Below are 67,162 nucleotides of genomic sequence, written 5' to 3' on the forward strand. Positions count from 1 at the left end.
ATATTCTTTTCAGAACCTTGCTAAATATAAATATTTTTTCTTTAAAACTGACATGCACACGTAGAAATGTATTCTTAATGAAAGCTTAAAAGGATTTTAAAAAGTATTCATCACTTTAGATTTTATGTCTTGATTTTGCCTGTCACTTGAGATTTCTTCGCATATAAAATCTGGCGAAGTCAACACCCGTATACGTTTTTCGCTTCAACACCACCCTAAATATAAATATTTTTTCTTGAAAATTGACATGCAAATGTATATTTTTATTCCTGATAAAAGCTTAATAGGATTTTAAAAATTATTCACTACTTTAAATTTTATGACTTGATTTTGCATGTCACTGACCATCTGGCAAAATCAACATCCGTATATATTTGTCGTTTCTAATTAATACTTAGTATAAAAAAAATTTCTTGAAAATTGACATGCACACGTAGAAATATATTCTTGATAAAAGCTTAAAAGGATTTTAAAAAGTATTCATCACTTTAGATTTTATGTCTTGAATTTGCCTGTCACTTGAGATTTCTTCGCATATAAAATCTGGCGAAATCAACATCCGTATACGTTTTCGTTTTAAAACCAAACTTTATATAAATATTTTTTTCTTGAAAATTGACATGCACACGTAGAAATATATTCTGAATAAAACCTTTAAAGGATCTTTTTTAAAAATCATCACTTTAAATTTTATGTCTTGATTTTACTTGTCACATGAAATTTCTGCCCATATAAACTCTGGCGAAATCATCAACCGTATACGTTTTTCGCTTCAAAACCACCTTATATATAAATATTTTTTCTTGAAAATTGACATGCAAACTTATAAATATATTGTAAATAAAAACCTAAAAAGATTTAGAAAGAAAATTCATCACTTCAGATTTTATATCTTGATTTTGCCTGACACTTGAGATTTCCGCGCATGTAGAATCGGACGAAATCTAGACCCGTATACGTTTTTCGCTTCAAAAACACCTTAAATATAAATATATTTTCTTGAAAATTGGCATACACACGTAAATTTATATCTCAAATAAAAGCTTTAAACGATTTTTAAAAATATTCATTAGTTTAAATTTTATGTCTAGATTTCGCTAATTTGATTAGATTTCGCGAAATCTACTAGATTTCGCTATTCAGTCATATTAATTCTTTATGTTATTTGTGGTTGTCATACTTGCTGGTATTAATTCAATTTTGTTAATTATGGTGAATTTGTGTAATATTCGTATCCAATCGTCTCCAAATGCTACGCATGCGCAGTATCTTGGCGCGGAATATGTACACAATCTTTTGTAAAATTTCTTAAACATTTTCTTTTGTTCTTTATTCGTGAAGTTATTAATTTGAAACCTAGAATTTTGAAAAGGCTAATATTTAACATGTCCGAAATGTCAGATATTCATAACAATTTTGAAGACCATCAAGGACAAAAGCAGCGAAGATCGACCTCTTCAAAATTTAGAATTGACAGGTATGGTAGATCATGTAGATTTATAGTCTATTGTAGATAAAAGCAAGGATGAAAATGATCGATTTTCAAACTATTCCGGTTGAAATCACAACGTCAAAAGACAACGGGATTACTTTTGACTGTCTCTGTCCCATCAGGTCCGAACGTTTTTTGCATAATTCTGATAGGAAATCCCCAATGAAATCAGTTGGGATATCACTATGTTGGCTGCTACAATGTTTTTGTTATGTCTTATGATTACACATATGATATTGTGAGATTATTCTATTTGGCAGGGCAGAGTTAATCTCTGACGTATGCAAATAATGGTAATCTCAAAAAGAACGAGCAAAATAGGTATGCATGTAGGTTAAGATACTTCAGCGCTCCCGTTTATATCCTCGAGACTATTGATCGCGGTGCTTTATTTATATTTAGCGTAAACTCAAAATATAAGGTTGTCTATTAAAGAAAATTGTACATAACCTAATCACATATGTCCTATTATACGTAACAAACCAACATTCCAAAAATTCTGTACCATTTAACTCTAGAAGAACGTTAATTCAAACATTCCCTGTCAAATAACATGTCAGCCGCTGCAACCATAAATTCCGCGGAAACGAGGCGTAGCATCTGTACTTGAATCACGTGACTTAAAGCTCAACACTATTCATTTAAGTAGTAACGGTATTAAGTGTTTTTTTTTTTTTAAGAAAGTATTTCACTAACAGTAACAACAAATAACTATTACAGTTACTATGCCTACAACTGTTTACTCTTCATGACTGTCAACAGTGGGCATAGAATGTCCCCCTTCTTATTACTCTGACATTTGTGCAGTGAATAAGAGGCCAGTGATTACAAGATATCCAATCACCATGCCATCACATTGACCCACATTGCGAAATGTGAGAGACGCATTAGTAGTGCTGTTGGAGTCCAAAAGTCACAAAACAAATTTTTTGAATCTTGTCAAATCATCAATCACAACTAACTCAGAACTAGCAAGCAGTTAATGTGTGACGGACCCCCTGGTTTGGGGATACTGATTCTTTCATGGTGACTTTTGCATAATTTTTGACATTTTGCATTTTTTTTGCAGTTTTTTTAGAGTTGTTCCTGTTGATCTTTTTGTTGCTTTGTATGGCCCACATACTTCATCATTGTCAGCTCTTTTCTGAAACAAGCTGCTCATGGTTTTTTCGTGGTTTATTAATTAATTTCGACTTCACATTTTTGAGCTTGAGGTTTGCTTTTCAAAAAGATTTCAGGTTGCTGCATTTGTATAATAAACCCTTTACTTGTGGTCACGTCATTCCCATCCTCATTACCACTGTCTGATGCAAAACACTCTGATGGATCATATGTCCTTTGGATGGCTCCTATTTATGGGATTAAATACCTGTCCTCGAAAAGCAGCAGCAAGTTCTCTGCACACAAGGCTTGAGTATGCTTTGCAGGCTATTTCACAAATATTGTAACTTTATAGCAGCTGAGGTCTGTCCTCATAACCTTGTGACAAAGGTTTATTATAATCCTTTAAAGGGCCCATAGACAGCCACATCAAGGGGTTGCAATAAGTGACTTGTATGGGCTGTAACACAAAATAATGATATTCATCTGTTTAAACCCACTCACAAGGTCAACTGCAACATTGGAACGATGACCATCTGTAAAAGTATGATCTTCTCTCCTTGCGACCATTGCAAACTTCATAAAGTGATCTTTCAATACTTCCTGAACACATCAGTATTTAGACAGCCACTTTCCATATTGTCCCTGAAGCTCCAGGTGAGGCCCATTCAAAAGATCAGAATTCTAATCTTTTCCTTGAATAACCAAAAAAGTGGTATTGAGACACCACTACACAATCCGCATCCACATTGTACTGTTTGACTTTACCAGAAGTAACAGCTTGCACAGTGATGTTGACAATCCATACCACATAGGGGGGTTTGTGGTCTATATTTAGTCCCTTATCCATCAATGTTAAAAGATGAATGTGGTTTATCTGCTAGGTCATGTCTGTTAATGCACCTGTCTAATAGTTCAAAGTACTCCATGTCTGTGCTTTCTTTTGTTATTTTAGCCCGAATGTGGTTTCACAACCTTCATTTCAGGCAATCTATGTAAAAATCCTTTCAAGCAATTTATTGACAGACGTTTGTCCTTATCCCGTTTTCTTAACTGCACAGCATGATCTAAATCTATATCAACACATTCTTGTCTTGTGTAACGGTATCCGTAGCTAGCCAATTCTTTAAAATGACTCGCTATTTTTGACTCTTCATACTGATCAAATAGGGCACTTTTCCCATAACAACAGTTTTCTGGGTCAATTTTTCCTAGAACCCTGTCTCTCAGTGTATTTTCAGGTACACTGTACATTCTAGACGCCTTCAGCACTGACAAACCATCTTCTTTAACACATCTGTATGCACTTGTTAATGCACTTGGTGAATACAGTCTGTACTTGCTTCTGACAGGCTGAGGATTGCTTCTGATAGGCTGAGGATTGGTCTGAAAAGTAAAGAAAAAAATATTATAGCTAAGGGATATAGTTACATGAAACTTATTTTTTTATAATTGGCCTAAATTTGTTACAATTATTGTCACGTGACCCCCATTGATAAAATGTCAACAAAGCAGACGGAGGAGTTTTTGACTCCAAACATTCATTTTGTGATAAAAAAAATGTGTGTTTTTAATGGCTTTAATAAGGGAATAGTGTTTAAAGGTAAAATTTATATAACTGAATAATATTTAGTGCACTCACCTGCTTAAAACGCATTTTTTACTGTCTGACAGCTGGATACGCTAGAGTAAACACTGTAGTAAACGCTGACGTGATTTCCGGCGCGTGAAGCTTAAAAATCACATGACCGGGGAGAAAAACAAAATGGCCGCGAATTAATGGTCTCCGCGATTTTATGGACTCCAACGATATACTGGATTTGGACGGGAGCGCTGAAGTGTACTCCGTAGGGAAATCATGCCAGAAATCTGACACGCTGTCATTCGTACATATTAAAAGAAATTGGCAGCAGTAAAATCTACCATTGTGCCATATTTTACACATCAAAACCCATAACTGAAGGCAGAAATACCTGACAATTTCGAACTGGCCTGAAACGTTTACTCTACGCTGCCATCTTGCTCCTTTGAAATACGAGACTGACCTTTCACCCGCGCGAACCGCTAAGAGAGCACTAACATGTGCCGCTTCGTGTTTTGAAGTTGCATCAGCATCATGGTGACAAAAATCTTGGGAAAATGGTTATTTTTTATTGGTGTTAACTGATGTAGAAGTAATTACTTTACCAAGATACCGATATGTCTTCGTTCAGTATTTCATTTGACTACGTTTGCGACGAAAAGTTGGACAACTTTTTGTTTTGGTATGGTTTCATAGTAGGCCTGGTCCAAAACTCTAAAGCCGCAACTATGAAAAAACAAAATATGAAAAAGCGGCATTTAGAGTTTTGGAAGCCAGGACTAGTATGCATGTAGGTAGAGCAGTATAATTGTTGAATCTCTGAGTAACAAATCAGGTTGACGAATATATTAGATATCCTGCACACTAATGCAGTAGATCGTCGCGACATCCCCCACCCTTCCAGGTGGATTAAAATGCACAATAATGAATTCATTTTGACATGGCATGACATTGCCCAGCTGACAAATTTTTTGAATGTATATTTTGTGTTTCTTTTTTCTACAAGGAAGTTGTCTAGCCACTAATAATAGACTGCGTTCTGTTGTACTTGGCGAATATTTAGTAATGCCCAAAAACACTTGCCAGATATTCTGTTTGGCAACACCAACAAGGTCTTTCTGTGCCACACGCTCCAAGGGAAATCACTTGCTGTGTTCTGGGTTCAGGCTATCACCCCGTAGGTCGTCCCAGACCATACTCCAGCACTACACTCCTCCCCGTCCTATTAGAAGGATGTAGTCCAGGAATTTACAATTATGCATAATAAACACTTTTAAACTATGTTTTTATTACATATTCCTGCAACTTTTAGCAACTATACACACTGTCGCTTAGCAATAGATGGACTTGCACTAATGTTCACTTATCATTGTAACAAGGTGGGTGGGGAGAGTTGAAATGCTCAATTTAGCCGTATACAAGAAAGAAATCATTGAATATTTAAAGGTCACAATTCATGTTTTTATTCACAAAAAATGCTTCAAAATAAGAGTTGCTTTTGCAGGAGTCATCATATTAATATTAGATGCATACTTTTGTTGGCTTATTATTACAATTTTACTAGAAAATCTTGTAAGACAGGATAAAAAAAGTCCGAAAATCACGATCGCGAAAACGTGCAACAAATACGAAAAACCGAAAGCAAACATTTAAAATTCTTGATAAAATACCCGTTTTAAATTTCATCTTTTCACCAGAACTATTCCATACTTATAATATCTGATTATTTAAAACATTTATATTTTATTTTGCCCTAGCAAAATACCTCGGCAAAGATAATAAATTTGCGTAAGGGCTGACCGGCTTATTTAATCGAATCAAGCACACAAAATAATTACTTTAAATTGGCAACACATATTACACAATACAGCATAAGCTGTTACTGCTAATTAACAAGAGGTACAAACACGATAATCTGACGCTGCATTGTTTATCAATCAACTATTACATACTGATGATAACCACGTGTCAGTCGGCGCGTGGCGTGATTGACATATGTCAGTAGCTAATTAAAATACGACGCTCCGTCTACTGCCATACTTACGCTGGTGTCGACAAACAGTATTGAAGTTCACTGGGATTTTGATTGACAAGGGGCAGGGCTTTGGAACTCGTTATGCATCAAAGGGTATTACCGCGAGACAAGCAGATGCACGCGGCATATTATGTGCGGGTCAGATACAAGTTTTTATCGATTTTCGCGGGTCAAAACCGGAACCTCGGGTCACTGAACGCTCTTCTAACATTTTTCTACTATTTCTAAAGGTTTTCACACCCATTGAAAATTGTGAAGGACCGTCTGCAATTGTGAACGGGTCTAATATTCGGTACTACTTATATAAAGAAAAAAATCGCTGGGAGTAATCTCCCTTGCTTTGTTTACGATTTCGGACGTAGGGGGAATTTCGGACTGCGGTAGGGGAAATCCTCGGCTGGGGGACGAGGCCGATATTAGGCTGCTGCTATAGAATTAAAAAAAACCTGGTATCAGTAGCTTGGAATGAGTGCTGCTCAAGAGAATTTATACCAAAAGACCACTGGAAAGTCAAAATTTCGTGGCTGATTAGGATGATTAATTTCTAACTTATGACCGATAATCTGATGATTGTTTTTAGCTCATCTGATTTTTTTGGGGAAAAAAGATGAGTTATTGTCATCACTTGATCAGCGTCTGCGTCGGCGTTGCCTGGTTAAGTTTTATGTTTAGGTCAGCTTTTCTCCTAAACTATCAAGCTATTGCTTTGAAACTTGGAACACTTGTTCACCATTATAAGCTGACCCTGTACAGCAAGAAACATAACTCCATCCTGCTTTTTGCAAGATTTATGGCCCCTTTTGGAGTTAGAAAATATCAGATTTCTTGGTTAAGTTTTATGTTTAGGTCAACTTTTTCTCTTAAACTATCAAAGCTACATTTTTTGTATTGCTTTGAAACTTGCAACAGTTTTTCACCATCATAAGCGGACGCTGTACATCAAGAAACATAACTCTATCCTGCTTTTTGCAAGAACGATGGCCCTTTTTAGACTTAGAAAATCATGGGTAGGACAATATTTATATTATACAAAAAAATCAGATGAGCGTCAGCACCAGCAAGGCGGTGCTCTTGTTAGTTTTTATCTCGGGATAGTTTGGGAATCATTATCACCTAGACTGGAATTATTTTATTAAATATTACATTAAAGAAAAAACAGCTTTTGATATGTTACATGCTTCGCATTTATTTGTAGCATAGCTTTTCTCAGCTATGTGTCAAGGCACAACTGCATTCTTTATAGACCATTAGATCGAAAAGTTAACACTTTCTGCCGCCCCACCACCAAAATGATAACCCCTAATTAATAGCCTAAATTTTATTTTTTTTAAATTTTTGTTGTTTTTTTAATTATATTTATTTTATATTTTTTGTTATTAATATTTAATTTCAAATTTAAAAAATAAGTATTTTTTTATTCTTTTTTAAATTTAATACTTTGTCACAAGCAAGATCTAATTAGGTCAAGTTCTGCCTCAGGTGAGTGACTTAGGCCTATTTAGTCCTCTTGTTAACCAATTTCAAGCAAAAATTCCCAATTTAAGTCTAAAAAAAAATTAATTTACAATCGATATGTACTAAAAACAAAATTGTGAGTAAAGTTGATATTTTGTGAGTTGAAGTTTATCGCACTTGTGAAAATTTTTGAGCATTAAAAAAAGGTGTATTTCCTTTTCTTAAGAAAATTCAGTTTTATTACAAGAACCAGTATTCCTTGAATGCTGAAAAATATCCTAACTTATTTATTGTTTCTGGCTTGAATAATGATATACTTATTAGCCGATACAACTCCAGAGTTGTATATCTATATGCAGGTGTCTGCTGAAAATAATCTTAAAATGTATTTTGGTTAATTTCAGAAAAAGCAGTAGGTATGATCGTGAGGGACCTCTTAGCCCTTTAAGAAGCCCTTTGCGAACAGATGATGGCCTTCAAAACGCTAACAGAAGGAGAGAAAATAGGAGGAACAGGCACCATCAGATGTAAGAATGTACCAATTGCTAGTACAGATCTTGAAAAGTCCTTAAATTTGATGCCAGTCCTTGAAAATGACCAAAACTCGAAAACCAAATTAAAAATACCTGAATTTTAGAACGTACCTGCCCAGAACTCCTTGAAAAATGTTCTATCAGTAAATTTGTTAGAAGAAAAAAATTAAAGTAAAAATAAAAAATGAAGATTATTTGAAAGAAAATTATGGTATTTGGCCAAATCAGTCTTAGAGTTAGACTAGTATGCATAGTAATAGACCACGTTTTATTATGGTTTTCACAGCATGCAGATCTTACCTGGCATTTCCATCACAAAAAAGTAATCAGATTTTTAAAACTAAGTGGACAGTTAGCAAAATTGTGAAGATTAAGAAAATCATTGCAAGTGTAGTAGAAGTAGCACAATATCGAGTTGTTAATGTTGATCTTACTCTGGTCATGTTAAATTTATATGTATACTGTGAAATCATTATTTGAGGGGTCAAAATTTCATGGTGGACAAAACTACAAACTTAAATCCCAATGAGCAAGTAAATTTACCATTCATTTTATAGTCTGAATTTGAAATCCACAGTCTCAAATCCCTGTGAAAGAGCTATTGTAACCCAAAAGATGAAATTTCGTGTCCAAGAAATTAATAATTCACAGTATACATTATACTGTAAATAATGAGTAAAACCTTAGTTGGTAAATGTTGTCTGGACAAAAGATTTCAAGCCGCCGTTTCAAGAAAAATAAGTTGTTGAAAAAGTAAAAATAGTACTTCAAAGGCACCTGGGGTCTTCCTCCTCCATCAAAGCTGGAAAGTTGCCATATGACCTAAAATTGTGTTGTGCGACGTTAAACCCAATCAAGAAAGAAAAAAAGTACTTCAAAATTAATTTTGTCTCGGATGTACAGTATTATTCATGTTACACACAAAAGAGTTAACGCATGATCTTTTTGCACAGATCTTTTTGCTATTTTTCAGCAGTATGGTATTTTAACTTGTAAGTTAAGGTACTTTAGTTAATCTATAGCAGTTTTCCTTAACCTCTTTATCATTATTAGTTAACTTTCCACAAGAAATTGGTAACCTCCCCACAATAATCAGAGATGTTGACAAAAAACCTCAACAAATATGAGATTGTGCCTTGCTCAGGATTTGAACCAACAATCACTTGCAATTGAAATAAGTGGACTGGGTTTGTGGAAAGTGCATCTTTCTAGGTTTATTTTCAAACTTCATTATTTATTTGCGTATTAATCTGATTCTTCATCAGCATGTGATTTGTGGTAAGTTTAGCAACATTTTATGGTTAATATGTGACAGTGAATGAAGAATTTATTGTATGACTTTTTTTGCAGGGACACCCCTAGTCCTAAAAAGAATGATCTGTTGAAACTGGAAGAATTTCCACCACTGCCTAATGAAGTGTAAGAAAAACTGTACTACTTTTTAACTTCGTAAATTTTTAATTGGTCATACAATTTAAAAAACTGATTATAAGGTACAGAATACTTTTATGTTTTGCTTTTCTCGAGACTTGTTGAAATATGGCCTAAAAAAAAATATGTTTGTTTCCTGTAACATGCTGAAAAAAATGGGGGTCGGTAGGTAGGGAATTTTTTTTTTTTTTTTTTAAATTTTTTTTTTAGTAGGTGTCAGAACATTTCAGTGTTTAGTAAACTTATTATCGCCAATTAACTGCCTAATCAGGCCTCAACCTTAACTTTTTTCAGCAGTTGCCAGCAGGTTCATCAACTGCTAAAATCTAGTAGACCTGCTCAGACTTTAGTGGACCTCCAATTCTATCTCATAAATTGTGATGCTGTAGATGTCATAACTTCATATGACTCAAAGAAACAGGACTTATTTCTAAATAATTAAAAATGGAAGACTGTAGTAATCTGTTATCCCGAAAAATAATTATTTTGAAAAGTGTCCCAAAATATGGACACAATCGGCACCAGTGTTGAAAGTGAAAAAAACATCAACAATTATCGGTAATCATTCTGATGATAAACTAAGTAATTGGCCTCGTTTTCATCATCAGTTAACACCCCCTCAAAGAGCTAAAAGAAGTGTGTCGGTTATTGTGGCATCTGCAGTGGAGATCAAAGCGGTATAGTTTCCACGAGATTGTCATTGCATTACGTCATGTTTTCGCGCCATGTGACACATCACTGTCTGATTGTACTTTCTCGATTCCTTTAATTGTTGAGAAGAAATCAGTAAAAAAAGTTTTTTCTTTAATTTTTTAAAAGCGAATGTGCAATATCCCGAATAAACTTACATGTAAATGTGTCAGACCGTGAACGATGCTGACCTATTTGCCCTCAAGAAATTTACATTATTGTTTGAGAAGAATATCTAACAAAGTGTTGTGTCAAAAAATATATGTACGTAGACTCATTTAAAACTTATTAAAAATCCAGGCTGTCTAGCGTCCCTAAAATTCCTATTTTTTTCAATTTGGCTAAAATTCCTATTTTTTAAAAAAAATCCAAGGAAATTCCTAAAAAGGCCCTATTTTTTCACAAAAATTCCTAATTTTTTAACTTTTTTGCAATGATCAAAAAGAGAAAATGTTTTAAATGTTGTTTAAAAGTTCTTCTAATTCAGAAGAAAACAGTTTAGCACAGTTCAAAGCAGTTTACCAGTGGTAGACGTCTTTTCTGTAAATAAAGCTCTTATTTGTGAGTTACTTTTATGTCAATCACATAAAGGTAAGCACATTACATGGTCTTTAAAGTCCATATTTTAATTTGAAAATTCCTAAATTTAGCCCTAAAATTTCCTTAAAATTGTACCAAATTCCTAATTTTAGCCCTATTTTTTTTGTACAAATTGCCCTAAAATTAGCCCTAATTTTTTGTCAGGGTATGCTAGACAGCCTGAAAATCGCAACGACATCATACTGCCTCATTTTAAAACCACATTTTTATTTACGTTCATGAGGTCACGTAACCTATTCTGCCGTGCTACAGAAATCTGTTTGCCAAAAAATCGTTTTACTCCATGTATTTAAATTGCTGCCGCTTTTTCATTATTTAAGATTTTTTAATTGTGTTTTTTGTACTTTCTGGTCAAAAGTCTGAATTTTATTATCATAGTATGTACCGTTTATTTACTTTAAAAAGGAAATAAATGATCAAGATCGCGCTGTTTGAAATTTTACAAAACATTATATGAAAATTTGATCGTTTTAAAAGAATTTTGCCTACATTCCTGTCGATATCTTATTAAAATTGTTATAGAATTCAAACTGTATTAGTTCTCAAACGGTGTTGAATATCTGAAGTGATTATATTAAAAAATGAATGCACTAAGCGCGTTTTTTGTGTCAAAAGTCACTGCGATGTAAATTAAGTATTACGATAGGGCGCACGTGCTTGTGGAATGGAAAATTACCAGCATGACGTTTTGATATTTTAACGATTCGCGGGTAAATTCCAGTCAATCCAGGTAATTTTGCCTGATGTAATTACTCAATTTGGTAAAGTTACCACGTAAAAACCACTCACCCGATCGGTGGAGTAGTCCATTCGTGCTATCCGGACTTTAACTCGCCAATGCTTATAACTGTAGAATGCCGTACTAAGGCAAAATCAACTTTCGTTTTGTGAATTCGCCGATATGGGTACGATCCCCCACCACCCCTATTTTTTCACTAGTAAGGGTTTTATTTTATTTGCAGACCGTGACTGAAATTTGGTTGACCGTCGGTCTACCAAACTTTTGATAGTGGACCTGCCGATATTTTTGGTTGCGTCGGTCCAACGGTCCACCGCTAAGGTCGAGGCCTAAATTACTTATCAAATAAAATTGTTGAAAATTTGCTCCCGCCTTTCAATAACAGATGTTGTTCATACAAGTTTTTTTTCTACACTGATTCCTTTTGTTCAGTAAACATTGTGTAACAGGAAAGTTCATAGTTTTGCAGACAGACATAGCTTCGGGCCGTTTTTGCCAATTAGAAATTTTCGGGGTCACAATTAATATTTTGTCGCAAATGGCTCAAGTGCAACTGACAGCGTGACCCCTGAACAAGTGGTACAAACATGATAATAGACTGCTCTTCTACGAATTGTTTATCAATTAACGTTTACACCTTGATCAATAAACACCTTTCATAATGAAGTACTAAATACAAATTGCGAGATAACCACGTGTCAGTCGGCACGTGGCGTGATTGACATCTGTCAGTAGCTAATTAGTATATGACGCTCCGCCTACTGCCATACTTCCGCTTGTGGCGGCGAACAGTATTGAAATTCACCGAGATTTTGATTGACAAGGGGCAGAACTTTTGAACTCGATATGCATCAAAGAAAACTTCTCGATTTTCGCGGGTGAAAACCCGGAACCTCGAGTCTACCGACAAACAGGCTTTTCGCCATGTTGTTTCATGTCGACAGAACCAGGAACGTTCGTGACTATGCGCGACGAGGTCGGGTACAACTAAATTATCCCTATAATCAATAAAGATATGATCAGAATCTCGAATTTCAGCCCATAAAAAAATTGCGGTCGGGGGTACAAACTTACGGTCAGTCGGGTTACAGGAAACAAACATTTTTTTTTTTTAGGCCTATATAGAATTATTGCTAAGTTTACAATAGCTTGACACTGACTTCCATATTGATTTTCAAAGTTAGTCACCCATGGTGATAACTTACGGCAGACAGCATAAAATAAATCATGATTCAAATCTGGGGAGAAATAAGACATGTCTAATTATAAGTGAACTATTTTATGTTTGTGGAGTCTTGCATTCAGTTAAGATGATTGATTATTTTCAACTTTTAGGTGGACCCCAGAAGGAAGTAAACTATTTGAAACCAAGATTGACTGGTCAGCTGAGGTAGATGAGGCAGATAGACCGTAAGTATCAGTGTATCAGTGTAGGATTTTAAATTAAAAGTTTGTTCTTGGTTCACAATTACGTAATTTGGTTTTAGATAGAAAGTTCTATTTAGAACTGTTTTGCTAAGAAAGATTTTATATTGTATGGAATGTAAAAAGTATATAAATAGCATCTAGTCCCATAACTCTGACATTTATTTTGGCCATATTTTGCCCCCTTTTGGACTCAGAAGATCCTGGTTAAAGCTTTACATGCAAGTTACTATCTCCAAAACTAATGCAGATACTGAATTGAAACTCCCATAGATATTTTAACATTTAGGGTAATATTCCTGCTTCTGGGACAACAGTTCAGATAGTCGAGCATTGGCTGTCTTACTGACAGCTCTTGGGGAATGGTTCCATTTACCAGAGACAGTTCTGAAGGGAAAAAATCCCAGCAGGGCCTGTATTCATTGACGTTTGAAATCTAGTCTTTGTGTCATTGAACATTAGCATAGACCATTTATTAGATGGTAATGAAACTTTTGGTTAATGTGCTTTCAGCAGCTGCAGACAGCGAAGCAAAATATAAGTTTAAATCTGATATAAACAAATTTATAGCAAATTTAGTATTTGTCAGTTTTAAGTCTACAAAGTTTTCAAACTTGAAACAATTTCACTAGGCGTTTTGTCCTTCTACAGCAGGGACAGTGTCTTTCTCTCAGGAATTTTCTTTCAGATCATGCAGTTTTCCCACCCAAAAAGGACTTAACATCCATAAATTTGAGCTTTTTACTGCCAAATATAATGCTGGTCCTTTTCCCACTTAGTGAAAAAAACCTGGTTGATGAATATGAACACACAAGCATTTGAATAGAAAGCTCTGCAGACCAAACCATTCTGCATATAAATGTATTCTTCCTCCATCTTTAAGTGAGGAAAGGTTGGCTTACTTGCAAAATAAACAGTAGTTTAAAACATTTTTAGATTGAAAATGAATAAACAGGTGATCTGTCTGATTTTAAGTTCGTCCCACCAAATAAGCTTAACTGAATCCGATGTATTAAGGCTGCTTGTTTTGTTATAGACCTAGGCGGAAACTTGACTTGCGGGAAAAGCTCATCAAATCCAGAAACGTGAAGACAGAGAATAAACAGGAGGAAAAGATAGTACCAAAAACGCCGTAAATATATTTGTTTACTTGATATGTGTTTCCTAAAACGCAAGGCATGTCTTGTTTATGAAATTTTGCAAGACACAAGTGTCTTTGGTATCTTTGTATTTTGTTGCCTTGTAATATTTCCAAATAACATTGTGATTGTACACTGTGCATAGCTGCAGGGAAATGTTTATGAACTTTAAATGAAGTTGCACAGGTATTTCCTTCAGGATAATGGGAGTCAATTCAATATCTATATAATAGAATTCAGCTTAAGCCAGTGCCAGGGGTCGTGAGAGGTGTAGCACTTTTCATTACCTCTCATGAATGGAAATAAACCAGGTCTGCTATTGTTTGCTTGGTTGCATTCTATGCTTTTAAAGGAATTTTTTACAGACTCTGTTTTCTAGAATAGTTTGTTTGATACAACAACATTTTTCAACAGTATTGTCATGTAACGTCAGTTAACATTGCCCATGTTTCCTGAATTCGGTGCTGACCTGGTTTCAACAAGAAACTGACAAATTTCCCCAGTATGATCAGAAGTTGGAAAGAAATGAATTTAGAGATAATTGTAGTTTTCTGTTGGATGGTCACGGAGAAAATTCACCTCGGCTGTCAGTCCGGACTTGTGACCACAGCTAGGATTTACAATTTTGTTCACTACCTACTGAGCTTGATTGTACCTTAGATGGCCTAGATACATGTGTAAAAAGTTCTGTTTTTGAAAATTTCTGGCCAATGTTGCATAAGCCTTTCATTTTCCTGATTATATTTGCTCAATTTTAATGCATGTATTGTTTATTTTTAGTTTATTCGAAGTTGAAACAGATGAGAGATTACTGATGAGAAGGCAGAAAGATATCGACTATGGAAAGAACACTATAGCCTATGATAGATACACATCATTGATTCCAAAGTAAATATTTAACATATTTTTTTTTGTCACTGTGGTATAGAGTATTGTGTAATGAACTAGAGTTTTGGGTTAGTGGCAAAGTCGGCATCATATTTCAAATGTTAGAACTGAGACTTGCACCAAACAAGTGATTCTGCCTGTGCAACCAGTGCACACCAACATGCAGGCTGATCATGGTTTACATTTTTTCGCTGTTCAGGCAGTAAATTTTCTGTGAAGCACCCTTTGGAAGAATAAATCGAGGGTTTGTTGCAAAACTATTGTAAGTATATATAAATAAAGAACAAGATACAATAGTTTTGCACCAAGCCCCCGAAATGGTACTGCCCAAATTGAAAAATTGACCAATCCATTTTAGAAATTAGCAGTCTAAAGGTTAAGTAAAGGAGATCAGTTTTTCATAGAGAATAGCTCTGAATGAGCTAAACAAAATTCAAGTTGCCGTTTTCAAGTTCTCTTGTTGAAATATAATTGTGTATTTATTGATAGGAAAAACAGAGTTAGAGGTGTACATCCAAGAACCCCACTCAAGGTACAGAAAGTGAGTCGTAGATCTTGGGATGCCCAGGTCAAGAACTGGAGAAGATCGTTACATCAGTGGGACCCACCTAGTGAGAGTGGAATGCAGGGACTTTCAGGGTAAGTTAATAGAAGCCTTCAAATTTAATACTTCACTACATTCGGACAAACAAACAAGGCAAGTTTGCTTGCAGAGAGAGAAGGCAAAATTGCAGACCCATTAAATCTGGTATCTAGTTACAAGAGGGGAAGATGTTTTTGTAATGATGCTGATGGCATGTCAGGTATATTAACCTTTATTTTCAGTTTGAATGAAATGACAGTTTTAAAGGCTAGTATGGAGTGCGTCCATATTTGATCTACATTTTATATAAAAGACATTCGAAAGTTAAAATCACATGACAGAATGCTGTGACACTTAATCCACACACTGAATCAATAAGGGTGCAGAATAACTCAATAGCTATGCATTCAAATGACTTGTGACTTATGACTTGTCCAAAAGTTAAATTATAGGGTACACTTCAGGGTCTGTATACATGGTAAACTGGTCTATACTAAGTAAAGTAGACTGTATCAAGAGTTTAACAATCTGATAACCTCAAGATGACTAGCTAAGGTAAACCATTCAAAAAATGGCGCAAAAATGGGTTTTCTATCTGCAGTTTGTCGCTTGGTCTTTAGTTGCCATGCTAGAAGTTGTGCTTTAGCAAACATGGCTGACATTTTATTGATAACATTAAACAGTAAAATTCCTGGCTTTGTAAGCATAATAACACAGTGTTCAGAGTATGTTTATTATTATGTCTCCCCCAGGAGACATATTGTTTTTGCCCTGTCCGTCCGTCCGTTCACTGTACGTCACACTTCATTTCCGAGCAATAACTGGAGAACCATTTGACCTAGAACCTTCAAACTACATAGGGTTGTAGGGCTGCTGGAGTAGACGACCCCTATTGTTTTTGGGGTTACTCCGTCAAAGGTCAAGGTCACAGGGGCCTGAACATTGAAAACTATTTCCGATCAATAACTAGAGAACCACCTGACCCAGAATGTTGAAACTTCATACGATGATTGGTCATGAAGAGTAGATGACCCCTATTGATTTTGGGGTCACTCCGTCAAAGGTCAAGGTCACAGGGGCCTGAACATTGAAAACCATTTCCGATCAATAACTAGAGAACCACTTGACCCAGAATGTTGAAACTTCATAGGATGATTGGTCATGGAGAGTAGATGACCCCTATTGATTTTGGGGTCACTCTGTCAAAGGTCAAGGTCACAGGGGCCTGAACATTGAAAACTATTTCCGATCAATAACTTGAGAACCACTTGACCCAGAATGTTGAAACTTCATAGGATGATTGGTCATGAAGAGTAGATGACCCCTATTGATTTTGGGGTCACTCCGTCAAAGGTCAAGGTCACAGGGGCCTGAACATTGAAAACCATTTCCGATCAGTAACTAGAGAACCACTTGACCCAGAATGTTGAAACTTCAAAGGATGATTGATCATAAAGAGTAGATGACCCCTATCGATTTTGGGGTCACTCCATTAAAGGTCAAGGTCACAGGGGCCTGAACATTGAAAACCATTTCCGGTCAGTAACTTGAGAACCACTTGACCCAGAATGTTGAAACTTAATAGGATGATTGGTCATGCAGAGTAGATGACCCCTAATGATTTTGGGGTCACTCTGTAAAAGGTCAAGGTCACGGGCCTGAACATTGAAAACAATTTCCGGTCAGTAACTTGAGAACCACTTGACCCAGAATGATGAAACTTCATAGGATGATTGGTCATGCAGGGTAGATGACCCCTAACGATTTTAGGGTCACTCTGTTAAAGGTCAAGGCCACAGGGGCCTGAACATGGAAAACCATTTCCAATCAGTAACTTGAGAACCTCTCGACCCAGAATGTTGAAACTTCATAGGATGATTGTTCATGCAGAGTAAATGACCCCTATTGTTTTTGGGGTCACTCCGTTAAAGGTCAAGGTTACAGGGGCCTGAACATTGATAACCAGTTCCGATCAGTAACTTGAGAACCACTTGACCCAGAATGTTGAAACTTCATAGGAGGATTGAACATGCAGAGTAGATGACCCCTATTGATTTTGGGGTCAGTCTATTAAAAGTCAAGGTCACAGTGGCCTGTTCATGTAAAATCATTTTTTGGAAATAACTTGAGAACCACTTGACCTACAATGTTGAAACTTAATAGGATGATTGGACATGCAGAGTAGATGACCCCTATTTATTTTGAGGTCGCTTGATCAAAGGTCAAGGTCACAGGAGCCTGAACAGTGACTTGAGAACCACTAGGGCAAGAGTGTCGAAATTTAGCGGGATGACTGGACATGCCAAATAGATGATCCCTATTGCAGCCAACCATCAGTGTCTCTTTGACTTTCGCTCCTGACCTCTATTGACTTCTTGCCTATAGGACTTTGCATTGGGGGAGACATGCGCTTTTTTACAAAAGCATTTTCTAGTTACATTTATTTCTCTTTCCTCTTTTTAAACAGTTCATTTGAAAACTGATACCTGAAAGTGAAAATGAACCCCAAAGCCACAAAGGGATCATGATGACCTTTTGTCAAAATATCAGAGGGAAATCACTGTAGCGTAGCAGGACCAAGTTTTAGTATGTGTTAACACTTCAAATGGGTTTTAAGATATGTGTAATTATTCACCCTGGCTACACCCTCGTGAAATTATTCCACAGACTTACAACCTTTGTTTTGTTAAGATATATTAAAATGTTGTTCTCCCATATATTCTTTCATAGACAGATAAAAGTTTGCTTACTAAGTAACTGCTTAAATGTTATTTATTGATATTTTGGGAAAATGGCACAGAAATGATATTTACATCTTAGTTTGATTTGAGCATTGATGAAAACCTTGTAAGTGCACTGAGTTGATATTTCGTTACAGAGTTGCCTTCCTTGAAGTGGAGGACAAAGATTCATTGGACGACTCCAATCACAAACTGACTACCATTAGGGAACATGAGATGATGGAATCTGCACACTCCTCTGATGCTGACGACGAACACTGCAGTCAAACCTCCACCTCCCCAGGGATCATGCTCACACCAGACCTCAAATCTGGCCCCTTTAAGTACCCAAAAACTGGTTCCCCAAAGAAATCTAAGTCACAGACAGCAGTCAGTAGTGCTACAATATCTGTGAAAACAGAAAAAGAGAATGATGATGGGTTTTTCTCTGGGTTTGACATAGAGGAGTCTTTGAATGAAGATATGGATATCTTGTAACTGTTATATATATCCATTATTATTATACAGTGTAATTGTTTTTGATGTGCATGCTGTTTAATATACCTCAAGCGCAAGCAAAGGCTTTCATATAGTTTCTGAAAATTGTGATGATAGGAATACATTTGAGCCGCGCTATGAGAAAACCGACATAGTGGCTTTGCGACCAGCATGGATCCGCGCAGTCTGGTCAGGATCCATGCTGTTCGCTATCGATGCCTATTGCATTAGAGCAACCGTTAGCGAACAGCATGGATCCTGACCAGACTGCGCGGATGGGCAGGCTGGTCTGGATCCATGCTTGTCGCAAAGCTACTATGTTGGTTTTCCCGGGGCTCATTTCGAGACATAATGACAGATAATTTCTAAATCCAAACCTAGAGAAAGTCTTACTTTTTTCTTCCTTTGCAATATAGTTGCTGTGTTCTCTGTATGACCCATATCTAATACGGTATGAATCTGGAAAGCTGCATGATTTTTGTTGCCATATTTACAGCAGTTTTCACATTTCCTCAGCTGTACACAACTTTTGAAAGTTTTACAGTAAAGCTCACTTATAGCAAACTGTTTTAAGGAACTCATTTTTCTGGCTTTATTTTTCCGTGGATATGTTTTATGTGGAAAACACACGCATATAACAAACTCAGAAAATAGGAAAACTCGTATGGAAAACGTTTATAACCAAGTATGTGTGTAATTTCAAGATTCACTGCCATTGGTAACGCATGCTAAATATTTGACTAAATTATATTTATGTTATGATCAATTCATGCATATTTTGAATAATTACAATCTTTCATTGTAATATTTACCAGTAATATTTCCATAACTCATGTTTTTATTTCGATGTAAATGAGATGTGGAACCAAAATTTGAAGTCCTGTTTGGCGCCATATAAGCTATAAATAAATAAATAATAAATAAGATTACCTGTAACATAACAACAATAGAGGAGAAAAATTCATCATCAACTTTCATTGTCCTTGCTCGATAGAGTACCTTACAGCGCAAAATATTTTGATTTCATGGATTTGATTAAGTGCGATTAAGCTACTGTAACACGAAAGTAAATTGTTGTAATTGGTCATATGTTTTTATGACAACAGATAATCATCTGAATACACGTTCCAAATTCATCAAAGCAGTTGGTTCCTTTGACAGTAAATTATACTCTTCACACAAAGGAAAGGAAATAAATTAGAGTACCTCAGATATAAAACAAACACTTCCTTGTAAACCCAGTGAGTTTCTTGTAACTGAGTATTACTGTGTTGGCATATACAAATAACATACGGCAGTTTATAAAATCAGTCATCGATATATTTGAGGTTCCATGAATTGAGTTATGTTAGATAAGTAAAGAATATGTAAATATGATAATGAAATGTGTCATTAATGTCCTTGTATATATGTAAATGTAGTATTTTATTTATCTCGTGCATTTTATAATATTCATTCAGGTGTATTTTTTAATGAGGCAAGATTTATTTTAGTTCATCCTTTGTTACAAAACCTTCAGTTCACATCAATATTTGGCAGCTATTTGTAAAAATCTTCATTTTTATAGCCTATATTTTGTTTTCTATGATGATTTTATTTTTATGGAGAGAAAGATTTCAGTTTTGAATAGTTTCCCTCCACCATAAAAAGCTCGAAAGTCGCCATATTTGAGTTATATATTATGGGATTATTAGGGACTTTATCATTTTTCAACAGTGCTTTGTATATACTGCATGCAATTAACCATACAAAAAATCATAAATGCTTTGTAAAAGTCTTATAGAACTGTCTTTGTATACTTGAGAAAAAATATTTGTGTCTCAAAGACGATGCTTTATTCAGTATTTTACATTGTTCAGTTGGATTCTGTATGAAGTATGGTCTACTTTGCACATAAATGTTGTAGTTATTTGTGATTTCTGAAAGTAGTATTTCTTGCTTTGTCAGTATAGAAAAGGTTTTCATTTGTTAACTTAAGTGATTCATTCAGTTCTAAGCTGTATTTATTTTGAAAAAAAAAATGTAAGAAGTGCATGGCAAGAAGTAAGAATTAAATGCATAATTATTATTATCTTACCTATTTGATAACCTTGATTTACTTATTGACCATACACAAGACTTTTCATGATAGAAAATAAGAATATGATGTTTAGCAAATAAGGCCTTCACATTGTTTGATTGATTTAGCATGGGTCAGAGCTTAGATGCATAGAAACTAAAGCTTTTCCTTACTGGTTAAATATTCTGGTAGCTGGTCACTCAACTGTTGTAAATTGGACTTTTAACCACAAGAAAGCCTTTATATTTTTTCATTCTAACATTTCTGGGAAAATTGTGTTGATTTTCATTTATGAAGGTAGTTACGAATCGAACATCATATGGCATTTTGGCATCATAGTATTGTTTGGCTGGTCTGTGTCAACCATCTGTTATTGCAGTTTTTATCACCAGTTTCCTTCTGTTTTTATCTGACGAACAAATCAGCCATGTTATAATAGTCCTTGTAAATGATATCCATTAAAACTACTAATGGAAATGTATGCTAGTCTGGTATATGTATTTTTTGCGAAACAAAATATAGTTGCAGTGTATTTTTAGTAGTGAGATACCTAGCACATAATTTACCTGGAGTCTGGAACATAAATTAAGTATGAAATATATTCAGATAGAAATGTTGAGTTGTAGAGCCTGTTCTCCTTTATGGCTTTATAACTGATTGATGTTTTATAGTAGAAAGTTATTCTCCCTAACCAGGGGTTTGTCTAGAGAAAATACCTTAACTTTTAATGATTTTATAGTACCGGTAGATCTTTGTATAATAAATATTTATTTTTATAAACTCTTTAATGTATGCTTTTTATGTATAGTAAATATAGTATAGTTTAACAATTGATTCTCTTGCAAGTAATGCTTATGTAAACCTTCGGATTCTTTTGTAATATATTAAGCAGAAGTGTTGAAAATTCAAATGAGAAATAAATCAGTAGAATATGCATTATTTCAAAATTTTCATTCAAATGAGAAATAAGTCCAGAATATGCAATATTTAAAAAAAATATTAATATCCTGTGCTCTGTTTAGTGAAATTGATAAATTCCTTCCATTCATGGTCATAATTTACCAGTCAATGCAAAAATACTTACAGAGTGCTAAAAACAGTGAATTGTGTAAAATGTTTATCATGAAAAAAGCACAGGTTTCATGGTAACTTTTTTGGGGTTGTAAGACTGTCAAAATGCAGCCATGGGATTGGTCAATTTCAGAAGCTGGAGTCTGGAATTGGTGTAATATTATGTATATTTTATACCATAACCATCAAAATATTTAGTATTAGTAGTATTGTTAGCCTTGTCTATTAAAATATCAAGTCATTGTGTATTATTTTGATATGATAGAAAAGTAGGTGTAGCACCATTACATATGTTTTACTGAAATTTTATTTTTGTTTCACAGTATATTTATTTCACTGATAGAAAAGCGTTCACAGTATATTTATTTCACTGAAAGAAAAGCGGGGAGATGTACAAATGATGTTGCAGTTTGTGTGTATTTGTATTTTTAGAACAAAGATTTTTTTATGCCCCCAAAGGGAGGCATATAGTTTTTGAACCGTCTGTCAGTCTGTCCGTAATTTTCGTGTCCGGTCCATATCTTTGTCATCGATGGATGGATTTTCAAATAACTTTGCATGAATGTGTACCAAAGTAAGACGACGTGATGCGCGCAAGACCCAGGTCCATAGCTCAAAGGTCAAGGTCACACTAAGACGTTAAAGGTCATTTTTCATGATAGTGCATTCGTGTCCGGTACATACCTTTGTCATCCATGGATGGATTTTCAAATAATTTTGCATGAATGTGTACCACAGTAAGACGACTTGTCGTGCGCAAGACCCAGGTCCGTAGCTCAAAGGTCAAGGTCACACTTAAACGTTAAAGGTCATTTTTCATGATAGAGCATTCGTGTCCGGTCCATATCTTTGTCATCCATGGATGGATTTTCAAATAACTTGGCATGAATGTGTAACAGTAAGACAACGTGTCAAGACCCAGGTCTGTAGCTAAAAGGTAAAGGTCACACTTAGACGTTAAAAGTCATATTTCATGATAGTGCATTGATGGGCGTGTCTGGTCTATATCTTTGTCCTTCATGCATGGATTTTAAAATTATTGGGCTTGAATGTGTACCACAGTAAGACGACGTGTTCCGCGCAAGACCCAGGTCCGTAGGTCAAAGGTCCTAAACTCTAACATCGGCCATAACTATTCATTCAAAGTGCCATCGGGGGCATGTGTCATCCTATGGAGACAGCTCTCATAGATATCTTATTTTTTATAGCAAATATTTCAGTTTAGTTTAGTAATAACTGTTGATGTAAACCTATCCTTGGTGGCTTGATTGTGTCTGTTTGTTATATCTGTGTTGTTGTTTTTTTCTCACCAATTCACTCATCTTTTGTTTATATTTTTACACAGTCTGTGAGCATGTGTATACATTTACATGCGGAGTACTTGATAGAAGGCTGCATTCTTTAAATGTGACTTTCCTTTTGGACTTAGTTTTCTTTATTTTTTTTTAATAGATTATATTATAACCAGTCTATGACATTCAGAGAGAATGGTCTAAATTGTTGAGACAATTATTCAAGGAGTTGGTTATAATTTTCTTTCATTTCTTGTTTGGAGCCATAGGGTCATGGTCATCACAAGCGATATTGTCTGTAAGGTCGTAACTTTTTAGGCAGTTGTGTAAAAACAGTCAGATAGAAAAGATTTTGTGTTGAGAATAAGCTTTAGATCCGAGAATATATGAAATATGCATTTTAATTGTACATTTGCTGCAACTTTAAAAAATATCAGGTGTATTAATCTTTTTAATCCTGTGGTTTGTTCAGTGTTTTGGTTTAATAGTGGCATAGATGCAGAATGTTCATTTGAATATTAACAATGTTTATTGGGGTGGGGGAGGGGGTAGAGGTTTTCATGGGGTAATTTTACAAGCATTTTCTCAAGAAAATTTCATTTATGGCATCAGATTATGAAATTTCTTCTCTTGATTTAAAAACTGTCCCGACAACCACCCCTGGCATACTACTATGAGGTATTCTTTATATTTGGTTCTTTAAAAAAGTGTATTTACACAATAAGTGTGTCATATAGTATTACCCATTTGATTTCTATAAATTTTAGTCAATAACATTCTAGTTGTATCTTACTATTATTCATATATTTAGGTCACAAGTACAGTTTCTTTATATATGTAGAATAGCAGAATACATTTTTAGTGTAGAATTTGTGATTTTATGTGCATGAGTGTAAAAGTAAACCTGTTGTAGTGTCTGCAGCTCAAAGAAAAAAGAGCAAATAATTTTAAGGAAAATTTAAAATTAAAATATATGGAACTGTACACTTGTTTGCTTTTATTTGAAAGTAGGATAGTATAATGCTCGCCTCCCTATAGAATGCCATGTACTTCAATAGGTTGTCTACAGTTGTGATCATATTGTCAGTCATCCCTTAAAATACATATTTTGTGCCCCCAAATATTTTGAGGGTTGGTACTTAGAGTTGCTCTTGTCAATCAGTCTGCCTGTCTGTCAGAATTTCTGTCCTGCATATCTCAAAAAATATTCGACCCAAAGTCATCAAACCTCACAGGATTGTTATTCAGCATGGGAAGTTGTGCTTTGGATCTCACACAGCCGGACCAGAGTTGCGGCCCTTGACTTAGTAAAAAAAATGTGCATAAAAAGGGCCTAAGTTTTAATATCGTATGTATCTTAAAAAAGAATGTGACCCATGATTATGAAACATTACAGGAATATTATTCAGCATGTGAAGTTGTGCACCTAGGATTTTGTAAAAGATATTGCGCAGCCGGACAAGAGTTATGGCCCTTGACATCAAAAATATGCATAAAAGGACTTGAAAGTTTGTGTCGCACATATCTCAGAAAGTATTTAAACTAGGGTCATGAAACATAGGAAAATTATTCAGCCTGTGAGCTTGTGCGTCTGGGACTTTGTTCTAGATTTCTGTCAGTCAGACCCGAGTTGTGGCCCTTGTCAAATATTCCATAAAGGGCATACAAGTTTGTGGCATGTATCTCAAAAATTATTTTACTTGGAAACATAACGCATTAGGGGATTGTTATATAGCATGTGAAGTTGTGCACCTAGTGTTTTGCTTGGAATTTTACTCCACCAGACCAGACATGTGGTCCCTGTTTTGGAAAATTAAGGTTTTGATAAAGCTCTTTACGACTTGTATTTGAAAAGGAAGTAGGAAAGATATTTTCATCCCAAGTGCTCCTGGTAAAAATCTGCAGTTTCGATGAAAGATCACAGAAATATATTCAAACGAATCTCTGTAACAAGGAGTCTCGACAAGTGTTGGCAGAAATCTGCCTAAGGTCCGACATTTAGACAGACTAGTTGTGTTACGAAATTTTGCTCTTAATGACGAAACAAATGCGAATACTAGTGTATGATTTATTACAGAAGTAAGGAGTCTCATTGACCGACTGGTTAAGGTCGCTGACTTCAAATCAGCTGGCTTACGGTAGGTTGATGGTTCTATACCGCCCGTGATGAAATGATGCCTGGAGGGACACCTGGGGTCTTCTCCAACATGAAAGGCTGAAAGGTCTCCATATGACATATAGCCATCAGATCTGGGGTCAGTTACTTTAAAAATGTAAGTAATTAAATTATAATTACATTGTAAAATGTTCAATTGAAATACAATTACCATTACATGAAATTTAGCAATGTAATTAATTGAATTACAACTACATCGCAAATGTAATGAATTGCATTCAATTACAATGCCAAATGTAACGACCTACCATTCTTACACGAACACTGAAGCAAAGTTCTTTACTGTACTTTGAACTTCATATACATGATAAATACTTTACATAAACTTTCAGTTGGATTAATGCACAAAGAAAGATACACATCTTAAAATGTGTGTCTTCGGGATAACATCACTCAGTCCTTAATATTTTCAAATAAACTTTAGCAAAAGAAGCTAGTATCAGCCATTAATATTAAATACAAGTAGTACTTGGGGTACTGAAGAAGCATTTACACCCAGGTACTTCTATGAGCTCGGATTCTATTCATTAATAAATATCTATTCCATTTGTGTATATATATATGGGCATGTAAGGTATAAAAAGCAAAAAAATGGATTCTATTCATTAATAAATATCTATTCCATTTGTATATATATATATATATGGGCATGTAAGGTATAAAAAGCAAAAAACTGGACATACCAGCAGCTAACTGTTCCAGATTCTGTGATTATGATGTAAATATAGTTTCAGCCCTCAGTTTATGTGATCATGGTTCTGTGACAGTGATGTGTTTAAAACTTTGATAGAATAGTTCAATATTTAATTATTTACATTTTTATTTACTTTTTTAGCTCACCTGAACTTTGTTCAGGGTGAGCTATTAGTAAAGGTGTAGTCTCGTCCGTCATCCTGCGTCAACATTTTTACTAAACATCTCCATTACACCAAACTTGGTCAGTAGAGTCCTGGCATGGACCTCTATCCAGTTTATTCAAATGGTTCAACTGCTAAAAATAGAAAAACCTTTAAAGAACTTCTTCTCATGAACCGCTTGATGGATCTTCATCAAACTTGGTCTGTAGTGTCATTATAAAGTCTTCTCCCTTTTTTCTTCAAAGGGGGCATTTGGCCCCTTTTAAGGGTCAGTAGATCTAAAATTAGAAGTACCTTCAAACGACTCATTCCCATGAACCGCTTGATATATTTTCATCAAACTTGGTCTGTAGCATTCTTATACGGTCCTCTCCCAAATTTGTTCAAATTCGGCACTTGGCCCCTTTTTGGGGCCACTAGAACTAAAATTACAAATACCTAGGCATACAGTAAATAGGAAAATGGCGCAAAAAATGGTAGTCGCATAATGGCGGATTCAAATAGTCCTCAGTTTGTAGCTCGACTATTCGAAGAATAAGTAGAGTTATCCTACTCACCATGGCATCGGCATCACACCTTGGTTAAGTTTTTGGAGATAAAGCTTTGAAACTTTCAACACTTGTTTACCTATTACCATGTCCAGTTTTAGGCAAGAGTACATAACTCCATCATGGATTTTGACTTTTAACTTAGAAATCTTGGTTAATTTTTAGCTCGACTATATGAAGTATAAGGAGAGCTATCCTACCCGACCCGGCGTCGGCGTCTTTCAGCGTCCCCACCTTGGTTAAAGTTTTTTTTACACTTTCTCTTTTTAGCTCACCTGAGCCAAAGGCTCATGATGAGCTATTGTGACTGCTCGATGTCCGGCGTGCGTCGTGTGTCCGTCAACATTTTCTAAAAAAATCTTCTTGAAAACCACTTGGCAGAATTACACCAGACTTCACAGGAATGATCCTTTGGTGACCCCCTTTCAAAATTATTCAAAGAATTGAATTCCATGCAGAACTCTGGTTGCCATGGCAACAGAAAGGAAAAACTTTAAAAATCTTCTTGTCCAAAACCACTGGGCCTAGGGCTTTGATATCTGGTGTGTAGCATCATCTAGTGGTCCTCTACCAAAATTGTTCAAGTTATCCCTCTAGGATCAAATATGGCGCTGCCCCAGGGGGTCCCAAATTTTACATAGACTTATATATGAAAAAAAGTTTAAAAATCTTCTTGTCTGAAACCACAACACTTAGACCTTTGATATTTGGTTTGTAGCATTGTCTTATGGTCCTCAACCAAAATTGTTCAAATTGTACCCCTGGGGTGAAAAGAGGCCCTGCCCTGGGGGTCCCAAGTTTTATATAGACTTATATAGGAAAAAACTTTAAAAATCTTCTTGTCTGAAACCATATGACCTATGCTTTTGATATTTGGCATGATGCATTGTCTAGAAGTCCTCTACCAAAATTGATCAAATTATGCCCCTGGGGTTAAAAGATGCCCCGCCCTGTGGTCACTTAGTTACCGTGAGTTATATAGGAAAAAATACTTAAAAAATCATTTGATCCTATTTCCAAGACTGTTTAATCATAACTACCTGATGACCCCAAGTAATATGATGTCACTTGACTGTGACCTTCACCTACTGACATACTTTCTTGTTTTTTAAGATACAGCCTTGAAATTTTGATGACATACACAGTTTTGCACACCAATTGTTAAACTGAATTTCATTGACCATGAATGTGACCTACTGACTTTCTGAATATTTTATCATCAGTTTGATCTTTGAAACATGTAGCTCATATTACTCAGGTGAGCGATCCATGGTCATCATGACCCTCTTGTTTCAACTTATCTCTGTAATTACTTGATGGATTTGATTCAAACTTGAAATAGTTATTCCTCATCATCATCAACGTCATCTGACATAAGGGCCATAACTCTGGCACCAATATTTCATGATTTATCCCCCCTTTTCACTTAGATTTTCAGGTTAAAGTTTTGACGCACTTTCACTCTATTTCTGTTATTACTGAATGGATTTGATTCAAACTTAAAATAGTTGTTCAACATCATCACTCACATCATATGACACAAGGTGCATAACTCTGGCACAAATTTTTCATGAATTATTCCCCCTTTTTACTTAGAATTGCCGGTTAAAGTTTCGATGCACTTTCACTACCTCTGTTATTACAGAATGGATTTGATTCAAACTTAATATAGTTGTTCAACGTCATCACCCACACCATATGACACAAGATGTGTAACTCTGGCACAAGTTTTCATGAATTATTTCCCTTTTTACTTAGAATTGCAGGTTAAAGTTTTTATGCACTTTCACTCTATCACTTTTATTACTGAATAGATTTGATTTAAACTTAAAATAGTTGTTAACCATCATCACCCACACCATATTACACAAGGTGCATAACTCTGGCACCAATTTTTCATGAATTATTCCCCCTTTTTACTTAGAATTTCAGGTAAAAGTTTGATGCACTTTCACTCTATCTCTTGTTATTACTGAATGGATCTGATTCAAACTTAAAATGATTGTTAAACATCATCACCCATATTATATGACACAAGATGCATAAGTCTGGCACCAATTTTTCATGAATTATGCCCCCTTTTACTTAGAATTTAAAATTAATTTTGATGCATTTTCATCTCCGTTATTATGAAATGCACTTGATTCAAACTTGAAATAGTTGTACCACATCATCACCCACATCATATGACACAAGGTGCATAACTCTTGAACCAATATTTAATGAATTTTTGCTTAGAATATACTTATATAGTGTTTTGATACACTTTATCTTTACCTCTCTTATTACTTAATATTTTTGACACAGACTCAGGCTATTGTGCAATATCTTCATCCACAATTGGAGTCATTAAACACTCCAGTGACTGCTCCAGTTTCCTCAGATTTGCCCAGTTTCACTATCCAGCATCGAAATAGTCGAGTGCGCTGTCTCCTGTGACAGCTCTTGTAACGTACCAGGTCATATTTTGTGTGAAGTGTTTGACATATTGCTTTGAAACTTTTATCACTTGTTTATTAAAACAGTCTCTGTCTGTAGGCTAGAGTACATAACTATCTTGGCTGAATTATGGCCCTTTTTGGATTTAGAAATCGGTACAATTTTCGTACAAGTCAGTGTTTTGTCAAAACTATTTAGACATGTGGCTTTGAAACTTTGAACACTTGTTTATCATTATGATTTCCATCTGTAGGCAAAAGTACATAACTCTGTCAACTATTTTGGCTGAATTATGGCCCTTTTTGGACTTCGAAATTGGTTCAGTTTTTGTACAAGTTGATGTTTTGTCAAAACTATTTGACATGTGGCTTTGAAACTTTGAACATTAGTTTATCAGCATGATTTCTATCTGTAGGCAAGAGTACATAACTCTGCCAACTATTTTGGCTGAATTTTGGCCCGTTTTGGACTTGGAAATCGGCTAAAATTTTCATACCAGTCCATATTTTGCCTAATGTGTTCATCATATGGCTTTGAAACTTTGATCACTTGTTTACCATCATAGTCTACATATGTAGGCTAGACTAAATAACTAAGACAAGGACTTTAACTCAGTTATGGCTCTTTTTTGACATAGAAATTAGTAAAGTTTCCCATACCATTCCATATTTTGTTTAAACTGTTTGATATATGATGAGGCTGGAAATGGGCTACTTTGATTAGAATTTGATAGAAAATGACAAATACATTGTGTATATTGCAATTTTGCTGTAAATACAAATTAAACACAAAAATGTCACATTTTCATTGTTTTGGGTTTTTTTTCTTCAAAAACTGCATTTTTGTAGCCAAGAATGCTAATTTCTAGCAGACAGAGGTAAAATTGAACATATTTAACAGTTTAAATGGGTAATTTGTATGCAGATCAGAGTAGAAAATGACAAAACTAGGCTACAGATAGGATAACAGATAGAAAATTATGTCGCAACAGCTATTTTTGCCGAAATTTGACGCATTGTCTTACATTACTGAAAATGCCATAAAACCATAGAAACTGAAGCTAAAACTTTGTATTTTTTCATGCATTTTAGGTTGCTTGTACAATTCAAACGAAACAGGCACAAGCTTAGAGAAAAAAATTTTTTTATAGGCATACAGACACTATAAATAGAAAAATGATGCAGAAAAAATGGTAGTCACATAATGGCGGATTCAAATAGTCCTCAGATTTTATGCTCCCGAAGGTGGGCATATTAAAAAGGCACACTGTCAGTCTGTGTGGCCGTGTAAACTTGTCCCGGCTGTAACTCTGCCAGGTCAAAGGTTAACAGTGTCTGTTTCGTGTCCGGTCCATAACTCTGCCATCCATAAAGGGATTTTGAAATAACTTGGCATAAATGTTTACTATAACAAGACGACCTTTTATGCGCAAGATCCAGACCCCTAGCTCTGAGGTCAAGGTCACACTTAGGGGTTAAAAGTTAACATGGTCTGTTTCTTGTCTGGTCCATAACTCTGCTATTGATGAAGGGATTTTAAAATTACTTGGCATAAATGTTCCCTATATCGATATGATGTGTCATGCGCAAGACCCAGACCCCTAGCTCCAAGGTCAAGGTCACACTTAGAAGTCCTCAGTTTTTATGCTCCCAAAGGTGGGCATATTAAAAAGGTGCACTGTCCGTCTGTGTGGCCGTGTAAACTTGTCCCGGCCGTAACTCTGCCAGGTCAAAGGTTAACAGTGTCTGTTTCGTGTCCGGTCCATTACTCTGCCATCCATGAAGGGATTTTGTAATAACTTGGCATAAATGTTTACTATAACAAGACGACCTGTCAAGCGCAAGATCCAGACCCCTAGCTCTGAGGTCAAGGTCACACTTGGAGGTTAAAAGTTAACATGGTCTGTTTCTTGTCCGGTCCATAACTCTGCCATCGATGAGGGGATTTTACTTGGCATAAATGTTCCCTATATTGATATGATATGTCATGCGCAAGACCCAGACCCCTAGCTCCAAGGTCAAGGTTACACTTAGAAGTCAATGGTAAACAGAGTCTATTTCTAGTCTAGTCAATAACTCAGTCATTCTTCAAGGGATTTTGAAATTACTTGGCATAAATGTTCCCTATATTGATATGATATGTCATGCGCAAGACCCAGACCCCTAACTCCAAGGTCGAGGTCACACTTAGAAGTCAAAGATAAACAGGGTCTGTTTCTTGTCCAGTCAATAACTCAGCCATTCTTCAAGGGATTTCAAAATTACTTGGCACAAATGTTGATATATCATGCGCAAGACCAAGACCCCTAGCTCCAAGGTCAAGGTAACCTTTGGAGAACATTTTTTTTTGTCTGGCATATTTTGCGGAGATAACTATCATTTTCGGGGGAATTTAGGGAGTCAGTGGCGCAGTGGTTAGCAGGTTGGACTAAAATGCCTGTGGTCCGAATTCGATTCCCAGTCGTGGGTGATATGTGTTCAGTGCTGGGTGATATACTTAAATTGGTACTGTTTCCAGCAGTATCGGCCTAGACTGGATGCTGGGGAGGTAAATATGAAGCCTGCCGTGGTGGGGGGTTATAGGAATGGTCTCCGGCCTTCGTCCGTCCCTAACACTATGTGTCCGCTCCTAAACCCCTTGAAGGATTTTCATGAAACTTTGGTCAAATGATCACCTCATCAAGACAATATGCAGAACATGTGTCAGTCATGTCGTCTTAAGGTCAAGTTCACAACTCAAGGTCAAAGGTTTGAGCCTTCCGTTTTGTGTCCACTCTGTATGTCCTAAACCCCTTGAAGAATTTTCCTGAAACTTGGGTCAAATGATCACCTCATCAAGACGATGTGCAGAATTCATGAGTCAGTCATGTCGGCTCAAGGTCAAGGTCACAGCTCAAGGTCAAAGGTTTGAGCCTTCAATTTTGTGTCCGCTCTGTATGTCCTAAACCCCTTGAAGGATTTTTATGAAACTTGGGTCAAATGATCACCTCATCAAGACGATGTGCAGAATTCATGAGTCAGCAGTGTCGGCTCAAGGTCAAAGGTTTAAGCCTTCCATTTATTGTCCGCTCTGTATCTCCTAAACCCCTTAAAGGATTTTCATGAAACTTGGGTCAAATGATCACCTTATCAAGACGATGTGCAGAATTCATGAGTCAGTCATGTCGGCTCAAGGTCAAGGTCACAACTCGAGGTCAAAGGTTTGAGCCTTCCATTTTGTGTCCGCTCTGTATGTCCTAAACCCCTTGAAGGATTTTTATGAAACTTGGGTCAAATGATCACCTCATCAAGACGATGTGCAGAATTCATGAGTCAGCCGTGTCGGCTCAAGGTCAAAGGTTTGAGCCTTCCGTTTTGTGTCCACTCTGTATGTCCTAAACCCCTTGAAGAATTTTCCTGAAACTTGGGTCAAATGATCACCTCATCAAGACGATGTGCAGAATTCATGAGTCAGTCATGTCGGCTCAAGGTCAAGGTCACAACTCAAGGTCAAAGGTTTGAGCCTTCGATTTTGTGTCCGCTCTGTATGTCCTAAACCCCTTGAAAGATTTTTATGAAACTTGGGTCAAATGATCACCTCATCAAGACAATGTGCAGAATTCATGAGTCAGCCATGTCGGCTCAAGGTCAAGGTCACAACTCAAGGTCAAAGGTTTGAGCCTTCGATTTTGTGTCCGCTCTGTATGTCCTAAACCCCTTGAAGGATTTTTATGAAACTTGGGTCAAATGATCACCTCATCAAGACGATGTGCAGAATTCATGAGTCAGCCGTGTCGGCTCAAGGTCAAAGGTTTGAGCCTTCCATTTTGTGTCTGCTCTGTATGTCCTAAACCACTTGAAGGATTTTCATGAAACTTGGGTCAAATGATCACCTTATTAAGACGATGCGCAGAACTCGTGAGTCAGCCATGTTGGCTCACGGTCAAAGTCACAACTCGAGGTCAAAGGTTTGAGCCTTCCATTTTGTGTCTGTGTCTCCTAAACCACTTAAAGGATTTTAATATGACTTAGCTGTAATATTCTCCTTATCAAGATGATGTGCAGAGAGCAAAATTCACCCATGCTAGGTCAAGGTGATTTTGCAGTTTGTGTGTTTGACTGAAAATATTTTTTGCATCAAACATGACCCCCACTTTTCTTTTGATTTTTATTCAGTACTGACAATATTCTTCAAGAAAATGTGTGTTACAGACATTTAAAATTGGTCATGATGTGTGCTGCAGCAGAATAAAGAAGAACAGCTATTTAGTGTGTTGCAACCTTTAAAAGACTTCTCATGAACAGCGTGATGGATCTTCCACAGACTTGGTCTGTAGCATCATTTTAAGGTCCTCTCCCAATTTATTCAAATGGGGGCACTTAGCCCCTTTTAGGGGCAGCTAGAGATAAAAGTAGAAAAACTTCAACGACTTCTTTTCAAGAAACGCTTGATGAATCATCAAACTTGGTCTGTAGCATTATTATAAAGTCCTCTACCAATTTAGTTAAATGGGGGCTCTTGGCCCCTTTATGGGGCCACTAGAGCTAAAATGAAAAACCTTTAAAAGACCTCATGAACCGCTTGATGGATCTTCATCAAACTTGATCTGTACCATCATTATAAGGTCCTCTCCTACTTTTTTTTCAGTTGGGAGGCGCTTGACCCCCTTTTTTTTGGTCACTAGAGTTAAAAATAGAATTACCTTTAAAAGACTTCTTCTCGCGAACTGCTTGATAGATCTCTAGCAAACCTGGTCTGTAGCATCATTATAAGGTCCTCTCTCAATTTTGTTCAAATCGGGGCACTTGGCCCCTTCTAAGGACTGCTTAAATTAGAAATACCTTTAAACGATATCTTCTCATGAACCTCTAGATGGAAGTTCATCAAACTTGGTCTGTAGCATTATTATAAGGTCCTCTCCTAATTTTGTACAAATTGGGGCATTTGGCCCCATTTACGGGCCGCTAGAGCTAAAATTAGAAATACCTTTAAATGACTTCTCATGAACTGCTGGATGGATCTTCATCAAACATGGTTTGTAGCATCATTATAAAGTCCTCTCTCAAATTTATTCAAATGAGGTCTAAAAATGAAAATAGCTTTTAACGATTTCTTATAAACTGTTTGTTTGTTTTGGATTTAACGCCATTTTTCAACAGTATTTCAGTCATGTAACGGCGGGCAGTTAACCTAACCAGTGTTCCTGGATTCTGTACCAGTACAAACCTGTTCTCCGCAAGTAACTGCCAACTTCCCCACATGAATTATCAGAGGTGGAGGACGAATGATTTCAGACACAATGTCTTTTATCAAATCGTCACAGAGGACATACGCCCCGCCCGGGGATCGAACTCGCGACCCCGCGATCTGTAGACCAACGCTCTCCCTACTGAGCTAAGCGGACAGGCTCTTCTTATGAACTGCTCAATAGATCTTCACCAAACTTTGTCTTAAATTATTATAAGGTCCTCTCCAAAATTTGTTCAGTTGGGGGAGGTGTGGGGGGGGGGGGGGCGCTTGGCCCCTTTTGTGGGCCGCTAGAGTTAGAAATAGAAATGCCTTTAAACTTTAAATGACTTCTTCTCATGAACTGCTTGATCGGTCTTCATCAAACTTTGTCTGGAACATCATTATAAGGTCCTTTACCATGCTTGTTCAACTGGGGGCACTTGGTCCCTTTTAGGGACCACTAAAGCTTAAAATAGAAATGCCTTTAAAGTACTTCTTCTCATAAACCCTTGGTGGAACTTCATCATAAAACTTGGTCTGTATCATCATTATAAGGTCTTATTCCAAACTTGTTCAAATAGGGGCACTTGAGCCCTTTAAGGGGCCACTAGAGTTAAAATAGAAATACCTTACAGCAAACTATAGAAATATGTGCCATGTAATTGGAAAGTAATTGAAATGTAATTGTCAGACTGCACTGATATTAATTAGATTACAACTACATGTAATCAGAAATTACTCAATTACAAATTAATTACAATTACATTTTTATTACTCCAGTTCTGATAACCGTCGATGTGACGATTGTATAATAGATATGTAATGAAAGTCGATAAAAATGCCATTCCTTATCAGACCACAAGTAACTGACAACTTGTTTATATGAATCAGAGATGGAAGACTATTGACCACTGCCACAGACAATATAAGCCTCACCTGGGCCTCACTGGAAAATGCTACATACGTACAGAACTCGCCGTACAATTTACTGGTTGCATGTATAGGTGGGAATACACGGTTCGGGGGTAGGCGAAAAACGATTGTGACACCGTTAAATGTCACTCCACCGCTCAATGTCACAACCATCGTTTAATGTAGCAAGGTTGGCGTTAAATGTCGCAACCACCGCTAAATGTCACAAAATCACCTGCCGCTTTATGTCGCACTTTTAACACTTATATGTCGCAAAAATTTGGTCCATCGTTATATATCGCAACAACAACGCTAAATGTCGCGCAACAAAAGAAAAAATACAATACAATATTTTTTATTGCATAAAACATACAAAACGTTTATAGCAAAAACATATATGTAAACATAGACATGGATTTGTAGAAGAGCAAAATATTGTGAATGTCAAATGTTAGTTGTTTTGAGTTCTAAGTAAGTTCGTGTGCACACATTTTAACAATGTTTTCAGATTTGGCTGGCATTAGTTTTGTGAATTTTTGAATATTTGGCCATGTAAAATAGAAACGCTTTATAAACTGTTTTCTCAATTCAGAATACTTTGGACATATCATAGAAAGGGATATTCATTTTCTATCATGTTCATATTGCAGTTAATACATATGCGATCTTTTCTCGGTAAATCGAGGTATCTTCTTGTTTCCACAGCTAGATCATGTGACGAAGTTCTAAACTTTGTATTCGCTATTCACTGTGGGAACAATGGGGAAATTTGTTTTCGTTTTTTAGCTTTAGTTTTCTTTTCAGAGGTTTTTTTTCTGATTTTTTTCTTTGGTGGCATGAAACTATTACTATTTTCAACAGTTCTGTGTAGAATAATGCATTTTTTAAGTCCTTTATCCCACATATACATCCCCGCTTAAAATCCATGTCTCGCCTACCCAGCGAAGGTACGTTCAACAGTCTACAACTTGGATATTACTGACAATATTTCTACCCGATGTAAGATTTAATGTGCGTGCGTGCGGGCTCGCGTGTGTATGCATTTGCGCGGATTACGGGAAGGGCTTAATTTTATTTTGCACAACAAATGTGTAGACTGTATTACTCATAATTGCATTTGTAGCCCGCCCGCTCAGTTCAAAAGGGCGAGGTAGAAGGGTCGCGAGTTCGACCCCCGGGCGAAGTTTATGTTCTCCGTTACGATTTGATAAAAGACTCGTCCTCCACCTCTGATTCATATGGAGAAGTTGGCAGTTACCTGCCGAGAACAGATTAACAATGAACACGTTCACCGTTACATAACTAAAATACTGTTTAGAAACGGCGCTAAACACGAAACAAACAAAGGAACACTGCATTTGTATTACGTTTTCGTTATGTTAACCATGACAACGAGTACAGGAGGTCGTGGGTTCGATCCCTGGCCGCGTCATACCAAAGAGGTAAAAATGGTACTAGTGGCTTCCTCGCCTAGGACTGGTCAGCCCGGTGTCAGTATAATGTGACTGGGTGGGGTATCATGTCCCTTGTCTACGGCGTGATACTCCAGTGAGGCAGCACAATAAAGTTGGGCATTGTGCTCACTGCTACAAGTAGACACCGGCGTTTATATGACTGGAACATTGTTGAAAAAGACGTTAAACCCGAACACACATACGCATAACCATGACAACGAAATTTGAACTTTGTATTATATAGTTCTACTTTTGCACTTGCTTTCGAAGTTTGATTTTGTTATATGCTTCTTTAAACGTTACCTGGGCAGTTTCTCAGTCATGTATACTTTGATCGTTCGAGCGTTTTCTTTAAAGTTTTCCTACATGTAATTGTAAACTTCTTTCCTTGATTGTTGTATATAAAGATTAACATTACGATCGACCGAAACATATGATGTCGTAAGTGAATCATCAAGGAAATAAAATTTCTCTTGCTTCGCACTCGTTTGCTTGTTTTTTTTAGTTAAAGTGTGTGTAAAAAAATCAGAGTCCATATAGAACCCTACTAGGATTGAAGAAGTTAATAGCGAGTTGTCAGCAGGCAACGTAGCTCACCACAAAAGATGCATTCTCATCCATCAGAGGTTCGTCAAAATCACGAGACAAGGGAACCACGGTAGATCTCTGGTATCATGCGAGAATACAAAAGATGATGAGTAGGAGGGTTAGTTTTGCGTGTGGATTGTTTGGTGTGTATGCATGCGTGCGTGCGCGCGCGCGTGAACGTGTCAATGTGTGGTAATTTTTTTTGGTTAACAACCCTATCACATTATCATTGGCCAATATTTGAAAAAAAAAAAAAAACGCACTTGCTTATACATTTTATAATTTGACTTGAAGAAAAGTGCCAATCTGCGTGTTGTATTACGAACACTGGAAAACACAGAGCGGGATGCACTTAGCCATATTCCTTGTCATTTGTTCGAAAATATGATGAGTTTCGATGTTATAAACTACGGGTGGTGGGGTGTCATTCTGGAGATCTTGTATAGAAAGATTTATTGCAAGGGATGCGACTGGCTGGGCGAGGGGGGTTTCGTATTATAATTCTACAACTTTCAACCGGTCCAATCCCAAACTTACAGGGGTGTGATAGAAAATACTGAAGAACAGAGAAGTTGATCAATTGCTGTACCATCCAGATATTGTACATGTGATCTTCGGCTGCGTGTCACTACCTGAGACAAGTCGCCGCCAGCACAGGGCAATGGTATCGCCATATGAGATACAGCAACTGAGTCCGATGCGAGACAACTGTCCAAAGTCTGTCAGTCATCCAGTTGAATCTGCATTTGTATGAACTTTCACCACAAATGATGTAACACGAAATCTTTTAGGAAAGTATAAATTGATACACAGATCAGCGGTGCAATGACCCGGTAACTCAAATGTACTCGTACAAAACATGTTTGACACAGTCTTACACAATTCACTCACCCTTTGTGAATTAATCAAGCGTTATTCCCGGGGCACTGTTTATGCTCAGTTTACTTTCCACGTGATTTTCATGACTACAGTTCGTATTGTTATTGTTAGCGTTCGCGCGGGTTTTCAGTTTTCAGAAGGACACGCCAAAAATTGTATGTATTTTTGTCTTCCTCTGCTTTCGTTTCTATTTTCTTTCTATTACTGTCGTTCTTTCTTTTTTCATTTCTTCCTTTAAACTTGTAAATGATTCATTTTATGTTTTCTATCTATTTTTCCCTGAGATTATCATTCAAATTGCCGTGGACCTAAGAAGCTATTTCTAGAGAGATAAAGCTAATGCCTCTGTTTCTTTGGACTGATAATAAAGAATAATACCAAAGAATATTCATAACTTTGATGTATTTTACTGCGAATGAAAAGTCAGTCTGTTCTGAAGGTTGTTTTTTTGTACACACATTCATTGTCATGGGTATGGGTACGGCCAGACGGAATTAAAGCCTGTACATGTTGCTATTGCATTAAATGAACGGTTGCTGTGGAAACAATCAAAGTATGTATTGTGCAAGTTTTTTTAATGGGAACATGTTTTAAGTCTAATTTATTTGACTGTGCCAACAACCTGGCATCCATGAAAACAATGAGAGAACGTATGATATTGCTTACTGACTTCCGGTCTGCCATCAATGATCAAAATACATATGCCAAGCCAGGTTAAGCAAGTACACCTAAATTAATTTATTCTAGGATCAACTATTAAGTTGTCTCGGAAATGAAAATGGCTAAGCTCGAAAACCTTTGATAGAAGCTAGTTTTACACAGATTTTGAGTCTTTCTATTCATTGTTAAAGTATCATAAAAGTGATGTTGCCACGATTGCAAGTGAGCTATTTACGTTTAACAAAATCAGGTTTTATTTTTGCATATTTCCAGTTTGCCATGGTGACATAGATGGAAGACCATACATACAGATCAGGTTGCCATGGTGACATTGATGGAAGACCATACATACAGATCAGTTTGCCATGGTGACATAGATGGAAGACCATACATACAGATCAAGATGCCATGGTGACATAGATGGAAGACCATACATACAGAACATTGACGGAGGTGTTTTCAGATTTGGGGCATATAGGGTGTGTATGTTTTCTTTTTCCTTTTATTCTGAAATGTCTAACGGACACGCAACGATATAATATGTTTGTTTCTGTTTTTATACTTGTCTTTCTGTATGTTATACACCTGACATGCTGGCCACGGAAATGTTTATCTACATCTACATAGTAATAGAAATGGATGGTCGACGTTCAGTTACATCTCTGTAATGATGTTCCTGCAACGCCTCCATTGATTTTGTCATTTGTCTTATCCGTGGAAATTGTTTTTGATGCTTTGATAGCTTTAATGACAAGTGAGGTATTTACGTTTTTTAGAATCATAATTATTATTTTTAACTCGACTATTCGAAGAATAGGGGAGCTATCCTACTCGCCCCGGCGTCGGCGTTAGCGTCACACAAATGTTAAAGTTTGCGTACCACCCCAGATATTTTCAAAGTCCATTGAGATATTGCTTTCATATTTTGCATACTTGTTTACCATCATGACCCCATTCTGTAGACATGAGCAGACAACTCTATCAAGCATTTTGACTGAATTATGGCCCCTTTTCGACTTAGAATATGCTTATTGTAATGTTAAAGTTTGCGTACCACCTCGAATATTTTCAAAGTCCATTGAGATATTGCTTTGATATGTTGCATACTTGTTTACCATCATGATCTCTGTCTGTAAACAGGAGCAGAAAACTCTATCAAGCATTTTGACTGAATTATGGCCCCTTTTCGACTTAGAATATGCTTATTGTAATGTTAAAGTTTTACTCATAGCTTATATTATACTATCAAGCACTGAGAATAGTCGAGCGCGCTGTCAACTGACAGCTCTTTTTAGCTCATCTGATTTTTTGAAAAAAAATGATGAGTTATTGTCATCACTTGAGCGGTTGTCGGCGTCGGTCAGCTTTTATCCTAAACTATCAAAGCTATTGCTTTAAAACTTGCAACACTTGTTCACCATCATAAGTTGACCCTGTACAGCAAGAAACATAACTCTGTCCTGCTTTTTGCAAGATTTATGGCCCCTTTTGGACTTAGAAAATATCAGATTTCTTGGTTAAGTTTTATGTTTAGGTCAACTTTTTCTCTTAAACTATCAAAGCTATTGCTTTGAAACTTGCAACACTTGTTCACCATCATAAGCTGACCCTGTACAGCAAGCAACATAACTCCATCCTGCTTTTTGCAATAATTATTGCCCCTTTTGGACTTAGAAAATCATTTTCTTGGTTGAGTATTATGTTTAAGTCAACTTTTCTCATAAACTATCAAAGCTATTGCTTTAAAACTGCAACAGTTTTTCACCATCATAAGTGGACACTGTACATCAAGAAACATAACTCTATCCTGCTTTTTGCAAGAATGATGGCCCTTTTTAGACTTAGAAAATCATGGGTAGGACAATATTTCTATTACACAAAAAAAATCAGATGAGCGTCAGCACCCGCAAGGCGGTGCTCTTGTTTTATTATTTCTTGCATTTTAGGTTTTTCCTTAGTGGCAACGACCAAAACAATGATACATACAGATCGTAGGCTACAGTCTATCGGAAGGTCGTGTTACGTGACCACCATCGTCCTGATGGAGTCGAAAGTCTGAACTAGAAGTTAAATCAAGCCTCAGAAAGGTAACCAGTAACTATCTTTGAATCAGCACGGCTGTGGCAGGAATCAACCTCCAATCTACGTATAGATCGTAGATGGACATGTTTTCATATTTTGAGCATATCGGATGAGTACGTTTTCTTTCCCCTTTTGCCATTTATAATTTGTTTGTGCTCTTACACACGTCTGTATGCATATTAGCTCAATTATTTTTTAAAGAATATTGAGGGCTATTCTACTCACTCGGGCGTCGGCGTCACACATTGATTAAAATTTCAAAGTTCAAGTTATGTGCAAGATTATATCTCCTTAACGTGCACAGCGCTTTCCAGTCATCAGACCTACTTAAATAACTAAGTTAGATAACTGTTCGTTAAATTTTATACACATAATGGCCCTTTTTATGAATTTTCACACAATGCTTCCCAGTCATCAAAACTACTGTAATATCTAAGTTGGATAACTCTTGGTTGAATTTAATACAAAGTATGGCTGTTTTTTTTTTTTAATTTAGAAAATTGAGTTGATAACTTGATTACCCAATAACCCAAGCTGTTTTTATGTAACATCTATTTGTATTGGATTGAAACTTCACGCAATGCTTGTCAGTCATAAAGCCTACAGCAGTAACCAAGTTAGATACTCTTGCTTGAATTAGATTCAAAATTGCACTCTTTTTCGACTTAAAAAATTCGGTTAAGATTGCATGCAACGACTGTCAAGCCGTGATTCAGTAAAAACTACATGTATCACATGCTAGAGTTAGGCCTGTATAACTCTTGGTTGAACTGAATTTAATGTATAACCCTTTTTTCGACTTTGAACTTGGGTTTCGCGTATCAAGCTATATCTGTTACGATTGAAATTTCACGCAAGGCATCAATCTCATCAAAATTACCATAACAAAGTTAAAGAACTCTTGGTTGAAATTAATCCAAATTATGTCCCTTATTTCATTAAAGTTTTGCCTTATAGTCCAGCAGAGAAACAGAGAAAAGAGACTGAACCTTGCAGTGTTTTATTGCAATTTTCTGTCATTTAGGTTAATATTGATTAAGAAACTGCCGGATGACATCTTGTTATTATTGGGGATTTTTTTTATCAGCAAATCTTGAACCCCATGTAAAAGTGCTAATTTTCATTAAAGAAATAACACCATGAACACCCTGTATAAATATGTTCTAAACAAACATTTAACATGACTATAAAATTTCGAAAATTCAGCTGATATTAAAAATATAAGGAAAGTATGGTTATTATCCCCCGCCGAAGGCGGAGGGATACAGTTATGGCGTTGTCCATATCTAGGAAGTGATTGGGAATATTTAAATAAAACTTCATATACATATTCATCACTATAGGGAAATGCGGCCCATCAAGTCTCAACCAGATTGCCCAAGTAACACCAGAGTAATGGCCCTTAGAAGTTTCTAGAGCTAACTATATAGGGTACTACAAATATGGCAATTTCTGCTTCATAACTCGTGACATATTTGACCTAAAACTATGAAACTTAAACTGAATTTAGATCATCATAACATGGTAGTGCACAAACAATTTCGTCAGGATCTCTTTAGTAACTTCAGAGTTATTGCCCTTTAATTGTTTAAAAATCCACATATTTGTACATATAACAAAGTAACTAATTGGTAAAATTTCATTACACTTCTTTCATTTTTTCCCATGAACATTCATTGTAAACATGTGAAGTTGTGTTCCCACAGCCGCACCCCCCGTTTCATGAATATTTATCAACATGCAAAGTTGTACCCTCCCCCTCCCCCACCTCGCTCCTCATCCACATCCCGATCATGCAGCAACCTTCAACCCCCCCCCCACACCCCCCCCCCCCAACATTTTTTTCCATTTTTTATTTTCATTCAATATTTATTATCAACATGTGAAGTTTTGTACCCTCACCCTCACCCGGTCCCCCCCCCCGACCCCCCACAAAAAAATAAAACATAAAAATTCTTTTTTCCATTCTTTCTTTTTTAATATTATTTTTAACCTTTCATGGTTATTTATCAGCATAAAGTTGTAACCACACACCCGCCCCCCACCCACACCTCCGCCCGCCACCACCCACGTTCCAGAGTTCTTACTTGATTGTGCTCTCTTTAAAGGACATCTGTTCTTTTAAGTTCATATGTACACGTTAAACAGCGACACTTGGTGCCAAACTCCTCGAATACAATATTTCGTTGTAGTTACACCTCAAGCTCACATTTCAAATAACTCAATATAATTCTAAAAGCTAAGCTTATTACAGTAAACATATTCCATTAAAAATAATTTCATTAGTCAGGATCAAAACGTAACATACATTTATTATGTACAGTTCTGTTAAATTGATCCTGACTAATGAAATTACTTGTTTCTTAGTAACATCCTTAACTTTTTGCTGGATATATTTCTTTGCCATTCCTCACCACAAACCCATTCGGCGGGGGATACCAATTCATCGAATTTGCTTGTTCAATCAACTTACCAAGCATTTTTATGGGTAAAGTGTCAGTCATACAGTGTTTTCATACCTTTTCTTTAAACCAAACTTTATAAAAGATATATCACTAAATTCTTGGTCAAGTTAAAAAATAAGCCAGTTAAGACTAGTGTTTCTAAGTAACAGTTATTGCCCTAGCCTACTTGCCCCTTTTGCCAACATATTTTATATTGATTCAATACAAATAAATTTATATAGATTTCATCCGATTGGAACAAACAGGAATTACTGATCTACCTACCCTATACTTGTTATTTAATCAAGAACATTAGGCCATGTAGGGGTAATTTTTTTGTCCTAATTTCATAGATAGGGGTGATAAAAAAGTGCATATTTTTGAATTTGCTTAGTTTAAATACATACTTAGAGGCGATATAGTAAAAAGTGCATTTTTTTTATTCTGCTTAGTTTAGGAACAAACTTTATGCTGAACGTTAAAACTTTCTTTTGCAAACATTGCAAGAGTTTTTATTTGTAGGACAAGAAATTTTATCTAAACTCTAGAACCACAGCCATCATTAGAAGTAATTAAAAATGAAATGGTACAAAATTACCTTTGTTTGACAATGTTAAATAAAAAAAACTCCAAGCATATAAGATTCAGCATGGCAGATATGGAAATATTAATGTGATGAGCAGGATAGTGTTTGTAATAAAATCTTGTTGTTGTAGTCTGGGGAGGTGGTGTGTGTGTGGGGGGGGGGGGGGCATAAAAGGACGAATTTCGTGCTCTATGATAATTTTATTTCATTAACTGCTAGATCTTTCATGGTATTTCTGAATTGATTTTCATTACATAGTGAGTATTGCTTCAGTAAATTTGGTTAATTGAAGTGACATTAATAGAGTACAGTTATATTTTTTCGGCCATTGTAATCTTCCTTTAAGGAACTGAAAGGAAGATATCAGCCATTGTTGCTACACCATATCTATATTTTTTTTTACAAACAATACATTTCATCAACTAGCTCATACTACATAGGGATGACATTCCTGCATAGCTTTTCCTCCATGTGCAGAGTCTGAATATGTTGTAAGGTGTATGTAATACTTATACTAAGTGCTTAAAGAAAGCTGTCTGCCAATGGTTTATTGCCTCAAAATTACAATATACTGGAAAGATACTACCTTATCATTTATTTTGTCAATGCTTGTAGCCAGGTTGGTTTAGGCAAAATCCAAGTGCAACAAACTACAGGTTAAGATAGAAAAGCTATTACTTCTTGCATTTAGTAAATATTCTACTGTTAGGGATATGGTAGGATAAGGCACAAAGAAAAAATAAAACTCGCTATTGGTTTCAGAAAACTACCATATCACCACATTTTAAGGATGGTTTTGGCCATGTATTTTTGGACTAAATTTCAGTAGATAGGGATGATAAGGTAGCATAAGGTTTTTATTACTGCCACTGTTTGTGTGAATGTGCATTGTATGATTGTGTTTAAGTCAGCCCTCATCACATAACAAGGTAACAGGTATATGTGTGCAATAATTGTAGCCAGGCTGTTCACTAAGTTTGGAAAAAATCTATCATCAAGAGAGGGCTGCATCCAGGTCATATCATTCTTTTATGGTTAAAGGATATTAAATTTTTTAGACACTGCTTTAATATAATTTTAGTGTTCTCCATCATGAGAATTTTTCCAGAATTGGCAGGGGAGAACATTGAATTTTATTTGTGGTACTGGTAACATTAAAGCCAGTTATGAATAATTTTTTAATTGGCTACTGGTTAAGAATTAAATAACATTTCTTTATATTCCTTGCATACTTTATAATTTTTTGCTAATCTTAACTGTTAGGGATATGGTAGAATAATGCAAAGCGTTTAATACTGGCTACAGGTTTTTATGAAAACTACCATATCACCACATTTTACTTTTAAGGGCAATTTTGGCAACATTCATTCATTTTTGGACTAAATTTCAGAGATATGAATTATATTGTAGAAAATAGGAAAATGTTCATCATTAATCGTTTTTGTAAGTTGTATATAAACAAATAAAGTGTGTTTGAGTCGTGTGTAAGGAATGTTGCGTGTCTTTCTGACTGCAGACGAGATACTGACGAATACTGCTGCAAAAAGATGCCAAAAATTTTGGTTTTTTTGGGTTTTAAAATTAGACGGCAACCCCTGGACGTGTAGAACTTTTTTTCTACTACTGTCAAATTTACAGCTTAGGGATCAACCCCCAGTCATTGTGTTTGCAATGATAGTAGCAATTTTTAAACCACCAAATTTTTTAAAAAAATCCCAACGATAATTTAACAGCAAGTTAAAGAATAAAGATTTTAGCTATTTACATTTTTTGCATTTGACAGTTTCAACCATTGTTTTTTATTTTGTTTTTTTATTTTTTTTATCAAAAAATATCTTTTTAAAGGACTGTGGTAAGTGGGCAGTTAATTAAGATCATAAGGGATAGTAACTGGTACGATCTAAAAAAACTACCACTTCTTGTTTTTAAAATCTTTTTAGGTTTGGTGGTAAAGAAAGAAATACGGGCCAACTGGTTTCAAAAAACACCATATCACAATATTTGGGGCAGTTTTGGCCCACGCGTGCTTTAAACTTTTTTTTTTTCGCTGTCTCCGACCACCCTTTCAACACTCACTGCCGGTTTTTTGAATTTTTTAAACAAAATTTTTCAAGAAATTGGGATGACAGGGTAGAAAAAGATAAATCCAGCAATTGAATTTTTATTAGCCGACATTGAAAATAGTCTAGTTTTCTACTCACCCTGGCGTGGGCGTGCGTCACCCCTTTGGGTTAGTTTTTGCATGCAATACTCAGCTATCATTTAAAGGCATATAGTTGAAACTTATTTATTCTTTTTCTGGTCAATACCAACCCTCAGGGGTCAATTTCCATAACTCAACATGTATTTTGAGAAAATTATGCCCCCCTTTTGGACTTAGAAAATTCGGGTTTAAAGTTTTACATCAAGTTACACCCCAAAAACTAATCAGATATTGAATTAAAATTTCACAGTTCTTCGGGGTTATAAAATATTTGAAAGCACCAATCCCAAAACCTTGCCCTTTCATTTTGGCCAATTATCCCCCCTTTTGGATTTAAAAAAATTTTGGTTTAAAATTTTTGCGTGCAATACATACACTTACTAAAAGGCATATAGATTTGAAACTTATTTTTTTTTTTTTCTAGATCAATTACCTACCTCACGGGGTCAAGTCCTAACTCGGGGGCATGTTTTTTGGCCAAAATTATCCCCCTTTGGACTTAGAAAATTCGGGGAAAAGTTTTGCGTGCAAGTACTACACTATTACTAAAAGGCATAAGATTTGAAACTTATTTTTTCTTTTTCTAGATCAATTACCTACCTCACGGTCAAGCCCATAACCTGGCATGTTTTTTGGCCAAATTATCCCCCCTTTTTGGATTTGAAAATTCTGGTTAAATTTTTGGTCAAGAACATACAGCTTTTACAAAAGGCAATAGATTTGGAACTTTTATTTTTTTCTAGATCAATACCTACCTCACGGGTCAAGTTCCAAAACCTTAACATGATTTTGAAAAAATTTTATGCCCCCTTTGGATAGAAATTCGGTTTAAAGTTTCATCAAGTTACTACCCCCAAAACTAATGCAGATATTAATTGAAATTTAACATTTTCTTCGGGTTATAAAACTAGTTGATAGCATCAAGTCCCATAACTCTGATATGTCCCCTTTTGAACTTAAAACTCTTTTGATATTAAACTTTTTGGGGTAAAATTTTTCCACTTCTTGACAAATTCGAATAGTCGAGCTTGGCTTCTTAGGGACACTCTTGTTAAAATGGAAAAAGTGGGTAAATTTTAAAATTTTAAGTAAAAGGGAAAACTAGAATAAATGGTAATGTTTTTTTTAATTCCCCTTTTTAAACAATAAAGTTCAGGAATGAATAAAGATTAAATACTGGCAAGAAAGTGGATGAATGTTGAATAAATTTTTTTGTAAAAACAGTGGGTAAATGTTGAATGAATTACTTTGTAAAACACAGTGATTGAATATAAATTCAAAATTGTTTTTTTAAAACAATGGCAAAACTGTAGTTAAATTAAGATATTGTAAAAAGTGGCGGATTAGATTTTGTTGTCACAGAATTTATTTAATTTTACACAGTGGAAGTCTTTAAGTAGGTTTTTTTTTTTGCAACATACAGGGGAAAGGGTTTTTTAGGGGGTTTTTAATTTGAAAATACAGGGGTAGGCTTTTAGTGGGCTTAATTTTGTAACACACAGGGGCAATTTTTTTGGGTGGGTTTAATTTGTAACTTTGGGCATGGCTTTTAAAAGGGTTTTTAATTGTAAAATACAGTAGCAGGTATTTTAATGGATTAAATTTAAAGTTTTAAGAAATTTAAGACTGTTCGATGTAAAGGGTTTAGATAGAACTTGTTAGTTTTCATATATTTTGATATTACCCCGGGCTAAATCAATTATGGAAAATTTAATCTCGAAAAAGTTTATTTTCAAAAATTTTATTTTGTCAGCCCAAAGTTCATAATTTTTTTTCTTCTTGTTTAAATTTTTTTCAAGGCGGGTCAAAATTCTAATTTAGGCCAATGAAAAAGCTTTTTGGCATGCTTGTTCAAAGATTAATTTAAAAAAAAATTAAAATACGAAATAAAAATTGACAATTATGCCTCTGATTTAAGGCTCTGCACAAACGAGTTTTTTTTTGATATTTTTTTTTTATCTTTAATTTATACTGCTTTTAAAATTTTTTTTTCCCCCCCCCGAAGGGGGGGGATATATTTTTTGGGTCGCCCATCTTCCGTCGAGCGAACGAGAGACATTTTTGGGGAAAGGGGAAAATAGTAACGGAAATTTTCTATTCTTCCGAAATTTGTTTAAATGGGTACTTTCTGTCGTTTGTTGGGTACTTAACAAAAGAAAACCCAAAAAAGGGCCCCCTTCGAAAAATTCTGCCCGCCTCCCCCTTTCCGTCTGTCCAGAGCCATTCTAGAACGGTTTAAAAAATTTTTTAAATGAAACTTCATAAGTTTTTCTACAGTTATTGCCCACCTACTTGCCCCTTTTGCCAACATATTTTATATTATTCAGACAAATAAATTTTATATAGATTTCAATCCGTTTGGAACAAACAGGAATTAGATCTCCCTACCCTTTATTTGTTATTTAAAATCAAAACACGGCCATTTAGGGGTAATTTTGTCTTAATTTCATAGATAGGGGTGATATAAATAAGTGCATATTTTTGAATTTGCTTAGTTTAGAAACATACTTAGGGGCGATATAGAAAAAAGTGCATATTTTATTTTATTCTGCTTATCGTTTAGGAACAAACTTTATGCTGAACGTTAAAGCTTTCTTTTGCAGACAGCAAGTTTTTTTATCTGTAGGACAAATAAATTCTTTTCTTACCTGGATACAGCCCTTAGAAGTTAAATAAAAGTAAAAAAATTACCTTGTTTGACAATTTTAAAAAAAAATTCAAGCAAAAAGTGATTCAGCAGGGCAGATTGGAATATTAAATTTTGGTATAAGTTAAATTAAAAAGTGTTTGAAAAAAATCTTTTGTTGTGGCGGGGAGGTAGGGGGATAAAAAAAGGGTACTATAGGAAAATTTTTCGGCTCTATAAAATTTTTTTTAACTACTAGTCTTTCATGGTATTTCTAAATGATTTTCATTACAAGTGAGTTTTGTTTCGAAAATTTTGGGTTTATTGAAGTGACATTAATAGAGACAATTAATTTTAAGAATTGCCATGTTAAAGGTGTCAGGGAATAAAAGGGTCAGTATTTATTTTCACCATTTAACTTTCCTTTTTAGGAACTGAAAGGAAGTATCGCCTTTTGCTAAAACCATATTTAAAATTTTTTTCGACTATTCAAGAAATGAGCTATTTCACCGCCCAGCGCCCCGTCGGCGCGGCGTCCCCGCCCCCGTCCGCGTCCCGATTGGTTAAGTTTGTATGTAAACGGTATCTCAGCAACCACGTGGGAATGGATTGAAACTTCACACCTTATTCAAATGTGATAAACGATTAATTGCCGGGCCCATAACTCATTTTGCTTTTTTTTCAAAATATCCCCTTTTTGACTTTGAATTTTTTTTTAAAGGGTTTTGTTTTAAGCTGTATCTCGTAACCACTTGTGGGAATGGGTGAAACTTCACCACTTTTTCACTGTGAAAAACTGATTACAAGCACAGGGCCAAACCTATTTTGCTTTTTTCAAAATTATCCCCTTTTTCGACTTAGAATTTTTTTGGGTTTGGTTTTTTTTGTAACTGTATCTCATTATTCACTAATTGGAAAAGGGTTGAAAATTCACACACTTGTTCCTGTCGATCTGACATGCACAAAGCAGTTCCAAACCTTTTTTTTTTTTTTTTAAAATTAGCCCCTTTTTTTGACTTAGAATTTTTTGGTTAAAGGTTTTGTATTAAGCTGGTATCTCAGTATCCACTAATGGGGAAAGGATTAAAAATTCACACCTTTTCACTGTCGAAGACATGCATCAAAGGGTAAAAACTCAACTTTGCATTTTACAAAATTTTGCACCTTTTTTAAAATTTGGAGTTTTTGGGGGTTAAATTTTTATAGTAAGCTTATCTCAAACCCTCTAATGGGAAAAGGATTGAAACTTCACACACTTTTCCACTGTCAGAGCTGATAAAGCACATGCAGGTTCCAAACCCTATTTTTGTTTTTAAATTTTGCCCCTTTTCGCTTTCGATCATTCAATCGACAAGGAGTTGAATAGTCGACGTTCTGTCCTCCCACAGCCTTTTTTTTACAAACAAACATTTCTCAACTAGCTCATACTACTAGGGAACATTTTGCAAGCTTTTCCTCCCTGGCAGAGTCTGAATTGTTTTTAAGGTGTATGTAATATATACTAAGGCTTAAAGAAAGCGTCTGAATGGTTTTTTTCCTCAAAAAATTTCAATTACTGTTAAGTCTACCTTTTCATTTTTTTTGTAATCGTGCCAGGTTGGAATTTGCAAAATCCAAATGCAACAAAAACAGTTAAGATAGAAAAGCTATTACTTTTTGCATTTTTAAATATCTACGTTTTGGAAAGGTAGGATAAGGCAAAAAGAAAAAAAAAAATCGCATTGGTTTCAGAAAACTACCAATCACCACATTTTTAAGGATGGTTTGGCCATGTATTTTTGGCTAAATTTTTAGTATTAGGGATGATAAGGGAGCATAAAGGTTTTTATTACTGCCACTGTTTTTGGAATGGCATTGTAGATTGTTTAAGTCCCGCCCTCATCACCCAAAAAGGTAAATTGTGTGTGCAATTTTTAAAACCAGGTTTCAATAAGTTTGGAAAAAATCTATCATCAGAAAGGGGGCATCCAGGCAATCATTTTTTTATGGTTAAAGGATAATAAATTTTTTAGACACTGCTTTAATATAATTTTAGTGTTCTCCATCATGAGAATTTTTCCAGAATTGGCAGGGAAGAACATTGAATTTTATTTGTGGTACTGCAACATTAAAGCCAGTTTATGAAAAAATTTTTGATTGGCTACTGGTTAAAAAATAAAATAAAAATTTCTTTATATTCTTTCTACTTTTTAATTTTTTGATAATCAACTTTAGGGTTGGTTGAATAATGCAAAGCGTTTAATACTGGCACAGGGTTTTTATAAAAAAAACCATATACCACAGTCTACTTTAAGGGGAATTTGGCAACATTCATTTATTTTTGGATAATTTCAGAATTGAATGATTTGAGAAAATAGGAAATGTTACATTACTCGTTTTTTTAAGTTTTATAAAACAAATAAAATGTGTTTTTGGGGGTGTGAAGGAATTTACGTGTCTTTCCCGACTGCAGACGAAAAACTGCGAGATACGTTTAAAAAAAAAATGCCAAATTTTGGCTTTTTTGGTTAAATAGAGACGCAACCCCTGAGGTAGATATTTTTTTTTCTAGCTACGTCAAACTTTCAGCTTAGGGATGCAAAACTACCAGCATTATGCTTTCACATGATAATGTAGCAAGAAGCCATCGAAGTTTAGAGAAAATCCCAAATGATAAGTTTTCTACAAAGTTAAAAATAAAATATTTAGCTATTACATTTTTCTGCATTACAGTTTCAACCATTGTTGGTTATTAATTTTTGTATTATTTTATCAATAAGTACTTTTTTAGGGCTGTGGTAAGTGGGGAGTTAAATTTAAGACTTTTTTGAAGTAACTGGCTACGATCAGAAATAAAAAAATACCACTTCTTGCCTTATAATCTTATGTTATGATATGGGAGCTAAAGAAAGAAATACTGGCAACTGGTTTGAAAACTACAAACACAATATCTAAGGCAGTTTTGGCCACGCCGTGCTTTAAACTTTTATTCTGTGCCCGACCAGCCCTCAAAAACTGCACTGCCGGATTTTTTGATATTTTTTAACTAAATTTCAAGAAATAGGGGAATGGGAAAAAATGGGGAGAATAAAGATAAATGTCAGCAATTGAATTTTTTTTTTAAAATGGGAAAATTTTAAAAAATTTTGACTTTTAAGTTAAAAATCATAAAAAAATGGAAAAGTTTTTTTTTAATTTTCCCTTTTAAACATATAATTTCATGAATTATTTAAGATTAAAAATTACTGAGCAAAAAGATGGATGAATGAGAATGAATTATTTTTTAAAACCAGTGGGTGAATGTTGAAGAATTTCTTTTTAAAACACAGTGATTGAATACTAAATTCAAAAATTTCTTTTTAAAACAATGGACGACGAGTTAAAAAAGTGAATTTTTTAAAAAAAGTGGGGGATTTGATTTTTTTGTCACAGAATTTGAAATTTTTTAATTTTTAACACACAGTGTGGTTTATTTTTTAACAAACAATGACAAGGTCTTTTTAGTGGGGTTTTAATTTTTTAAAAACAGTGGGAAGGGCTTTTATTTGGGGTTTAATTTGTAAGGGCACAGTACAAATTTTTTTTTTGGGTTTAATTTGTAAAAAATGGGCAAGGTTTTTAATGGATTTAATTTTTAAAACAGCGGCAAAGTCTTTGAAGGGATTAAGTTTTTGGTCTTTTTAAAAGGATTTAAGAGTTCAGTCTTATAAGGGGTTAGAATAACTGTGTTGGTTTTCATATACTTTCAATTTTGCCAGGCTAAATCTATTTGTGGTATTTTTTTCGGAAAATTTATTTTAAAAAATTTTATATTGTCATATCAAATTTATAATTTTTTTCTTTTTTGCTAATTTTTTCAAGGGGGCAAAGGGCAAAAAAAAAAGTTATGGCCAATGATAAGTCATTTTTGGGATGTTGTTCAAAGGTTAATCGAAAAACAGTAATTAAAAAGACAGAAATGAAATTGACAAATTTTGGCCCCTGATTTAAGGCTCTGCACAAACGAGATTTTTTTTGATATTTTTTAATTTATCTTAATTTATACTGCATTAAATTTTATTATCCCCCGCCGAAGGCGGAGGGATATAGTTTTAGCTTCGTCCATCTGTCTTTCCGTCCATCCGTCTATCTGAGCAAACGAGAGAACATTTGTTGGGTACTGGGGACAATAGGTAACGGTAAATTCTATTCATTCCGTACTGCTTATTGGGTATTCTGTCGTTTGTTGGGCACTTTATAACAAAAGAAATACCCAATAAAGGTCCGTTCGTAAGAACTTCTGTCCGTCCGTCCAGAGCCATATCTAGGAAACGGTTTGTATAATTATATGAAACTTCATACATGATCACCACTATAGGAAAATGCGGCATGTCAAGTTTCAGTCAGATTGCCCAAGTAGCACCAGACTTACGGCTATTAGTTTATAGGGTACTATAATAATGGCAAATTCTGCTTCATAACTTGTGACATATTTGACCTAGAACTATGAAACTTAAAATAAATTTAGATCACCACAATGTGGAAGTGCACACTCAATTTCATCAGGATCTCTCTAGTAACTTCAGAGTTATTGCCCTTTAATTGTTTAATGAACCACTATTTTTTACATTACAAACTAACCAATTTGTAGAATTTCATTAAACTTCTTTCATTTTCTTTCCATGAACATTTATTATCCACAAATGAGGTTGTGTACCCACACTCGGTCACCACCACTGCCCTGGTTACATTCATTTTTTCGAAGAATAGGGGAGCTATTCTACTCGCCCCGGCGTCGGCGAGCGTGAGCGGGAGCGTCACACAAATGTTAAAGTTTGCGTACCAACCCAAATATTTTCAAAGTCCATTGAGGTATTGCTTTCATATTTTGCATACTTGTTTACCATCATGACCCCAGTCTGTAAAAAGGAGGAGGCAACTCTATCAAGCATTTTGACTGAATTATGTCCCCTTTTCGACTTAGAATATGCTTATTGTAATGTTAAAGTTTTACTCATTGCTTATATTATACTATCAAGCACTGAGAATAGTCGAGCGCGCTGACAGCTCTTGTTCTTCTTTTTTTTAATCTTAAAACTTCCATGAATATTTATCAACATGCAAAGTTGTACCCTCCCCCACCTCGCTACTCCACCCAGTTATCCCCACCACCCTGATCATGCACCCCCCCCCCCCCCCCAAAAAAAAAAACAACAAAAAAAACAACATTTTTTATTTTCCATCAATATTTATTATCAACAGGTGAAGTTTTGTACCCTCACCCGGTCACCGCACCCCCCCCCCCCCAAAAAAATGTTTTTTTTTCATTTCTTTTTTAATTTTTTAAACCTTCCATGAATATTTATCTATTTATCAACAAGCGCCGTTGCAAATCCCCCCCCCCCCCCCCCCCACCCCCAGTCACCACCCATGTTCCAGCTTCTTGATTTCGCTGTCTTAAGGACTTCTTGTGTAATGAAATCATTTGCTTCTTAGTAGCATCCTTAACTTTTTGCTGGATATATTTCTTTGCCATTCCTCGACACAAACCCATTCGGCGGGGGATACCAATTCATCGAATTTGCTTGTATTTCTTTAGAACCCTTTATTAGATGATAAATGACCTTTCATAATAAAGTACCTGTAGAATTTACATCAAGATAGTTTCAAGATAATTTCCCTTGCAATACTTTAATTCGAACGACGTTTCATCTGAGACAGAATGTTTAAATCATAATCTGATCAAACTATATAAATGTTTCTTAGTTTAAAACTTCTTTTACTACATTTAGTTGTGTTCCATTTATGTGAAAACCTTGAAAATACGTTACAGTCCTTTAAAAATTAAATTTCATTTCATTTAAGATAATATATCATGATGAAATGTGAACACTTTGTGACATTTTCTAATGTTCCTGCAAGTATGCGTTTTACTGTTTAAAGTAAATTGAAAATGTCAACGTTTTTCGCAATAATTAGCCATGTCACATACATAACACGATTTGTTACCTTTTCTTTTCCTTTTCAAATAATTTTGGCAAGAGGCAAGTTACAGAACGTATTTTTTTTAATTAAAACGTGATAACAGTTATGCATGTTTAACAAAAAGTTTAAACTATTGAAAAGGTATAAAACGCATTACTTTGTTTGAAAAGGACCTCAACACGTTACCAACTATGTATTTGTTACATGTTAGTTGCGTGTATGCACCTTTAATAGGTAGGATTTCTCTTATATATATATTTATAAGAGACATTCATTTTTACACCCGTCTCTGAAAGAGCGGTGCGTATTATGTGAACACCCACGGCGGGGTCGGTGTCCAAAAGCATGTCCGCTCTATAAGTCGAACAGTTTTCATCCGATCTTCACCAAACTTGCTGACAATGTTTGTGGGCATAATATCTCGGCCAAGTTTGATAACCACCCAAATCGCCCCAGGCACTCATGGATTATGGCCCTTGAATTACTCGAAAATTGCGAATTTTGCCTTGTCCATCCAAACAGTTTTGATCCGATTGCCCATTTTATCCCACATGGAACCTCACAAATACCTTGACTCCTTCTTACTCTTTTTTTGTGGTTAACAAGGCATACAACATCAACATTATTACCTTTATGATACGTAACTGGATATTTAGACGGGCGTATTTTGTGACAGTCTGGCACTCTTGTTCAGTTAAGTATAAACTTAAGTCAATACAATCGAGTGACATGTCCTTTAAAAATGTTACATACGTTACGGTAACGTAATATTTTTTACCAGAATTGTACTGTGACATACCCTTCACACCTATATAGGTAGGGTTTCTTGCAATATGAAGTCGCAAGTATTATGGAAGTTAATAAAAATTATCTCTTTATGTTCATTGAGTATCCAGTATTATAAATGTATACTGGAACAGTGAAATAGGATGTAGATAGCATAATTAAAGGGAACGTGGCCAGTCGGTTTCCAGATAGACTGGAGCTGAACTGTACATGTCTGAGGAGGCCTTCGAGATTTAGATTGTTCTTTGAAAGAAGAATTTGAGAAGTATTGAGTTCTTACATTTTGAATTAGGTATTTTAGATTCCCGGTACGGTTGATAGATGGACTAGGTTAAATTTGATTTTGTAAAATACAGTAAGGGGGATGATTTAATACAACATTTATCATTTAAAAAACACTGCTTCATGTTGCAGACATACCGTGTACCATTTCAATTATACCAGCTAATGGATTTATATACAGTTAAAAAAATATCAAACAATATTCCAGGTAGGGACGGACAAATGTATGTTAATTTTCTCATTATTTTTCTTGACATTTCTCCTAATGATATGGAGATAATTGCATGCCTTATTTGTAGTTTTATCATATCGATCTTTATAATTGTAACATCACTAAGCGGCGTTGGTGAATTTTCAATTCTGTGTAATGCAAGTAATTTGAATTTGGTAGCGTAGATATATGTCTGTTACGGATGTAACAACAAGTCAAAAATGTGTATACATGTTTAAACAATTTTAGTTTCCTGAGTACCAACATATTCAGATTGCGCTCGTCTGTTCCCATTTTTTTTTATATTTTTAAGTTTAGAAAAGTGGTTGTTGCTGTTCTTATTGCAGCTGTTATACCTATCTGTTTGTGAAGTATTAATTGTGTTTCTTTTCTCTCAGTAATTTTGATTCAAGTGCTTGTTATTTCTACGAAAATGATATTGCAAATAACAACAGCAACTTTATCAGTTACTAAGCAATCAACTGAAATACAATATGAAAAATACGCTATCATATGGTTCTGATGGCAGCCATTTTGGATTTCTATAAATAGAAAAATGCCCAAGGATCTCCTAGCGAAAGTCATGAGATACTGTGTATGCTCCGTCTAATGAACAACATAAAGCAATAGAACCTTGAATAAACTTCACTACAAAGTTTCTCATTATTTTTTCAAGGAAAACAACATTGAAATTTGACGATGGCGGTCATTTTGAATTTTCTTAAATAAAAAATTTTCCCCAAAGATGACTAGATGTCATCCGGAGGATTCTCATTTACTGAAGTCTAAAGAAACTGCAAAAATACCTTGTATATACCCTATTGCAAGGTTCAGTTCAAGTTCAACTGGACTAATGATAACATTTTATTTTGTAATAAATGATAATGACATGACTCAGTTATGTATTACTATGTCATGTCAGGTTATAGGTCGAGCACGCTGTCTTATAGACAGCTCTTGTATATACTCACATTGATCACCATGGAAACGTAAATCTTTAGTTGCAAGACGGATAAGCGACGTTCAATAGCTTGGCTGCAATATTGTTCGTGGTGGTTTTGAGTCATTTGTCTCATGCAAGTTATGTTGTCATGAAAACGTGTTTTGTAAAATAGTTTTACTGGCAAGTGAAACATTGGTGTTGAGGTGATACCATTTTTAGCGCCACTTTTCGGCGAATAGGGGGCTATACTACTCGCCCTGGCGTCGGCGTGACCCTTCTTGGTTAAAGTTTTTCGGCAACCCTTGTTTTTCTGTTATATCTTTGTTACTATTTCTTATATCTTACTGTAACTTCACATAAACATTGTCCAGTATACAATGTATGTGTATGGGCTGAGCCCATTATACCCAAGGTCAAGGTCACCAAGGTGTTATACTTAGGTTATTTTTACGGTTAAAGTTTTTCGGCAACCTTTGTTTTTCTGTCATATCTTTGTTACTATTACTTATATCTTACTGTAACTGCACATAAACATTGTCCGGTATACAAACAAAGTATGTGTAGGGGCTGAGCACATTATATCCAAGGTCAAGGTCACCAAGGTGTTATACTTAGGTTATTTTTAAGGTTAAAGTTTTTCGGCAACGTTTGTTTTTCTGTCATATCTTTGTTACTATTGCTTATATCTTACTATAACTTTACATAAACATTGTCCAGCATACAAACAAAGTATGTATATGGACAGGGCCCACTATACCCAAGGTCAAGGTCACCAAGGTCTTATACTTAGGTTATTTTAAAGGTTAAAGTTTTTCGGCAACTTTTGTTTTTCTGTCATATCTTTGTTACTTTTGCTTATATCATATTGTAAGTTCAAATAAACATTGTCCAGCATACAAACAAAGTATGTACATGTATTATACCCAAGGTCAAGGTCACCAAGGAGTTATACTTTGAATTATTTCCATGTTAAATTTTTTCGAAAGCTTTGTTTATAGACATATCTTTGGTACTTTAAAAGGTAATGACTTGAAATTAAAAGTATTTGTTTATAATCATCTGCATGTGTGGCTACATACCCCATAACTCTAATTGTGTTTTTGACAGAATTATGCCCCTTTTGTACTTAAACTTTTTTGCAATCTTCGCTTTCTGGATACTACTTTAATGCAATATAAGATAAAGACTTGAAACTTAAATTGTATCTTTATCATCATCATCTGCATGTGTGGTAACAATCCCCATAACTCTGATGTGTATGTTTGACCGGATTATGCCCCTTTTATACTGAAATTTTTTACAAACTTCGTTTTCTGGACTTAACTTTGGTACTATATAAGATAATGACTTGAAACTCAAAATATATCTTTATCATCATCATTTGCATGTGTTGTAACAATCCTAATAACTCAAATTTGTGTATTTGTTGGAATTATGCCCCTTGGTGTATCTTCCTTTTAAAGTAGAGGTCTCTTATTCAGACATATATTCATTTTACTGTCAAATCTCCGAATAGTGGAGGGCGCTGTCTTACGGACAGCTCTTGTTTGAATTTCCGGTGAATGACGAAAAACAAAGAATATTCAGTTCTCCCCAAAACTCATTACATTACATTATGATTCAACCAAATGTATTTTTTTCCCATTAGAAGGGATCTTTGGTATCCTTATAACCAACAATAAACATAAACAACAGTAATTCTTACGTGACTCCTGTGAGCCCAACAAAACAATTTCAGTCATAAATATGTGGATGTGGAATATATAGTAAGTTACATACTACAGTCACAGGCCCCATCTAACGGTATCCTTATGGTATAGCATTTCTATAGTAAGAAAAAATGCTATACCATAAGGATACCGTTAGATGGGGTCTATGACTACAGTGTCCTACCAAAATACTTACAAAAACAATGCATATGCAGAATGTAAAGATAAACTAATGCTAAAATTTGACAGACCTAAAATGACTCATAACCTAATGTAAAGTTCGCTGTAAAAACAACCTTCCAGTTAAATTTTCTTAAAGAGGCTCTTAAATCTACAAAAGAACTGACTGTTAATTTAAAGTTTTGTCTATCCAAATCACATAAGAATTCCTATTGTTTTAATCACCTGTCACTAATAAGGGCCATTCACAGGTTTGCAATTACTCGAGAATAGAAAAAAAACAAACAGACCCATTATTCACATAGATGCTGAGTGTTTATGTAATGAGCACATGTATTGGAAACACAATTTATATTCCAACTGTGTATTACATTAATGCTAAAATATCTGAGCTGTGACGTGTCCTTAAACAAAAGTATGTTTTCTTTTTCATGCATTTTACGTTATGTTTTAAAGATCAAGAAAATACACGCAGATCATGGAAGAAGGTGTGATGTGCATGTTTTCATATTTTCCTTGTCTGGAATTTCTAAGGTACCAATAGAATTAGTATTTGTTTCTGTTCTTACAACATGCTTTCCCGTGTCTTAAACACACAACAGGGTTACCATGGAAACAACCATCTACATCTGGGCAGTTGGATGGATGGAGGAATAAATGGATGAACGGATAAAACTAGTTGATTGCATCAAGTCCAATAACTCTGACATGCATTTCGGCCAAATTATGTCCCCTTTCGAACTTAAAACTTCTGGTTAAAGTTTTGCGTGCAAGTTACTATCTCCAAAACTAATGCAGATACTGGATTGAAACTCTATAGATTTTAACATTTAGGGTAATATTCCTGCTTTTGGGACAATGATTCGAATAGTCGAACACTGGCTGTCTTACTGACAGCTCTTGTTTGTTTTGCATTGCTGTTTTTGTCTACTAAAATGTTGGAATACTTGGAGAATAAAGACGCAGACGTATATGGAGATGCAGATCAAACAAAACGTGCATTTCTCTTAGACTCTTTATCATGAATAGGTATGTATATTCTTGCTTATATTATCGTATTTTGTATGCATTTCTCTGTATAGTTTACCAAAGTGGTGGCTGATGTTAACTACACGCACGTGTGAAGATATCATGTTGTAGATATCACAATGGTTTACTGGATGGAGCACCTATGGTTGCTGATGTTGACTTCACAAGCACGTGCAAGGACGTCATGTTGTAGATTTCACAATAGTTTAGTGAACGATGCAGCTTGATCCTTTTTCTCGGGCGCAATGAGGTATGTAATTTGTCTGTACAGTTAGTTTACTTCTTTGGCCAGCTCTATATTAGTCTACAGTTTTGAACCAAGTAATGCACGTTCATTTTCATTGCAGATTTGGTATTTTCGATTTTAGATAGTTAGAAAGGCATACCATGAAATATGCAGACGAAAGACGCAAGGTGCAGACGACAGGCTATGATCTATTTTATTTCTGCTTTTGATTCTGCTGTTTTTGCCTAATAGTATGCTAGGATACTTGGAGAATAAAAACGCAGACGTATATGGAGATGCAGATCAAACAAAACGTGCATTTCTCTTAGACTCTTTATCATGAATAGGTATGTATATTGTTGCTTATATTATCGTATTTTGTATGCATTTCTCTGTATAGTTTACCAAAGTGGTGGCTGATGTTAACTACACGCACGTGTGAAGATATCATGTTGTAGATATCACAATGGTTTACTGGATGGAGCACCTATGGTTGCTGATGTTGACTTCACAAGCACGTGCAAGGACGTCATGTTGTAGATTTCGCAATAGTTTAGTGAACGATGCAGCTTGATCCTTTTTCTCGGGCGCAATGAGGTATGTAATTTGTCTGTACAGTTAGTTTACTTCTTTGGCCAGCTCTATATTAGTCTACAGTTTTGAACCAAGTAATGCACGTTCATTTTCATTGCAGATTTGGTATTTTCGATTTTAGAAAGCTAGAAAGGCATACCATGAAATATGCAGACGAAAGACGCAAGGTGCAGACGACAGGCTATGATCTATTTTATTTCTGCTTTTGATTCTGCTGTTTTTGCCTAATAGTATGCTAGGATATTTGGAGAATAAAGACGCAGACGGATATGGAGATCAAACAAAACGTGCATTTCTCCATTTCTCTAAGACTCTTTTTATCATGAATAGGTATGTATATTCTTGCTTATATCATCGTATTTTGTATGCATTTTTCTGTATAGCTTTTCCAAAGTGGTGGCTGATGTTAGCTACAAGCACGTGTGAAGATATCATGTTGTAGATATCACAATGGTTTACTGGATGGAGCAGCTACGGTGGCTGATGTTAACTTGGCATGAATGTGTACCACAGTAAGACGACGTGTCGCGCGCAAGACCCAGGTCCGTAGCTCAAAGGTCAAGGTCACACTTAGACGTTAAAGGATAGTGCATTGATGGGCGTGTCCGGTCCATATCTTTGTCATCCATGGATGGATTTTCAAATAACTTGGCATGAATGTGTACCACAGTAAGACGACGTGTCGCACGCCAGACCCAGCTCCGTAGGTCAAAGGTCAAGGTCACACTTAGACGTTAAAGGTCATTTTTCATAATAGTGCATTGATGGGCGTGTCCGGTTCATATCTTTGTCATTCATGCATGGATTTTAAAATAACTACGCATGAATGTGTGGCACAGTAAGACGACGTGTCGCGCGCAAGACCCAGCTCCGTAGGTCAAAGGTCCTAAACTCTAACATCGGCCATAACTAGCAGTTTCCTGGACCATACACGTAAGGACTTATTTATAACACACTTTGAATTTTCATGATTCGATTAATTCACGTCAAGAAAACTTTACTGGGCTCACTGCAGTGGTTTGGTCTAAATAAGTCCGATGTTTGCTACATACCAGCCTGAGACGCGGATCGAAACCCCCCCCCCCCCCCCCCCCCCCCACCCACACATCATCGTTGTGTGAGTTAGAGGCGTTTTTGTTTCAAACCTTAAGAATTTGATATCAAAATTATTTTCTGTCAGTAGAACGTATGCAGGGTCTTTTTTCATTTTTTAAAGAAAGTTGAAAAAAAATCTCAGTTTTAAATCGTGACTTTGGTGTAAGCAATACTGGTGAGAAACCCACGGAAAAACAATGTGGCTATTTATGATTGTATTAACAGGAGTAAAACCACAGTTGCCAAAGGACTGCCTTGCTGGTACCCTATCGATGCCGATAACCAGAGGTGAAATGGAAACATATATTTATATGTAGGCAATGGAATAATGGATGAACGATGTTCAAATCTACAAAGTTATACAGCAAACTTTTGAACATAAAAGGTGTGTATATTTACATGTCCTTTCTTAGGGCAACAGTATATGTTTGGTTCTGTTTTTGCATATACCTTTCTGTATGCATGGAAACATACATCTACATCTAGGCAATGGTATAAATGGATGACCGACGTTCAGATGTACAGAGTTATACAGCAGATTTTGGAGCAGATAGGATGTGTATGTTTTATATTTTTTATCTTGTGACAACACGTTGATATGTTTCTCTTTTTACACATGCCTTTCTGTATCTATAAACTCAACAGGGTTACCATGGAATCGTATCTCTACATCTAGGCAACGGCTTAAATTGATGACCGGCGTTTAGATGTACAAAGTTATAAAGCAGACTTTGGAGTATATAGGATGTGTATGATCTACTAGTTCTTTTTTATGGCAACCTTTTGATACATTTGTTTCTATTTTTACACACTCCTTTCTATATCTGTACATTCAACAGGGTTACCATGGAAACATATCTACATCCGGGCAATGGTATTAAAGGATGGCGTACGTTCAAGTTTACAAACAGCAGTGAGAGAAATCCTGCCACCGAACACGTGAAAAACGCGCTTAGCTTTAAACAGGCTTAGCCTCGAATGAATTCAGGCAATTTGAATTTAAACAAAAATATTGATAATAGGTGCGCTTATTGAGAAACAAGTCTACCCTCTTGATTGTTTTTGTTTTGTAATACTTTGTGTTCGGGGTTTGCTGTTTTGTCAGGGATTTGTTTACGGTGAGTGGCTACTAGGTGTTGTTTGTGGTGATGTTTGTTGTGTTCTGTGTTTTTGGTGGTGTTTGTGATGGTGTTTGTTGTGTTGTTTGTTTTTTGTTTGTGGTGGTTTTTCAGTGTTTGTGTTGTCTTCAATGTGGTCTTCTCAGTTGTATATGACATAGTTTGTATTGTTTTGTCAAAAAGGGTTTCCGTTGCTGCGAATTGTTTGCCGCTCTGGGTTCTTTGTTGTTTGTCGCTTTGGGTTGTTTGTCTTTCGTTCTGTTACAAGGTGGTTTTCTTTCTGCCATGAGCAATATGTTACTACTTGATTATTATTAGAATCGATTAAATATTGCAGTGTGTTTTAATAATTTTACGTGTTCTTTCGCTTTTAGACAGCTAGAAAGACATACCATGAAATATGCAGAAAAAAGACGCAAGGTGCAGACGACATCTAGGTTAACATGCGCTATGTTCTATTTTAGTTCTGCTTTTTATTCTTTTTGTTTTGCATTGCTGTTTTTGTCTACTAGAATGTTGGAATACTTGGAGCATAAAGACGCAGACGGATCTAGAGATGCAGATCAAACAAAACGTGCGTTTCTCTTAGACTCTTTGTCACGAATAGGTATGTATATTGTTGCTTATATTATCGTATTTTGTATGCATTTCTCTGTATAGTTTACCAAAGTGGTGGCTGATGTTAACTACAAGCACGTGTGAAGATATCATGTTGCAGATATCACAATGGTTTAGTGAGCGATGCTGCTTGATCCTTTTTCTCGGGCGCAACGAGGTATGTAATTTGCCTGTACAATTAGTTTACTTCTTTGGCCAGCTCTATATTAGTCGTACAGTTTTCAACCAAGTAATGCACATTCATTTTCATTTGCAAATTTGGTATTTTCGATTTTAGATAGCTAGAAAGACATACCATGAAATATGCAGACGAAAGACGCAAGGTGCAGACGACATCCGGGTTAACGTGCGCTATGTATTTTATTTCTGCTTTTTATTCTTTTTGTTTCGCATTGCTGTTTTTGTCTCCTAGAATGTTGGGAAGATATCATGTTGTAAATACTACAATGGTATACTGGATGGAGCAGGCATGGTGGCTGATGTTGACTTCACAAGCACGTGCAAGGATGTCATGTTGTAGATTTCTCAATGGTTTTGTGAGCGATGCAGCTTGGTTCTTTTTCTCGGGCGCAATGAGGTATGTAATTTGTCTGTACCATTAGTTTACTTCTTTGGCCAGCTCTATATTAGTCGTACAGTTTTCAACCAAGTAATGTACATTCATTTTCATGGCAGATTTGGTATTTTCGATTTAGATAGCTAGAAAGACAAACCATGAAATATGCAAACGAAAGACGAAAGGTGCAGACGACATCCGGGTTAACGTGCGCTAGCTATGTTCTATTTTATTTCTGCTTTTTATTCTTTTTGTTTTGCATTGCTGTTTTTGTCTACTGAATGTTGGGATACTTGGAGAACAAAGACGCAGACGGATATGGAGATGCAGATCAAATATAACGTGCGTTTCTCTAGGACTCTTTATTATGAACAGGTATATCTATCTAACGAGGAACCCGAACTATCCGACGAGAAGCAGTTTCCTGGACCATACACGTAAGGACTTACTTATAACACACTTTGAATACAAATCGACAATTCAGTTAAGTTACAGTATGAAGTGTCAAAGGCTTTCATGATTGGATTAATTTTACGTCAAGAAAACTTTACTGGGGTCACTGCAGTGGTTTGCTACCGTATCAGCCTAAGACGTGGATCGAACCCGCGGTCAACGGTGTGTGAGTTTTAGACGTGTTTTTGTTTCAAACCGTAAGAGTTTAATATAAAAATCATTTTCTGTTGGTTTCTTGAAAGTTGAATAAAAACTCAGTTTTCAAAGCATGACTTCGGTATAAATAAGTGTTGGTGAGAAACCCAGCAAAGCAAAAACAATGTGGCTATTTATGATTGTACGAGTTATATAGGAGTAAAATTTTAGATGATGGAACTTCAGTTGCCATAGGACTGACTTGCTGGTACCATAAAGATGTCGATAACCAGAGGTGCACTGGTACCCTATTGATGCCGGTCATCAGAGGTTCACTGGACCCCTTTTCTCAGCCGTTTTCAACAAGGTAGGCTACTAAATTACTTAAGAATTGCCATTTACGCAGCGAGAGTTTGAGCAAGAATTTGTGTTGAACTTTAAATATGGTTTCTGACTTAGCCGTGTGCTTGTTGGAGAGCTAAATCCTACTGGTTAAGGAACTGAATTATGTTATCTTACGTCGAAATATGACAACTACATAAGGACATTGTGCACTCAGTTCATACAATTCAAACCATTACATTAAACTTTTATCAGTTTGAAGTAGCCATGTGCATTTTTTCTGGAGTTCGGTGTCCGATATATTTTGAGTTTTGCCACTTTTTAATTTTTTATGCCCCCAAAGGTGGGCTTATTAAAATCGCACTGTCCGTCCGTCAGTGTTCCCGTTCGTGCGTCCGTGTTAATTCTTGTCCGGGCTGTAACTCTGCCATCCATAAAGGGATTTTGAAATAACTTGGCATAAATGTTCACCATAATGAGACGACGTGTCGTGCATAAGAACAAGACCCTAGCTTTAAGGTCAAGGTCACACTTAGAGGTCAAATATTAACAGGGTCTGTTTCGTATCTGGTCCGTAACTCTGCCATCCATGGAGGGATTTTGAAATAACTTGGCACAAATGTTTACCATTATAACGTGTCGTGCGCAAGACTCAGACTCTAGCTCCAAGGTCAAGGTCACACTTAGAGATAAAAGGTTAACAGTGTCTATTTCTTGTCCGGTCCATAACTGCATTGATGTAGAGATTTTAAAATTACTTGGCATAAATGTTCCCTGTATTGAGATGACTTGTAATGCGCAAGATCCAGGCCCCTAGCTCCAAGGTCAAGGTCACACTTAGAAGTCAGATGTGTTACTTGTCTGGTCCGTAACTCTGCCATTTATCAAGGGATTTGAAAATAATTTGACACAAATGTTAAACATATTGAGGTGTGTCACGCCTATGACCCGGGTCTCTGGGGTCAAGGTCAAAGTCACGAAATGATGTGTGATTTTTAGCTCGTCTGATTTTTTGAAAAGAAAAATGATGAGTTATTGTCATCACTTGATCGGCGTCGGCGTCTGCGACGGCGTTGCCTGGTTAAGTTTTATGTTTAGGTCAGCTTTTCTCCTAAACTATCAAAGCTATTGCTTTGAAACTTGAGACACATGTTCACCATCATAAGCTGACTCTGTACAGCAAGAAACATAAATCCATCCTGCTTTTTGCAAGATTTATGGCCCCTTTTGTACTTAGAAAATATCAGATTTTTTGGTTAAGTTTTATGTTTAAGTAATTTTTTCTCCTAAACTATCAAAGCTATTGCTTTGAAACTTGCAACACCTGTTCACCATCATAAGCTGACCCTGTACATCAAGAAACATAACTCCATCCTGCTTTTTGCAAGAATTATTGCCCCTTTTGGACATAGAAAATCAGTTTTCTTGGTTAAGTTTTATGTTTAGGTCAGCTTTTCTCCTAAACTATCAAAGCTATTGCTTTAAAACTTGCAACACTTGTTCACCATCATGCTGACCCTGTACACCAAGAACCATAACTCCATCCTGCTTTTTGCAAGATTTATGGCCCCTTTTGGACTTAGAAAATATCAGATTTTTTGGTTAAGTTTTATGTTTAGGTCAACTTTTTCTCTTAAACTATCAAAGCTATTGCTTTGAAATTTGCAACACTTGTTCACCATCATAAGCTAACCCTGTACAGCAAGAAACATAACTCCATCCTGCATTTTGCAATAATTATTGCCCCTTTCGGACTTAGAAAATCAGTTTTCTTGGTTGAGTATTATGTTTGTCAGCTTTTCTCCTAAACTATCAAAGCTATTGCTTTAAAACTTGCAACAGTTTTTCACCATCATAAGCGGACGCTGTACATGAAGAAACATAACTCTATACTGCTTTTTTGCAAGAATGATGGCCTTTTTTAGACTTAGAAAATCATGGGTAGGA

At 35.7% G+C, this 67,162-nt stretch overlaps 1 protein-coding gene across 1 annotated transcript; it reads left to right on the forward strand.

Annotated features, from left to right (window-relative positions):
• Positions 1–1,280: 1,280 nt before the first annotated feature.
• On the forward strand, positions 1,281–24,317 carry LOC123547229 (histone RNA hairpin-binding protein-like). The gene is made up of 8 exons (XM_045334157.2): positions 1,281–1,477; positions 8,070–8,192; positions 9,549–9,617; positions 12,994–13,068; positions 14,120–14,215; positions 15,003–15,110; positions 15,600–15,749; positions 18,572–24,317. The coding sequence occupies exons 1-8, from the start codon at positions 1,386–1,388 to the stop codon at positions 18,909–18,911; spliced, it is 1,053 nt and encodes a 350-aa protein (XP_045190092.2). The 5' UTR covers positions 1,281–1,385; the 3' UTR covers positions 18,912–24,317.
• Positions 24,318–67,162: the final 42,845 nt, after the last annotated feature.

Source organism: Mercenaria mercenaria, chromosome 9 (assembly GCF_021730395.1).
Source record: "Mercenaria mercenaria strain notata chromosome 9, MADL_Memer_1, whole genome shotgun sequence".
In the NCBI taxonomy this organism is placed as follows: domain Eukaryota; kingdom Metazoa; phylum Mollusca; class Bivalvia; order Venerida; family Veneridae; genus Mercenaria; species Mercenaria mercenaria.

Excerpts from the sequence above, each read along its gene's own strand:
- LOC123547229 (XM_045334157.2), top strand. The coding sequence starts at position 1,386 with ATGTCCGAAATGTCAGATATTCATAACAATTTTGAAGACCATCAAGGA. Across the intron at positions 1,478-8,069 it reads TCAAAATTTAGAATTGACAG|AAAAAGCAGTAGGTATGATC; the intron begins GTATGGTAGATC and ends GGTTAATTTCAG. Across the intron at positions 15,111-15,599 it reads TACACATCATTGATTCCAAA|GAAAAACAGAGTTAGAGGTG; the intron begins GTAAATATTTAA and ends ATTTATTGATAG.